Raw genomic sequence first — 72,089 nt, 5'->3', positions numbered from 1 at the left:
ATTTTGAGGGGGACACAGACAGAGCAGACAGTGATTCCTGGGTCACATGGCCAAAATATCTTCCAAGAATGGCTGAGGGGCTTGTTGGAGATTCTGGCAGAGTCACAAGAGCTGCTGTGGGAGGAAGGAAGGTCGCTCAATCCTTGGTGGTGCGGAGCTGCTATAAACCCCTAGGAGGCAGCTCAGGTGGCCCTTCTCTGAGAGGTCTTCCCTGATGCCCAGGTCCATGCTGGCTGCATCCCTCCTTTCCATACTCACTGCTATGTCATTGGAACTTTACTTGACTGTTGCTTTGCTACCTGTGAGCTCCTTGAGAGCCAGGCCGTATCTTTCCTCTTTGCTGTGCTCTCTCCCTAGCACACTGCCTGGTGCAAAGCAAATGCAAGAGTCTTACTCCCACAGACTTCTAGGGAAGAATGAACATCTGCCTTGCTGGCTGGATTGCCTGATCTAGGCTGGTGATGTTGGGGAGCTGCTTTCTGGCAGAGGGATAACAAGTGCTGGATCTCAGAGGAAGGAGACATTGGACAAGTCCTGAGCTTTCCCTCCAGCTCTGTGTAGTGGTGAGTTCCTCCTGCTCCTGCAGCCATGGGTCTTGGGATACACCATGAGCTCTGTCCCCACCTTGCCATGCTTCCTACCTGATGCTTCCCTGTACAACCAGACGGCTCCTTGCGACTTCTCATCCTGCAGCATCCCTAGGGCTATTAGAGATACCAACTTCAGTGTAGTTCAGAACTAGCAGGTTGAAATGTAAGCCAAAGTTAACGCTCATCCTTCAGTTTTCAGGATATACTCTTTTCTTTTGCTCACAGAATCTTTTTCCTTCTCCTCCTCCTCCACTGCGATAACTCCTACTGCCCTTTTGAACTCAGCATAAATCTTCCATTAGGAAGCCTTTGTACCCTTAGGTATCCCCTCTTGGACCTCTCTCATCTTCGTTGTCATCATGCTGTGGATTAATTGTTCCCTTACCTTTCTGCATTGTCAGTCATCTTTAGCTTTAATTAGTTTATCAGATGAGTTTATCATCTATAGGATTTAAGAGACTTAAGAGAAACCTTTCAGAGGACTGACAGTTTTTGATGGAGGGCAGTAGGAAGTGGAAGGGAAATGTGCCCCAGTGGGGGTTTCTGGGCCTGATAGCATCAGACAACTTTCTGAGTAAGACTCAGGAGGAGAGGCTGGAGAGAAAGAATGCAGCAATGGAAAACTTGACTCACTTGAAAACTTGTCCAAGAGCCAGTCCTGAAATCAAATATGATCTCATCAAAGCTTTCCCCCTTGATCATAGCCATATATTACTGTGTGTGTGTGTATGTGTGTGTGTGTGTGTTCAGACTATAAATACAAAGTGCTGTCACACAGTGTTTCAGCAGCCTTGTGTGTTAAGAACAATAGAGTCCCTCTCATTTGTTAATGAGGCGGAGTCTAGGGTTTAAGGAGTGACCTGCCCAAGTCCTGCATCATGGACATATGCCCCTGGCCTTCTGACTCCCGTGGCAGATGGGTTTATTCCCTTTACATGCCTTGAAGCCTAAAGGTCTTCAGACACCTGAGAGATAGATATTTGCCTCCATTTCTTTCCTCAAAGAATTCAGGGCAGCTCATTGTCTTCAATTTTAGCAAGAAGGTTTACAATGATATTCCATAACAGTATCATATGGTATTCTTTACTATTAAATAAGATGGCAAAAACCCACCCTGAGAAAGTGTAATTAAAAGTAGGATATCAATAAACAAAATGAAGAGACAACCTATGGACTGGTAGAAAACATTTGCAAATGATGTTACAGACAAGGGATTTCCAAATATATACAATATAAGGAACATACAAACAGCTTTTACAGCTTAATACCAAAAAAAAAAAAAATAGAAACCAAACAACCCAATCAAATATGGGCAGAAGATCTAAACAGAGGTTTTTCAAAGAAGACATACAGATGGCCAACAGACACATGAAAAGGTGATCAGTATCACTGATTTTTAGAGAAATACAAATCAAAACTACAATGAGGTATCACCTCACACCAGTCAGAATGGCCATTATTAAAAAACATACAAATAATAAATGTTGGAGAAGGTGTGGAGAAAAGGGAGCCTTCCTACATTGTTGGTGAGAATGTAAATTGGCACAGCCACTTTGGAAAACAGTATGGAGGTGCCTTAAAAAATTAAAAATAGAGTTACCATATGATCCTGCAATCCCACTCCTGGGCACATATCCAGACAACCTCTAATTTGAAAAGACACATGCACCCTATCTTTATGGCAGCACTAGTTACAATAGCCAAGACATGGAAGCAACCTAAATGTCCATCAAGAGAGGAATGGATAAAGAAGATGTGATATACAATATATATACAATGGAATACTACTCAGCCATAAAAAAGAATGAAATAAGGCCATTTGAAGCAACATGGATGGACCTAGATATTATCATGTTAAGTGAAGTAAGTCAAATAAAGACAAACATCATATAATATCATTTATAAGTGGAATCTAAAATATAATACACACAAACTTGTTTACAAAACAGAAATAGACTCACAGACAAATTTATGGTTGCCAAAGGGAATAGCAGAGGGTGGGGGGAGAGATTAATTAGGAATTTGAGATAAGCATATACACACTACTATATATAAAATATTGGGTTGGCCAAAAAGTTCATTTGGGCTTTTCCATAGGATGTTATGAATGAAATTTTTGGCCAATGCAACAGATGATCAACAAGGCCAACCCAATAGATAAACAACAAGGATCGCTCTCTTCCCACACACCAGCGCTTACAAATGAACAATAGAGGAAGCTCTCCTGGTCGCAGAGTAATACAAAAAACCCAAGGTGGGTAGAAGGACACTTACAGCTGAGACCCCAAGGAAACAGAAATATTATTATTAATTCTATTGATCTGGTACATTCTGGGGACAAGCAAACTCTGAAGTCTGGACTACTCCATCAGAAGTCAAGTAGGAGGCTCTGGGGAGGGAGCAATGAATCCAGCATGCTAGACTACTATAGAGTCCTCAGACACAGGAAGATTAACTGCAGGGAACTCTCACAGAGCCCTGTATCAGAGTCTAAGACTTGGTTTCGTCTGACTGTCTGAAACTGCCAGTGCTGGACACCTCACACAAAACAACAAACAAGACAGGAACACAAACCCATCCATCAGCACACAGACTACCTAAAACCTCACAGATACCCTAAAACACACCACCTGACATGGCCCTGCTCATCAGAGAGAAAAGACACAGAGCCACACACCAGAAAGCAGACACCACACCCCCTACCAGGAAGCCTACTCAAGACACTAGACAAACCCCACCACAGGGGGCAGAGGGCAGAAACAAAAGGAATTACTACTAGGCAGCATAGGGAAAGGAGACAGCAATCCTATAAATTAGACAAAATGAGAAAACAAAGATACACCATGCAGGCAAAGGAGAAGGAAAAAAATCCACAAGACCAAATAAATGAAGAGGAAATAGGAAAATTGCCTGAAAAAGAATTCAGAGTAATGATAGTAAAGATGATCCAAAATACAGAAAATACAAGAAACAGTTAATAAGGACTTGGAAGAACTAAAGAGCAAACAAACAGTAATGGACAATAAAATAACCGAAATTAAAAATACTCTAGATGGTGTAAACAGCAGAATAACTGAGGCAGAAGGATGAATAAGTGAGTTGGAAGACAGAATGGGGGAAATAACTGCCACAGAGCAGGAAAGAGAAAAATGAATAAAAAGAATGGAAGACTGTCTCAGAGAAGTTGGTGACAACATTAAGTGCACCAACATTCGAATCATAGGCATCCCAGAAGAAAAAGAAAAAAGAAAGGATCTGAGAAAATATTTGAAGAGGTTATAGTGGAAAACTTCCCCAACATGGGAAAGGAAATAATTAACCAAGTCCAAGAAGCACAGAGAGTCCCATACAGAATAAACCCAAGGAGAAATACACCAAGGCACATATTAATCAAACTAATGACAATTAAACACAAAGAAAAAATATTAAAAGCAGCAAGATAAAAGCAACAAATAACATCTAAGGGAAAACTCATAAGGATAATAGCTGATCTTTCTGCAGAAACTCTGCAGGCCAGAAGGGAAAAGCAGGATATACTGAAAGTCCTGAAAGAGAAAAATCTACAGCCAAGAATACACTACCCAGCAAGAATCTCATTTAGATTCAATGGAGAAATCAAAAGCTTTATAAACAAGCAAAAGTTAAGAGAATTCAGCACCACCAAACCAGCCTTACAACAATTGCTTAAGGAACTTTTCTAAGTAAGAAACACAAGAGAAGGAAAAGACCTACAAAAACAAACCCAAAACAATTAAGAACATGGTAATCAGAACACACATGTCAATAATCACCTTGAATGTAAATGGATTAAATGCTCCAACCAAAAGACACAGACTGGCTGAATGGATACAAAAACAAGACCCTTACATATGCTGCCTACAAGAAACCCACATCAGACCAAGGGACACATATAGACTGAAACTAAAGGAATGGAAAAAGATATTCCATGCAAATGGAAGTCAAAAGAAAGCTGGAGTAGCAAGACTAATATCAGACAAATTAGACTTTAAAGTAAAGACTATTGCAGGAGACAAGGAAGGACATTACATAATGATCAAGGGATCCATCCAAGAAGAACATATAACAATTGTAAATATCTATGCACCCAACATAGGAGCACCTCAATACATGAGGCAAATGCTAACAGCCATAAAAGGGGAACTCAGCAGTAACACAATAATAGTAGGAGACTTGAACACCCCACTTACATCAACAGACATATCATCCAAACAGAAAATAAATCAGGACACACAAGCTTTAAATGACCATCTCGACTTAATTGATATTTACAGGACATTCCATCCAAAAACTACAGAATATACTTTCTCCTCCAGTGCACATGGAACATTTTCCAGGATAGATCATAACTTGGGTCACAAATCAAGCCTTGGTAAATTCAAGAAAATTGAAATCATATCAAGCATCTTCTCTGACCACAACGCCATGAGACTAGATGTCAATTACAGGAAAAAAACTGTAAAAAATACAAACACATTGGATGCTAAACAATATGCTATTAAACAACCAAGAAATCACTAAAGAAATCAAAGAGGAAATCAAAAAATATCTAGAAACAAATGACAATGAAAACACAACAAGCCAAAACATATGGGAGGCAGCAAAAGCAGTTCTAAGAGGGAAGTTTATAGCAATACAGTCCTACCTTAAGAAACAAGAAAAATCTCAAATAAACAACCTAACATTACACCTAAAACAATTAGAGAAAGAAGAACAAAGAAACCCCAAAGTGAGCAGAAGGAAAGAAATCATAAAGATCAGAGCAGAAATAAATGAAAAAGAAACAAAGGAAACAATAGCAAAGATTAATGAAACTAAAAGCTGGTTCTTTGAGATGATAAACAGAATTGATAAACCATTAGCCAGACTCATCAGGAAAAAAAGGGAGAAGACACAAATCAACAGAATTAGAAATGAAAAAGAGGTAACAATGGACACCACAGAAATACAAAAGATCATGAGAGACTACTACAAACAGCTATATGCCGATAAATTGGATAACCTGGAAGAAATGGATAAATCCTTAGACAAATACAATCTTCCAAGCCTGAACCAGGAAGAAATAGAAAATATGAACACACCAAACACAAGTATGGAAATTGAGACTGTGATTAAAAATCTCCCAACAAACAAAAGCCCAGGGCTAGATGGATTCACAGGTGAATTTTATCAAACATTTAGAGAAGAGCTAACAGCTATCCTTCTCAAGCTCTTCCAAAATATAGCAGAAGGAGGAACACTCCCAAACTCATTCTATGAAGCCACTATCACCCTGATACCAAAACCAGGCAAAGATTTCACAGAAAAAGAAAATTAGAGGCCAATATCACTGATGAATATAGATGCAAAAATCCTCAACAAAAGACTAACAGATTCCAAAAGCACATTAAAAAGATCATACACCATGATTAAGTCAGGTTTATCCCTGGGATGCAAGCATTCTTCAATATATGCAAATCAATCAATATCATACATCATATCAACAAATTGAAGGATAAAAACCATATGATCATCTCAATAGATGCAGAAAAAGCTTTTGACAAAATTCAACATCCATTTATGATTAAAACTCTCCAGAAAATGGGCATAGAAGGAAATTACCTCAACATAACAAAAGCCATATATGAGAAACCAAAACCAAACATCGTTCTAAATGGTGAAAAACTGAAAATTCCCTCTAAGAACAGGAACAAGACAAGGGTGCTCACTCTCACCATTATTATTCAACATAGTTTTGGAAGTTTTAGCCACAGCAATCTGGGAAAAAAATGAAATAAAAGGAATCCAAATTGGAAAAGAAGTAAAATTGTCACTCTTTGCAGATGACATGATATTATACATAGAAAACCCTAAAGACTCTACCAGAAAACTGCTAGCTCTAATTGATGAATTTAGTAAAGTAGCAAGATACAAAATTAATGAACAGAAATCTCTTGCATTCCTATACACTAACAACAAAAAAAGCAGAAAGAGAAATTAATGAAACTCTCCCATTTACCATTGCAACAAAAATAATAAAATACCTAGCAATAAACCTGCCTAAGGAGGCAAAAGACCTGTATGCAGAAAACTATAAGACTCTGATGAAAGAAATCAAAGACGACACAAACAGATGGAGAGACATACCATGTTCTTGGATTGGAAGAATCAACATTGTGAAAATGACTATCCTACCCAAAGCAATTTACAGATTCAATGCAATCCCTATCAAATTACCTATGGCATTTTTCACAGAACTAGAACAAGAAATCTTATGATTTGTATGGAAACGCAAAAGACCCCGAATAGCCAAAGCAATCTTGAGAAGGAAAGACGGAGTTGGTGGAATTAGGCTTCCTGACTTCAAACTATACTACAAGGCCACAGTGATCAAGACAGTATGGTACTGGCACAAAAATAGAAAGGAAGATCAATGGAACAGAGTAGAGAACTCAGAGGTAAACCCCAGCACATATGGGTACCTTATCTTTGACAAAGGAGGCAAGAATATACAATGGAAAAAAGACAACCTCTTCAAAAAGTGGTGCTGGGAAAATTGGACAGCAACATGTAAAAGAATGAAATTAGAACACTTCCTAACACCATACACAAAAATAAACTCAAAATGGATTCAAGACCTAAATGTAAGGCCAGACACTATAAAACTCCTAGAGGAAAACATAGGCAGAACACTCTATGACAGCCATCAAAGCAAGATCAGAATGGGAGAAAATACTTGGCAACAAAGCAACAGACAAAGGATTAATCTCCGAAATATACAAACAGCTCAGGCAGCTTAATACCAAAAAAGCAAATAACCCATTCCACAAATGGGTGGAAGACCTAAATAGACATTTCTCCAAAGAAGACATACAGATGGCCAACAAACACACGAAAAGATGCTCAACATCACTAATCATTAGAGAAATGCAAGTCAAAGCCACAATGAGGCATCGCCTCACACTGGTCAGAAGGGCCATCATCAAAACATCTAGAAACAACAAATGTTGGAGAGGGTGTGGAGAAAAGGGAACTCTCCTGCACTGTTGGTGGGAATGTAAGCTGGTACAGTCACTATGGAAAACAGTTTGGAGGTTCCTTAAAAAACTAAAAATAGAACTAGCATATGATCCAGTAATCCCACTACCTGGGCATATACCCAGAGAAAACCATAATCCCAAAAGAAACATGTACCGTAATGTTCATTGCAGCACTATTTACAATAGCCAGGACATGGAAGCCACCAAAATGCCTATGAACAGATGAATGGATCAAGGAGATGTGGCACATATATACAATGGAATATTACTCAGCCATAAAAAGGAATGAAATGGAGCTATATGTAATGAGGTGGATAGACCTAGAGTCTGTCATACAGACTGAAGTAAGCCAGAAAGAGAAAAACAAATACTGTTTGCTAACTCATATATATGGAGTCTAAAAAAAAAAAAAATGGTACTGATGAACCCAGTGACAGGGCAAGAATAAAGATGCAGATGCAGAGAATGGACTGGAGGACACGGGGCTGGGGAGGCAACGGGGAGGGGAAGCTGGGACAAAGTGAGAAAGTAGCATAGACATATATACACTCCCAACTGTAAAATAGATAGCTAGTGGGAAGTTGCTGTATAACAAAGGGAGATCAACTCAATGATGAGTGATCTCTCAGAGGGCCAGGACAGGGAGAGTGGGAGGGAGGGGATATGGGGATATATGTATAAATACAGCTGATTCACTTTGGTGTACCTCAAAAGCTGCTACAAGAGTATAAAGCAATTATATTCCAGTAAAGAGCTTAAAAAAAAAAAAAAACAAGGATCTACTGTGTAGCACAGGAAACTATATTCAATATCTTGTAATAACCTATAATGGAAAAGAATTTGAAAAAGAAGATATGTGTGTGTGTGTTTGTGTGTGTGTGACTGGATCACTTTGCTGTACACCTGCAACCAACACAATATTGTAAATTAACTATACTTCAGTTTTAAAAATGGGAAGAGAAAATACAAATATGCAAACCCCATGTATCCCCAGGATTGGAATATTTGAGCCTCACTGGGGGCTTTGACTTTCCCAGTATTCAAGAAATAAAGAGAGATAGATTTAGTCATTTGTTCTTAGGAAGATAATAGTTCCTGAGCCAAAGAAATCTTTTGCAAGCCTTTAGGTATCAGAGAATTCTTTTCAAGGGGCTTTAGCATTTATTCAACAAATACTTCTTTGCTAGTTACTGTGTACCGGGAGCCATGCTAAGACATGGGTGTAGAGGGCAAACAAATATTGTCCTTGTCCCTGTAAAGATTAGTCAGTGATTAATAATGTCCTTCCTACCTTAGTTCGCTGGGCAGAAGGAGACGTCCAGGGAGAATATCTACACTCAAAACCCAGATGTGTGCCCCACACAGCCATTGTAACTCACATCTGGGAGTTTTCAGCAAGCAATTAAAAATATGCTATTTTTGGTTCTTTTCTTATGCTTGTTTGGTCCTACGTGGGAGTTTGTTCCCACAGTTGCAGCAGTGAGAAGCCAGCTGACAGCTGCTGGCACAGCAAAGTGCAAGCATCGCTGGCAGGTTGTCTTCCCTGAGTAAGTGGGTCTTTCTTTAAGGGCAGATGCTGGCACTTCTTGATGACTCACTTCTGAGGGGCTCAAGCCCCATCAGGGGTTTGGAGAAAGGAGGAGGCCTGGGGCCAGGCCCAGTGCTGGTGACTTCCTGGCTCCTTGCCTGCCTTTCAGTAGTTGCCCCAGTGGGCACATCTGTGCCCAGAATTTGTCTGCTTGCGTCAAAAGATAATGCAGCTTTGTTGCCTGTGTCCGACACGATGACTTCATGGTTCTTTTAAGGAAGAATAACAGTTAGGATGGAGGAGGTGGGGGATTGGTGGAGTTCAAGGAGCACATTACAAACTTTGAGTTTTGTACTGGATAAAATATAAAATGCTTCTTATCTGGGAAACTGTAAAGTCCAAAGCATTAACCACGTTGGCAATAAGGACCTCAGTTTCCTCCCATTGAGCTAATTTTAAAAGGAATGATGAGTCTCCAAGTCATTGGAGTGACATGTGGAGACTTATTTTCCTTTCCTGTGCTGAAAAGCATGATGTAGAGCAGTGGCTTTTAAAATTTTTTGACAATGACCCACAGCAAGAAGTAAATTTAATATCATGACTCCAAACATACAAATGCACTGAAAAAGCTTTCATGGAAAATGCCACTGCAATGTGTAATACCCAAGGACAGCTTCTGTTATATTTTATTTGTTAAGTTACTTCATTTGTAAAAATCAGCTTGTGACCCAACACAGTGGTTTCAGGACCCCTTAACAGGTCATAACCTTCAGTTGGAAAATATATATGTGGCAGAAAGACCATGGGGTCTAGGAAGTCTGGGCTCAAGGCTTAGCTTTCCACCTCAAGTGCTGTGAGGGTTGTGGAGACTTAGTGAATCAGTCAGCACTGGCTACGTTATGCTTTGGTGATAAACAACCCCTGCACTTCAGTGGCTTAAAACAATAAGATATCTTCCCCTCATCTACATCCGGGGCTCTACGCATTGTAGTGACTCGGGGACCCAAGCTGCCGGAGCCTCCGTGTCAATCCCCTTGCCCCATCGCTTTGAGAACACTTTGACTTCCAGCCATGAACCTGGGACAGTCACAGCATGGGGATTGGTTTCTGGGTGTGTGACCTGTGCAGTCACACAAGGCCTGGTGCACAGGGGGTCTTGTGCTTGGCTCACTGCTCTGCTGCTTTGAAATTCTTAATAATTTTTGTAGAAGAAGCCCCATGCTTTCATTTTGCACCAAGCCCCACAAATTATGTATCCATTCTGCATACAATCTCTTTTAGCCTTCATTTTTCTCATCTGCAAAATGGGTTAATAGTGCAGAACTCTGCACTAAAAGGACTACAAGAAGGAAGGCAAAGGGGCCATGTATTTTATTTTATTTTATTTTATTTTTATTTTTCTTTTCTTTTTTATTTTTTTGGGGGTACACCAGGTTCAATCATCTGTTTTTATACACATATCCCCGTATTCCCTCCCTTCCTTGACTCCCCCCCCTCGAGTCCCCCCCACCCTCCCCGCCCCAGTCCTCTAAGGCATCTTCCATCCTCGAGTTGGACTCCCTTTGTTATACAACAACTTCCCACTGACTATTTTACAGTTGGTAGTATATATATGTCTGTGCTACTCTCTCGCTTCGTCTCAGTTTCCCCTTCACCCCACGCCCCCTCCCATACCTTGAGTTTTTTCAGCTTGCTGACCTCATCCCCAGCAGTACCTCTATAGAAAACCTCTACTTAATCAAACATGTCTGGTCACCTTGAAGTGCTGTACTTCCTTATGCTGCCCTCCCTCCTCCCTTCAGCTTATCTGAGTTTTGTTCATTATTCAAGACTCAACTCTACTGCCTCCTTGGAAGGCCATCTTCCATGACTTCTCAGCACCCCTACACCCTTAATTATGGTCCTTCATGACCCTCTCGCTTTGATTCCATCCTCTCTGTCTGACTCCCTCCACCCTAGCTCAGGACCCCTCACTTCTTGCCTGGAACATTTTGCAGCCTCCTAATTGGTTGTCCCATCTCTAGCTAGCCCTTCCAATTTACCCTGCACAATGCCAGGGCCACTTTCTTGCTATTCCAAAGTGCCACTTCCATAGGCAGAAAACTTCAGTGGCTCCTGTCACCTAAGGGCTGTAGGCCTTGGTCTCGCATTCAGGATCTGACTCTGAGGCCCCCGTCTGGTCTGTTTTTCCTCTGCTCCCCTCATAAACCCTGCCTGCCTGCTCCACACACTGTCTCTGGAATACAGCTTATTCTCCTGCCTTTGGTTCTTCACGCATTCTCTTCCTTCTGCTGGAGTGACCTGCCCCCAACCCTCCCTGGGAAGAATTCAGCCTACCTTCCAATGCTCAGCTGAAACCCAGCCTCCTCCCTAAAGATCTCCCGTGCAGGATGGAAAGACTGCCTCCCTCCTCTGAATTCCTATGTGTGTTTTCTTGGAATTTGACATATATCTTGACATGTTAGGCAATTCACCCAATGTCTTGGTTGCATTTTCACCTGGGTCTGTGTTCCAGAGAATTAGGGACAGTACGGAGCTATGCCTATTGTGTGAGCCATACTTTAGGGGAGGCCCCTGGAGTGCAGGGCTCCTGCAGAGGTTGCTTGCGGCTTTCCCTGATCCCCTCAGCTGGTCTGAATCATCCCTCCTCCTCTCGGCCCTCTTGGCACTTTGCACATCCCTCTAGTGTAGCACTCACCTGCCGAGACCAGCTCGGCGACTCGAGGTGAGTGACGGGTGCCGCAAGCTTGAAGAAGACACAGACACAGACTGAAGAGAAAGATGGGACCGGGGGACTCAAGACCTCTAGGATCAAGAGCCCTGCTGATTAATCCCACGTTGCTTTTATTGAATTTTCGGCATAGTCTAAGGGTCTGACACTCCCAGGTTAATCCCATAAACAATCAAAGGCCTCACATGACTGGGGGCAATGATCTTTGTTTGCCTCCTGGGTCCTGATTTGAGCTGGGTGTGGAGAGCAAAGCAGCCCTGGGGGAAGGAGACCTCTCTCAGAAGGATTAAGGCTCTGTGCCCCACCCGTGTTGGCCCCTCTGTGACTGTGCCTGTCTTAGGTTGTTCCTCCCTTGAGGAATCTTACCCGTCTTTGGCTAACCAGTCATCCTCCAGGGCCAAACACAGTGATATTAGGAAGGCTCTATGCATCACCCCTGTTGGCCCCTCTGCGGCTGTGCCTGTCTTAGGTTGTTCCTCCTCTGAGGAATCTTACCCGTCTTTGGCTAACCAGCCATCCCTCAGGACCAAACAGGGTGATATTAGTCTCCATGCCCCGCACCCTCAGCTCCTCCACTGCTCAAGCAGGACATTCTGAATCCCATCGCTCGGCCCACATACTTCAACATTTTCAATGTTTCAAAAAGGTTCCAGAATGTCTTCCCACACTCACCACTTTCCATTCGAGTTATTTCTTGACATGACTGGCTCCCCCACTAGGCATGTCTTATTCATTATTGCAGCTCTAATGCCTCTCCCAGGGCTTGGTGCTCAGTCAGCACTCAGGAAATGGATGGATGAATGAAAGGACAGAGACCCAGGTAGAAAGGGATGTTCCTGGCTACTGTAGGGGTGTGTGGCAGGGAGGGTCCTGCATGTATCTCTCCGTGTAAGATAAGTTAGTCTGAGATAACTTATAATTGATTCCCAAATCTTATTGGCTCCAAGTAATGAATATTTATTTCTCATTCAAACTTGTGTCCATTGTGGGGCAATCACAGTTCTGCTCTATTCTCTCCATTCTGGACCAAGACTGATATTGGTCACTGAGACATGACAGTCTATGGCAGAAGAAAAGGATAGATGATGGAAGTATGCAATGGCTCTGGGGAGAAATAGCTCACATCATTTCAGTTCACATCTTGTTGACTAAAGCAAGTCTTACTGCTGCAGGAAAGATAATGCTCTCAGAGTAGAGAGGGGCAGTGGGTATTTTGACAACATGAATCTGCTACAGTGGGGTAATGCTCCAATGTGTGGTAATACCCCAGCATTAATAGGGTAATGCTCTGGGTCTCTGTGCACCCACACTCACTCTGACCCTGGGGGATGGAGAGACTCAACCACTTGGTGAGTTTGGAGCCAGGAATTGGACCCACAGAGCTTGCCATTTGCCCTATCCTTTCTCTCTCTCCTTTTTTTATTTTTTTTTTAAGAAATTGATGTTGGCACAACACTATTTTTAGAAGATTATTTATTTATTTATTTATTTATTTATTTTTAGCTGCTTTGGGTCTTCGTTGCTGCACGTGGGCTTTCTCTAGCTGCAGCGAGTGGGGGCCACTCTTCGTTGTGGTGCTCAGGCTTCTCACTGCAGAGGCTTCTCTTGTTGCAGAGTACAGGCTTCAGTAGTTGTGGCACGCAGATTCAGTAGTTAGTTGTGGCACACAGGCTTAGTTGCTTCGCGGCATGTGGGATCTTCCCGGACCAGGTGTCAAACCGGTGTCCGCTGCACTGGCAGGCAGATTGGCCAGCAGATTCTTAACCACTGCACCACCGGGAAGTCCCCCCATCCTTTCTTATTGGGCATGAGTTGCCAACAGGGAGTGTGCTTTCTCCTTTGCCCTTTCAGGGATCGAGGGAGAGACAGGCTGGTCCAGGGGTCCTATGACTTGCTAGGTAGGTCCGTCTAATCTGAAGTCCCGCTTATTCATTGGTAGAAGCCAATGAATAATCACTTTCTCTGATATCAGGTGTACATGTAACAAAGATGATATTTTGGTCTTCCTTCTCTTTATTCCTCTGTACTATTTCTCAGTTGGTTTCCAGCTTGGATGAGGAAGAAGGTGTAATTTTTTGAGACACTTCTAGTCCCTCAGTACCTGAGTTTGCAGAAATAGGTTCTGAAAATGATGTGTTTATTCCTACCAACAGGAGGAGAGGTCCCAATACTGCTACTGCCTGTATTATTTCACTTAAAGAACTTCTCCAGCTGGGAAAGAAAGACTGATATTCTGAAACACAGTATCTACCATGCTGCTTCCTGCCCCAGGATCATCTTTCTAAAAAAGGCTCTGTTCATCCTGGGTCAACATGGCTCCTTTTACAATCAGAAATCACATGGTGGGGAGTGGGCAAAGGGGAAGTGGGACAAAGTGAGAGAGTAGCATTGGCATACGTACACTACCAAATGCAAAATAGACAGCTAGTGGGAAGCTGCTGCATAACGCAGGGAGATCAACTAGATGTTGGGTGATGACTTAGAGAGCTGGGATAGGGAACGTGGGAAGGAGTTGCGGGAGGGAGGAGGTATGGAGATACCAGTATAGATACAGCTGACTCACTTTGCTGTAAAACAAAAACTGACACAACAGTGTAAAGCAATTGTATTCCAATAAAGAGCTTAAAAAAAAAAAAAAGAAAGAAATCAGAGCACTGTAGGAATTGGCCATGGGGGGACATCCGTAGTGAGCATTATCCTCTTTCATTCAAAGCAGACCCTCTGGAAAAATCCTGAAACTTGACTATTTCCACCCATTTTGGCCAGTGCACATGGCATCCAGAGGTCCTTGTGAAGGGATGTATTCAAAAGCAGAGCATGTCTATGCTTACTTAGTAGGGTGTTTTGCAGAGGCCAGGCCTGGGATTCATGCATTTCTGGCAAGTAGAGTCAGTGATACCCCTCCCTACTGCTCATCTCTTTGCATCAGCTATTATAGGTGGATGGTAGTTCAGTTCTTAACCAGAGGAAAAGGGATACATTCTGATGGGGGGTAGGAGGGTGTTGGTGGATGGGGAGAGAAAGGTGAGGTGAAGGTCAGAGGGGAGATGTCATGATTCATTTGTATTCAGCCTGCAGGGAACAGGGGGTGGGTTGGGGTGGGGTGGGGGTGATATCTAAAACAGGAGTCCTGTAAGACTCAGGGTGGAAGCAGTGAAGCTTTGGAAATAGACACCAAATTTAGCAATTTGCTCAAAATATTTCTCCTCCCACTGTTTCCAGAGCTCAGGGACAGTATTTAGCAGGGCTTGTGGACCACAATGTTGACAAGAGGAGGAACAGGGAGAGAAGCAGGGCTCTCACCAAGGGTGCCAGGTGTCTGTGGCACTCATAAGTTTCCTCCGAAAACTGTTTGCTAATAGAGAATTTCAAAGAGAGACTGAGTGAGCTTGTTCCTGAGACTATTTTAAGTACAAGAGAAAACAAAATGATAAAGACTAAGTTATTGAGAATCGATGGTGGTGTTGGGGAGTAGTTAAGAATCATTATCGTTTATCCATTGCTGAAGGTATGACCTCATATATATTCCCAGGATGTTGGACCCTGAGACATTGGGGCACACCTAGAGGTAAGCCCTCAATATTGGGGTGAATGTTTTGCTTGTGATATACACTTCTGTATTAGTTTCTTATTGCTGATGTAACAAATTAGCACAAACTTAGTGGCTTAAAAAGCGCACATGTATTATCTTATAGTTCTGGAGGTCAGAAGTCCAAAATCAGTCTTACAGAGCTAAAATCAAGGTGTTGACTGGCTATGTTTCTTCCGAAACTTCTAGAGGAAAGCTCTTTTTTTTTTTTTTTTTTAATTTTTTTAATTTTAATTTTCTACACTCTGGCAGTCACCAATGTTGCTTGGCTCCTGGCCTTTCATTCACCATCAAACCAGCAGTGTAGCATCCTTGGATCTCTTTCCCCTGACTCGGACACTCCTGTCCCTTTCCATAAAGACCTTGTGAAAATATCCTCATCTCAAGATCTTTAGCTTAATGATGCATATGCAAACTCCCTTTTGCCATATATTCAGCCTACTATATCTCCCAAATAGTTTTCATTGGCTTTGGTTCAACCTTTATTAAGCACCTGCTGTATACCTTTTCTCTGCTAGTAACTTTTCATACTTTTTAAAATGAATCCCCACTGTGACTCTGCAAAAGCAGTATTTATTATGTCTGTTCTATAAATGAGGAAGCTGAGGGTGGCATATGTTAAATTACTTGTTCCTTTTGTAAGAGACGGAAATAGGATTTGTGTGCAAATTGGTCTGGCTTAAAAAGTCACTCTTTCCCTACAATTTCAAATACTCCATCTCTAAAGGTGTTACTTTCTCATGATTGAAATGATTAGATTAAAAATGCCAAGAAATGTCATGTCCATTCTCTCCCAGTGGCTACAGAGGATACTCCAGGGGCCTTTCAGTACTTCTCAATAGCCACTTTCTCTGTCCTCGGAGCAGGGGAGACCCCTAATTCCTCCAGTCTTTCTTCTGGGACTCTCTCTGCTCAGGAGACCCTGCCTTTGTGGAAGACACACCCAAATGCTCCAGATGAGTCACAGACTCTGTGCATAGCTAAAATGTGATGAAGGGGGAAGGATTCCACTGCCCTGGCCTGTGAAATGGTTTCCATTACGGTATTTCTGCTGACAGCAGCAGTGTTGTCGTTTGATCCTCCTCCCCATGACTATAGAGCCTCAGGCATCTGACTGAGTTAGCAGAAGTGTGAACAGAGCACTGGAGAAAGCCCAGGACTGGAGCTCTGGGACCTGGAAGCAGTGTTAGCACTGCCCGGGCCTTTGACTGCTCCATTCTCTGAGTCTTGAGTCCTACCTAGACTAAATGTCTGTGGCTTTCGTGTATCCCTGCTTAGCCAAAGGGTGCCATTCTCACTGGAACAAACAATATCAGAAAGATACCGTGCATATGGAGATAACTTTGCCACGTGCTGCACTCTTTCTCAGCAAACATAGAGTGGCTAAGAGCCTGGACCCTGAATTTGAATTCCGGCTCTGCCCCTACTGGCTGGGTTATCATGGGCAACCTCACTTTCTTCACTTATAAAATGGGGATAATGGTAATCAGATTGCCTTCCATCTAGGGTTGTCATAGGGATGACACAACAACGAGAACAGCACTGGTAACTCTTCAAGTCTATGCAAATGGTCATCTCATGCCTCTCTATCCATTCTTATTTTATTTTTTATTTTTTTATAAATTTATTTATTTTATTGGCTGTGTTTGGTCTTTTTTGCTGTACACGGGCTTTCTTTAGTTGTGGTGAATGGGGGGCTACTCTTCATTGTGGTGCACAGGCTCCTCATCGCTGTGGCTTCTCTTGTTGTGGAGCACAGGCTCTAGGCGCGTGGGCTTCAGTAGTTGCAGCACATGGGCTCAATAGTTATGGCTCACAGGCTTAGTTGCTCCACGGCGTGTGGGATCTTCCTGGAGCAAGGATCGAACCCGTGTCCCCTGCATTGGCAGGCGGATTCTTAACCACTGCGCCACCTAGGAAGCCCCTATGCATTCTTATTGAGGCTCTAGCAGAGAAAGGAACTTCAGCTCTAGAGTCAGAATCACTTGGCTTTTCTATTAGACTCTGCTACCCATCTGCTGAATGACCTTAGACCACTCAATTCAACCCTCTGATCCTGAGGACTCTTTGTCTGTAAACTGGGGACAATGATAATAGCAACTTCTCAATGGGGGGATGAGAATTAATAGAATAACACACGTAAAGTTCCTGGCAGAGTGTCTGGCATATGGAAAGTGCGTGCTCTCTTTGGGTATCATTCTCGTGTGATGGACTTCTTTAGCATTTCTAGGATGCTTTGAATTTAATTCCATGTTCAAAGGTGTCAGGAAACATTTTAATATTTTAGGTAAAGTTAAGCTTTTATATTGAGCTCACACACTTGCAAATATGTGTATTAAACTACATCCTGATACAGAACAAATGGCACAGATTTTTCCAGTGCCTTCTACCCCCTAACTCATAGCCTCAATGTCTGCAAATAATTAATGTAAAGAGGGGGTTTACAGTTGGCTATCCAAATGCTTGCTAAACATTTAATTTAAAAAACTAAAAGGATGAACTCAACAAGTTGCTATAATCTTCAAAGACTTAGACATATGGTATTAAATGATAGAGCCAAGACCTCTGGCTTTGGACCTACTAAAAAATTGTGGAGCCGTTGCTTCCATGTGGAATATCAGAAAAGGGACTGCAGAGGTGAGTCTTGTGCCATGGTTTCTGGCTCAGACTGATAGCCGTAGACTTAGTTCAACTTTTGGCTCTTCCAGATGCAACCAAAAATTCAGAAAGCTTAGGGCAGTGAGGATATACTGGACAGAGAACTACCAAGGGCAGAAAACAGATCAGATCCTCTTTGGATTTAGCTCTTTTCTACCTGAAACAGAGGCAATGGAAATTATGGCAACTAACATTTATTAAGCAATTGTAATTTATTGGATGTCTTTTATTATTCCCATTTTACAGATGAGGAAACTGAGGCTCAAGAAGTTTCCATAACTTGCTCAGAGCCATATAGCTCATAAGTGCAAATCCAGAATTTGAATACAGGTCTATTTGACGCTGGACAGGTCTATTTATAATTCACTTAGAATTAGCAACTTTTAAAATTACATATATGCATCCATAAAAGCAATATAAGGTATTGCTTTCCATGCATTTAAACTTGGCATAAATTGTATCACACGTATCCTTTAATAAGTTGCTTTTTTTCAATGCAACATTGTATTTTGAGAATTAGTCATGTTGTTAGATAAAGTTTATTCATTTTGAATTGCTCTGTGGAGTACCCGTGTTGGAATATCCCACAATTTAATTTTTCTACTCTGCTATTGGTGTGCATTTAGTTGGTTTCAATTGTACCTAATTACAAACAACACTGCAGTAGGTATCCTTGCACACACCTCCTTGTGCATATTTGCCTAAGTCCCTGTGGGGTGAATACATGCTTATGGAATTTCCAGGTCACATAATATGCACACATTTATAGTTACTAGATAATATCAAACAAATTGCTCTACAAAATTCTTGTGCCAATTTCCCTTCTCAACAGCACTTTATGGAGAATGGAGAGTTTCCATTTCCCTACATCCTTACTAGTAATTGATATTGTCAGATATTTGACAATCTGATGGATTTGACAAAGTGTCTCATTCCTAAATTTGCATTTGTTAGCGAGAATATTTTTTCACTATTACATTTTAATTTGCATTTATTAATGAAAATAATTATCATTTTATGTACTTATTGGCTCCTGGTATTTTTCTCAATCATGTCTTTACTTCTTTACTATTTTTTGCCTATTCACATCTTTACTATTTTTTGTATTTCATTGTTAGTATTTATTTTATTGTTTTGTAGAAATGTTTACCCTGTGTAGTCTGCATATTAATACTTTGTCAGTTAAGAACTGACAAAAACTTGCAAATAACTTCAAGTCTGTGGCATATTTTTTACACTTTTTTAATGGTATCTTTATCATGTAGAAAATTTTTAGTTTTACTGTAGTCAAATTTATCAAACTTTTTGCTTTTTATGATTTGAGCTTTTCTATCTGGTTCAATGAATTATTGATTCTGAGATCAAAGAGTTATTTTTCAATCATTTTCTTAAAAAGTCTTTACTTCTCCTATTGTGATCTTTAATGTACCTGAAATTTATTTTGCTATAAGGTAGTGTTCTACTTTGTTTTGTTTCCATATGGAAAGTCAGTTGTCCTTGTAGCATTTATTGAATAGTCCATCCTTTTTCTGTTTATTTATAATGGCATATCTGATTATGCCAAGTTTCCATGGGTATGTTTCAAGGTGTTTGGTTCTATTACATTGATTTGTTTGTTCTTACATCAATAACACATTGTCTTGACTATTCTATTAGAATAAACCTTGATATCTGGTTTTGGTAATCTTTGTTATTCTTCTTCAAACTTTCCTTATTTCTTTATCATTCTATATGAAAAGTGTGAGCTCTGGCTGGTCAATTTCTATGAAAACCTTATTGCAATTTTAATTGTAAGTGCAACAAATGTATAGAGCATCTTTGTGGAAGAACAGAGGCTGCTTTAAAATTGAATCTTCTGGGACTTCCTAAGTGGCTCAGTGGTAAAGAATCCACCTGCCAATGCAGGGGACAAGGGTTCGAACCCTGCCCTGGGAAGATCCCACATGCCACGGAGCAACTAAGCCTGTGCGCCACAACTATTGAGCCTGTGCTCTAGAGCCTGTGAGCCACAACTGTTGAGCCCATGTGCCACAACTATTGAAGTCCACGCGCCTAGAGCCTGTGCTCCACAACAAGAGAAACCACTGCAATGAGGAGCCTGTGCACCGCAATGAAGAATAGCCCCTGCTCTCAGCAACTGAAGAAAGCCCGTGTGCAGCAATGAAGACCCAAAGCTGCCAATAAATAAATAAAATAAATAAATAAATTTATAAAAAAAAGTTGAATCTTCTCTTCCATAACTATTTATTCAGGTTATCTTTTATGTCCTTTAAAAATTTCTTAAATTTTTTTCCTAAAAGTTTATTTACACTTTTATTAGAAGTATTTATAGGAGTCCTGAAGTTTTTCTTGCTATTATGAAATTATCTTTAATTTTCACTACATTTTATAATTGATAGAGTGGTTTTATGGGAACACTAATGGATTTGTGAATTGATCTTGTAACTTGCAGAATTCTCTTATCTTTTATATTATTTTATCTGTAATTTTCATTTTCTTGGATTTTCTAATGACATTGTCTGCAAGTGAAAATGATTTAATCTCCTTTTATCTATTTTTAAAATCACATATTTATTTTCCTTATTGCATTATCCAGGACTCTTGGACAATGCTGAATAACACAAGGCCTCCTTGGCTTCCTTCAGACTTTTTTCAAGGAAATATTTCTAGTGTTCCATCATAGAGGGGCCATGCAGAATAGTGGTTAAAAATGCAAGCTCTGGGATCAAGTAGGTTTGAGGTTAGACTCTAGCACTAAAAAGCTGTGTGACTTGGAATATAGAAACTTCTACACTGTTCTCCATAGTGGCTGTACCAATTTACATTCCCACAAATGGTGTAGAATGGCTCCCTTTTCTCCACACTCTCTCCAGGCATTTATTATTTGTAGACTTTTTGATGATGGCTATTCTGACTGGAGTGAGGTGATACCTTATTGTAGTTTTGATTTGCATTTCTCTAATAATTAGCAATGCTAAGCATTTTTTCATGTGTCTGTTGTCCATCTGTATGTCTTCTTTGAAGAAATGTCTATTTAGGTCTTCTGCCCATTTTTTGATTTCTTTGTTTGTTTTGATAGTGAGCTGTATGAGCTGTTTGTATATTTTGGAAATTGACTCTTGTCAGTCACATTGTGTGCAAATATTTTCTCCCACTTGTAGGTTGTCTTTTTGTTTTGTTTATGGTTTCCCTTGCTGTGCAAAATCTTTTAAGTTTAATTAGGTCCCACTTGTGGATTTTTGTTGTTGTTGTTGTTGTTTTATTTCCATTACTCAAGAGACGGATCTAAAAAGATATTGCTGTGATTTATGTCATAGAGGGTTCTGCCTATGTTTTCCTCTGAGATTTTTACAGTGTCTGGCCTTACATTAGGTCTTTAATCCATTTTGAGTTTATTTTTGTATATGGTATTAGAGAATGTTCTCATTTCATTCTTTTACATGTAGCTGTCCAGTTTTCCCAGCACTACTTCTTGAAGAGACTGTCTTTTCTCCATTGTCTATTCTTGCCCCTTTTGTCATAGATTAATTGACCATAGATGCATGGGTTTATTTATAGGCTTTCTATCCTGTTACATGGATCTATATGTCAGTTTTTGTGCCAGTACAATACTGTTTTGATGACTGTAGCTTTGCAGTATTGACTGAAGTCAGGGAGCCTGATTCCTCCAGCTCCATTTTTCTTTCTCAAAATTGCTTTGGTTATTTGGGGTCTTTTGTGTTTCCATAGAAATTTAAAAATTTTTTGTTCTAGTTCTGTGAAAAATGCCATTGGTAATTTGATAGGGATTGCACTGAATCTGTAGATTGCCTTGGGTAGTATAGTCATTTTAACAATACTGATTCTTCCAATCCAAGAATATGGTATATCTTTCCATCTGTCTGTGTCATCTTCAATTTCTTTCATTAGCATCTTACAGTTTTTGGAGTACAGTATAGCTTTTACTTCCTTAGATAGGTTTATTCCTAGGTATTTTATTCTTTTTGATGTGATGGTAAATGGGATTGTTTCTCTAGTATCTCCTTTGTTAGTATATAAAAATGCCACAGACATTAGTCTGTAGATAAGACATTATCTTATAATAACTTTTTTCCCCTCTCCCTTCCTTTTTCATACTCTTCTAGTGTGATATTGATTTATCCTTCTAGTTTTTAAAAATTATTTTAATTATGTTTTTTAATTACACGTTTTCTCTGAGATTCTTTTTCCTCGTCAGTAATCCTGCTGCCATTTTACCTACTTATGGCTCACAAATTCTTCTTCTTTATTATCTCTTTGAGAATTACAGTCTTACTTGCTACTTTTATTAGACTAGAAAATTGTCCTCTGCTTGTAGTTAATTTATCTCATGATCATTGTTTTGATTCCTGATTTTTATATGGCTTGATGTTATTTTTAATTTTTATTTGGTTTTGGTTTTGCTGTTTGGATGGTGGGCTTTCTTTTTTAAGATTAGCTTCTTCATGTGTTTTGTCATTTTGTTTTGCAGGATAATCTTATATAGAAGGAGTTTTGTTTTGTTCTGATATATTTCCCCCTTCTCCAGAAGATTTGTAATGTTTTCCTCCAGCGGACTCTGGGTCTGCTATCCAGAACTATGTTTTATGTCAGCCTTTGAGATTCCTGCTCCATGGACACAGTGGGAATATTTTGATGCTCTTACTTCAGGGAGCATACAGCTTGGTTCAGCTTGATTCCTCGCTACAAGGCTGGGTCTGCATACACTGCTCTCTTTTGTCACGGACAGTGTAGCCCTAGACAGTAGTCACAGAAACATTTAATTTTCCATCTCTTGTTTTTAACAGGAGATCTCAAGTCTTGACTCTTCAGCAGGGAGTCTGACTGGAATCTCAGCCCTGTCTCATGTTAAGTGAATTGAACTTTATTCCCTCTTCTTCCCAGGACCAAAAATCCTTAATGCCTCTGCCTGCTTTGTATTAGAAGCCCAGGGGCTGGTAGCTTCACCCTATTCCTTACCTTGTTTTTATTCTATTTCTCATCCACAGAGATGTTTATCATGGGTTTGAGGCCAGCTATATGTTTTGAATGTTCTCTTTGCGACTGTTATTTATCATTATTGTGACTTTGGAGTAATGCCATCTTGCCTGGATTTCTCCCTTTGTTTCCTAACTGGCAGGACAAATGCTATATCCTAAACTCTCTGCACATCATCCCCCTGTTTATAACATTTCTTCGTGTCCCTACAGAAAGTAGAATAAGTAGAAATACATTACCAGACATTTTTAGACCTGTATTCACCTAGCCTCTGCCCACTATTTTTATGGAGCTGCTTTTACATATATATATATATATATATATATATATATATATATATATTTATGCTAGGTTTTTTATTTCTTTCTTTTTTAAACTCTTTATTGGAGTATAATTGCTTTACACTGTTGTGCCAGTTTCCACTGTACAACAAAGTGAATCAGCTATATTTATACATATATCCCCATACCCCTCCCTCCTGTGACTCCTTCCCACTCTCCTTAACGGATCCCTCTAAGTCATCACCAATCATCGAGTTTATCTCCCTGTGTTATGCAGCAGCTTCCTGCTAGCTATCTGTTTTACATTTGGTAGTGTATATATGTCAATGCTACTCTCTCATTTTGTCCCAGCTTCCCCTTTTCCCCCTACCCCATGTCCTCAAGTTCGTTCTCAACATCTGCATCTTTATTCTTGCCCTGTCACAGGGCTCATCAGTACCATTTTTTTAGATTCCATATATATGAGTTAGCATACAGTATTTGTTTTTCTCTTTCTGGCTTGCTTCGCTCTGTATAACAGACTCTAGGTCCATCCACCTCACTAGAAATAACTCAATTTCATTCCTTTTTATGGCTGAGTAATATTCCATTGTATACTTGTGCCACATCTTCTCTATCCATTCATCTGTTGATGGGCTTTTAGGTCGCTTTATGGAGCTGCTTTTAATTCCCTGAATACACTTTGCTTCCTCTTACACCAGGCTTTAACCTAGGCTGTTTCTCTATCTGGTACAGATTCAGTCCTCTGTCTTGTTTGTATTTAATCCCCCTGATCTTTCTCATCTCCTCCTAATATCATATCCTCCTCTATTCCTCATTCCACATACTTTCCTTCTCCTGCCCCCACCTTCCAATATGATAACACTCCCTTCCTGTAACTACTGTTTCATCAGTCTCTCCTCCCAGACTGAAGCTCCTTGTAAGTCTCTCTCATTCAGTTCTTAACCACTGCACCTAGCACAACAGAGACACCCAGTAAACCTTAGGAAAACATGTAAATGAAAGGAAGCACAATTCTTTCATGCACCTCATATCTTCCTTGCTGTCCAGAGGGAGCCCTGACTTGCATGCAATATGGGAGAGAGAATCATTCCATCTACATCTCACCAGCTGGCTGATGAGTTCCTAGGGCTTGAATTCCATCAAAGAAATCTGGAAGGTTTTGGAGTGATGGAGGGGCAAAGAGGTGGGATTCCAGTGTGGAACTGGGAGGGCCCAGAGGAGGTGAGTCAGAATGTCCAGTGGTCTGTGACAAAGATATCCCTTCACCACTGCTTCATGTTGCTGGGGCGGGACACACAGACTTTCCAGGACTAATGTGGCTTGTGGCTCTGTGGTAGTTATTAGAGGGTATCCCCACCTCTTGAACCTGCTGATCCTTGTAGATTCACAAGTGAAATCTGGTCTGAGCTCAGGAGCCCTGGAGAAGTAAGGTCACCCCTCTCCACTCTGAAGCAGACGTGGTTCTGTGCATTTGGGCACAATCTTGTGACTTTGGCTGAAGCCCATTGGTGCTGGGGAATGTGAGTTCTAGTATTGATCTCCAGAGCAGCTGTTGAGATAGGCTTTCAAGGCCATCCCTCATGGGAAGCCTTTAGAGTGCCAAAATCTCTCTCACCCCCTTTCCTCCACCATTTTTATATGCAGTCTAGTTAAAGCACTTGCCTTTCATGTGTAGGCCAAGATGGTGACTTCATAAAGGTCAGGAACGGGGGAACCAAAAAAAATACCTTGAAAGCTTTAAAATAAATTATTTTTAGTAATAATAAATGGTAAATTGAAGGACTTAAGATGAGGAGCCTGATATTTGGATGAGTTGAAATCTGTGATGTTGGGGTATTGTTGCCAATCTTTTCCCAGGAATTGAGTGGTTTTGTCTTCGCATTTTCTGTATCCACTACCCTTCATTTGCTGTCCCTCCTTTAGAATGGAGATATGTGTAAATTTTAAAAATTTCCTTCTTCATACTGTGGTAATGGATTGGAATTGAGCTACACCATTCCTCTTTCCTGAAATCCCCTGTTCTGTTGTGGGACATGAGACAGCTGTTCAGGCTAAAAGGGCAGTGAGGGGAGGAGAGATGAGCTGAGCAAGCCAGAATGCCCTGTAGTTATTTTCAAGTCTATTCATGAAAGAAGCTGAGGAGTATTTTAGGAAGAGTGTCAACCTAGGCAGGAAAGTAACCCTCCACTGTCTTTGCCCTACCACTTACCAGCCAATTGGCCTTGAGCAAGTCATTGAATAGATGTCCGCCCACCAGCTGGCAAGGCCCCAGTTTTCCCACCTATAAATGGGAGAGTTGGGTTAGTCAAGGGTAGTCAGTTAAATGGGTTGAGGAAAATAAAAAGGGAATTTAAGCAAGCAAAGCGGTGGCCGGAACCCTGGCAAACAAGGAATCATGTGTAACCAAAATATAACCCCAGTACATGGTTACCGTGCAGGAAAATAGACCAGGCACTGTCAGCATTTTTGATTATTTCAAGGGAAGCCCCAGATCTAGATTTTTATGTGAAATATCCTAATTTCACATCTAATTAGCAAGTCATTAAAAAAATAGAACAAACTAGCAATACCCTGTTTAGGTCAAACGGACATATCTGTGGGCTGAACACAGCCTGTGGACAGTCAGTTTGCAACCTTGATGGGCAAATGATCTTTGACCTCAGATTCACAATCCATCTTCAAAATCAGGAAACACGTGTTGACCCAGCCCCAGATGGGGATTCTGAGATCCTGATAATTGGCTGCAGCAGCAACATCCTGTTGGAGGCTGGGGAGGCCATCTAATGCCTGTCTAGATAACACTGCCTGCAGAAAGCTTTAACCTTAAGGCATCTTGTTTATCTGTTAACAGGGGAGATGAACAAGTGTTTAAGGGATGTTGAAGGCAAGTTGGTATCAAACTAAGACTTTCTCCTGGCAGTAAACAAAAGAGTTAAAAGGAAACTGAGCAGGCAATAACTGTCTCACAATGAGATTTGATGTCAAAATGCTCTCTCTATTGTACCCAAACCATCTTGTAGGCCTGCCTCAGTATTTAAGTGTTTCTACTAATGTTATAGTTTTGGTTATTGAGAGATGTACCACTTTTGGTTATTGAGAGATGTACCACTTATATATCCCTGCCACATTCATTGGGCTCTTATAGCAACCAAGAGAGTAGACCTAGACCTGTCCAAGCATTATCATCCCTAAATTGACAGTTCAGGAAGCTCAGAGAAGGGACATAGGGCATGCCTAATCACTCAGCTAGGAGCTAGCAGAGCTGAGTTAGAACCTGGGTCTCCTGACTCCTCTGTTCCCTCCACTACCCTATGCTGCCCACACAGATTCAATTCCCCAGCCTCTTCACAGGTGTGGTTTGCACCCCAGCTGGATCCCTGAGCAGCTGTAACACATCAGGGCCTGAAGAAAGAGTGGTAGACACGTGCACATTCTGATGCCCCGGTGGTATCAAAGGTACCCCAGACAATGCTCTGGATCCCACGAGATGCTCAAGATCTTCAAGTGAACACCCAGTCTCTTCAACTCCTTGGCTAACTCCCCAGTCCCTACCTCCCCAGCCCCTACCTCTCAATTTGGCTGTTTGAATTCAAGTCCTATTAAAAAAACACTTCTGAGTTTTCGTGCATCTTGGATTTGTCCAGTACTAAAGAGAGAAAGATTTATTTTAATGTGCAGGCATGCTTGGAGTCTTGTGACTCTATCAAGTAGAGTAGAATTTTTATGAGTATTGGGTGACAAAACATTCAAACCAGATAGAAAGCAAACATCTTAAGGTATTTTGATGAAATAAATCAGTGGTGAATTCTAGATCTAAAAATATTTCTGTTTTTTCAGTTGTGTTCTTTGTCCTGTTTAAACACTGACTCTCAGAGCTATTAATTAATTGCACTTTCCTAAGACATTTCACAGGTCCTGGAACACAAGATTGCAGCACTGGAAGGTTCTGATCTCATTCTACAAGAGGAGCAACCGAGGCACAGCGGGGACCGAGGCATGGCATGAGGGGCCTTCGTGAGTGAGCCATTAGCAGATGGGGGACTAGTTGATTGTGTAGATGAAGTCACATTTTTATAAAGAAAGCACATTTTGATATCTTTTTCTTTCTTTTTTAAATTAGTTTTAAACTGCTAAATGGCTTCACCCCACCACTGCACCCCCCTTCAAGTTTGGAAACCAATGACATTCCAGGAAGGCAGAGATCTGGTGATAAAGGACTTGCGTCAGGCTTCAGACTTGAATTCCATTTACAGCTTGCTTATAAAACTCTGCAAGTTGGCCTAATGATGGAAAGGCTAATGCTGTCAAATGCTAACTGGTGCAATTAGGGGGACATTCAGATCTCTCGGCACCCGTGCTTTCCTCCTGGCACCCAAAGGCGCAGGTCTTTCCTGGCAGCCAATCGGTCTCCTCATTACTTTCTGGGGTCAGCTCATGGGTCTGCTCTGCCAGATGTCAGGCTCAGTGAGTCAGTAAAGCACAGTGGCTGATGGAGAGCAGAGGCAGGGCTCCCGCACCAACAGCCGGGGATGGTCGCGAGCATGCAGAACCACAGGGATGCTGCAATGTGGAGTTTAGGTGAGCACACGTAGCCCAGAACCCAGTGCAAGGACAAAGACCCAGGGACATCTTCCACAGGCTGCTTCTGCTTTCTTGTTTGATCTGATGCTTAATCAGTTGATGGTTTAGAGGGAGGGTATGAGAGTGGGGCTATTCCTTGTCATTTTTATTTTTTTTACAATTTGCAACAAAAAAGTTTGTTCAAACCAAAGCATTTTGCCCGACACAAACTTATCTCAACATAGATCAGAGTAAAGGGTTGAGTCATTAAATTCAGGCCCAATCCTAACGCATGGGTCTTTTTCAACTACTCCGTTATACAGTCTATATCAGGAAAAATGGCTTTTGTCATTAGCAATTAGTCAAAAATAGCAAAGCTTCTGAGAGCACCATTTTTAATACAGTATTTCCAATTTTAAATATGAATACCTGGGATAAATAGCTAAATGTAACCAGAGACATTTATGAAGAGGTAGTAATAATAACAGAAATAATATATTCATTTTATATATATTTATTCAGCACATACTCTTCTCTGTTCCAGCCACACTGCTAAGACATTTACTTTGCTCGCACACTGCCTCCATGGTTCTTGCAACTCTAGGTGATTTTGTCTAAACTTTCAGGCAGTTTTATGAGGTAGCTGTGATCATCTTCGGAAATATTTTTTATGAACAGGTATTTGTTGAGTGTTTATTATGTTCCAGATGTGGTTTCAGGCCCTTGGGATCCAAAAAAGTTAGATAAGATGTATGTGCCCCCCCTGCCCTGGTGCTTATAGTCCTGTGGGGAGAAAACATTAACCACGAAATGACGCCATTACAAAGTGATGAGAAAGAGAGTCATGAGGGAATGGGAGTCTTCAGATAAGATACAGAGGGAAGGCATCTTTCTGTATGGTGAGTCTGCAGACCGTCCCAGACCAAACTCTGGAATGGGCAAGATGTTGGCACCTTCTAGAAGCTGAAAGAGGGTCTGTGTGACTGGGATGGTGGAGGGAGTGATAAGATGTGAGGTTGATGAGGTCAGGAGGGGCTAGATTGACCAGGGACATTTACAGATCCTCTTTGAGTCCTTCCTCTACTCCTGGCACCCAATACGGAATCCTGTGGATTCTGGGGGGAACTGAGATGAGGAAAGCGAGTCATGGAGGCATTAAGTCTCTTTTCCATGGCCACCCAGCTCATAAGAGCTAAAGCACAGAAGAGCCAAATGGGGATTTGTTTCTCTCTCTCACCAATATAGTATATAAATATTCATCAGTCTGTCTTTCCCCCTCCTCCTTCTGCTCCTCCTCCCCCTCCTCCTCGCCTTCCTTCTTCTTCTTTTCTCCTCCTTCTCCTTCTCCTTCTTCTTCTTCTTCTTCTCCTTCTTTCTTTTCTTCTTATTCCTCCTCTTCCTCTTCCTCTTCTTCTTCTCCTCCTCTTTCTCCTTCTTCTTCTTCTTCCTCTTCTTCTCTCTCTGTCTCTCTCTCTCCATCAGCAAGTATGTGCCAGGAATTCTAGGCTCAAGATATGTGATTGAGTTCCCATTCCCATGGCTTTTTCAGTAATTTCAGTGATAAAAACTAAAGCAGAGAAAAGGGATACAGACAGAAGGGGGGCTCTTTTAGATAAGGTGACTTACACAGCAGATACCTCTGAGCAGAGGCATGAATTCATGAGGAAGCAGCCATCAACTCTGCAGCTAAAAGAGCTTCATAATTAGCATTTTCAAAGTAGAGGAAAACGTGGTTGTCTTCATGGAGTAGTTATGATGTGTGTGTGTGTGTGTGTGTGTGTGTGTGTGTGCGCTCGCAAGCGCGCGTGTGTGTGTGTTGGTCAAATTTTTTCCTAGACTAGAGCCAGCAAGAAAAGGTCAGCCCAGGTTGTATAAACAAGGAGAATTTGGAGGCTTCATGTTAATGAAATTTTGCTGGGTTTGGAGAAACATGGAGGCAGTGTTCATGAAAAGAAAAGACCTAGCCAGATGGAAGTCCATGTGTGTTTGGGCCATAAAGAAATGGAGCCTTTTGTGTCCACACATCAGGAACCAGTTACACCTGGAGAGACAATTATGGCATTTTCAGTAGAACGTTCTTTTGGCTCATTCAAGAGCAGACTTCCATAAAAGAGTGAGGGAGATTAATGAGCCCAGCAACAGTCAATAGGAATTCATGGGGAGACCAAATGTTGGCATTTAATTACCACTGGGTCTGACAAGTGAACTATATCCCCATAAAAGATTGAAGATTAAGCTGTACTCCGCTCTCTCCATTTTATTCTCTTTTTTTTTTTTTCTTTTTCCGAATGGAATTACTGTTGCTTGGAAAATTTAATACAGAGCAGAATTCTGAACACGATTAGGATTAGCTGTTATAGTATAGGGTGAGTGACAAAGGACCATTTGTCATGTTGATTGTTTGGACTGTCTAGACATGAGTGAAACATTAAAAGGCATAATTATTCTTTTTTATGGTTGTCAAGTGGAATAATCTATTCAGGATTAACTCTGACAATTCACAGATCAATTTGAACCATTTTGCATTTCTTTATGGCTATGGCCAAGATATTTCAGAGGGTTCTAGGTGATTTATTGGATTTTGTGCAATTATTACTCAGAGAGGCATGATGTGCCTTTAACCTGTTCTGGAAATTGCCTGTGCATCTATTCATGGTTCTGTCCATCCATCCAGAAGGTATTTATGGAATATCGTGAATGACACAGAGATGAATAAGCCTGACCTGTTTCCAAAATGCTCACAAGCTAGTGACCAAAGAGCAAATAGGATATTACCCCCAGAAAGCAAAGAAATGCAAGATGGTGGCAGGGATCAGATGCTTTGGCAGTAGGGGGAAGGATCTTACGGAGGATGAGCGTGCGTGCGGATGGTTTCTCATAAACATCAACGATGATGCTCATCCTTGAAGAAGAATATGTGGGAATCGTGCAGGCAGAGAAGGCGAGAAGTTCTCCAAGAGAAGGAAACTCTGGGAGGCTTTGTACAGGCACAGAGAGGTGGAAGAGCAAGACTTAAGCAGGGAACCACAGGAAGCTGGCGAGTTGGAGTCTAGTCTGCAAATGTGGTCAGGTTCTGAGGGTGGGGATGGCTAGGGGAAGAGTAGTCAGCCTTGAGGCTCAGAAGCATTCATGGGCAAGGTTATGAGAAGTCTGGAGACCACTAGAGTGAACTTGGATTTGATGCTGGTAGCTACAAGGAACCATGACCATATTTTAAATTGAAAGTATCTGGCCAACATTTTAGAAGCTGCGTTGGTCTCTTATGGAATAATTGTTATTATGTGGGTAATTTTTTGCAAGGATTATCTCCGAAGAAGGAGGCCTAGAGTAAATGGTTACAGGTTATGGAGTGTGAGAAAACACTTAATTCTTTGTCTGCTGCTCCTAATGGTGTGAGTAGCCCTTTCACAGACCTAGTCAAGATCATGCAAATAATTCCAACATAAAATCTTGCAGATAATTTTAAAAGGAAAGAAAGAAAAACCTTCAAAAAGGAAAAGTTTTCTATTATACTCGCATGCTATATGTCACCCTGGAAGCATGGCTACGGTCTGACGTGGTTTCTCATTCTGTTTGGAACTCCTTTGTTTTGAATCCTCAGCAGTGCCAGGTACAGTGACTAGGACAGAGAAGATGCTCAGTTAAAGATGCAAAATGTTGGTTTGCTAATGACCCAAACCAAGCTGCGGGAGACCCATTTGAGTATTTACTGAATTCCGTGTGTGTTGAAAACGAGGAATACCAGTGATAACAGTAAAAGTATGTCACTAACAGCATCAGAGCAACACTTACTGGGGACCTAACCTGAGCTACAGCACAGCATCAGGCTCTCCAGACATCATCTGACTTAACCCTCCTCTCCCCTCCCTGCTCAGTATTGTTATCCCCCTTCACGGAGGGGAACACTGCGGTCAACTGAGTTCACTCTCAAGATCACATGGGTGAAGAATAGAAAAGCAGGACATGAACCCAGGTCTACTTGGCAACAAAGTCTATGCCTTTTCTCTCCTATTGCTGTTTCCAAATATGTCCAGGTGTTTCTTGTGAAAGAGGAAGTACATATTGTACCCCTGTTCCCAGAGGAGAGAAAGAAGACCAGGGGCTCCCCTGCTGGGACGGTGAAGGATTTTGGCAGGACTTCATGACTACCATGGCTCCCAGAGAATAGGACTGGCTTTTCTGCAAGGCTATGGCCACCTGTCCCTGGAGATGAGTCATTGATGTGAAAAGTAGACACCCATCTCTCGGGGGATCTGTAGAATGATTCCTAGTCTGGCTGGTAGAATAAAATATATTTAGTTCTATATTTGCGATCTTGAGATATTCTTTGGATAGTAACAGCAGTTCCTGACATCTGAATAATATTTCACATTAATCATAACACTTACATGGAGCTTCTTATTTACTCCCAAGTGGCCTCCTTTTGGGGATGAAGTAGCTGCTGCTCAGAGAAGCAGCATGACTTACCCAAGAATACACAGAGTGAATGGAAGACTCAGAAGACAGACCCGGATCACATAATTCTAAGATCAGTGCTCCTTCCTTTCTACATGCTGTCTCTGCAATGGAGTGAAAATTCAGGTCTGTGGGGAACATCTTATAGATCGGGTAGTCCCTTCCCGAGATGAGTGTGGGCCACAAGCTGAGGCTATTTCTCAGACAATCATCCCTTTCTTTGTGGATCAATATCCCCAAGGCCTGCATTTCCCTCTGGGAACAAATCATCCTCATCAGTGTAATAGGTTGCTTGCTGTCCAACTGCCCCATTTCCATAGGTGATTTATATGTCCAGAGATGCCAGAGTGTGGATTCTCATCCTGATTGTTTCATGTCTAGGTTATCCTTCCTGACACGTGAATCCAGGACACAAGTCTAAGTCCTGTACTTATACAGCTCAGAGGGGCCAACCCCTGCTCAGCCAGGAGCACGCTGACTCCTGACTGGAAAGTCTGCCTGTGTCTAAGTGTAAGCAGATGTTTCCAGCTGCTGGGTCGTGTGGCCATGTGAAACCAATCACCCACTCTGCACAAACATGCATCATCAGGCCGAAGTCTGAAGATGCAACCACCTCATCCTGCTTCCCATAAAACAGTGGGTGAGTAGGGGGCGTGGGGTGTGGGGAGATGGGTCAAATCAATCCATCTAAGGGCAAAATTTGTTTGGTTCAAAGGCATAAGAATGGTGAAATCGGGCCAAAGGAAGTGCTGCTCAAAGTTATGATAGACACTTGAATTGGTCCTGTGATACTCTCTGAGCAGTTTCAACACTGTACTCAAGGGGTAACTAAGGTTTCAGCAGTGGGGTGACTTCCTGTGATCTCGTAGGTATCTAGGGGCTCAGACAGGGTTCTATCAAAGATCCACATGTTCAGGCCAGTGCTCATTTCATTATGTAAGGCTGCCTGGGCCGTTGGCTTGTGGCAGACTTCTCCACATACAAACTCTTTTGTTTTGAATCCTGTTGGCTTTGGGGGTGACTTTTCCTAGCTGAGTAAACTTTTCTAAAGAATGATGATAATTAATGCCATTTCATGAGGGTTAATATTAGGTTAGGCTAGATGTTCTATGTAATGTGTTATACATAAAAATGCTCAACCACCAGGGAGTAGGTTTTTCCCTCTCCTATATTAAAGGAGAGGAAACTGATACCCAGAAACAGAAAGCTGCTCAAAGTCACAGAGCTTTTGTAGGTGGCACAACCTGGATTCACACCAAATGGGTTCCAAAGGCTTCCTTTAAAGGAATCAATGCTGTCATATTGACGCATTCAGTTGATTAGCCCGGGAAGATGGCCGGGGGATCAACATTTATATACTTAAAAGGAATTTCTTGAGCATCTATTTGTGCCTGGCAGAGTAAGCGGCTTCCCAGATGCACGGCTCCATTCCATGCCCCAGGGAAAACAGGTGGGGGTGGGGTCAGAAATACAAACAACCTCTTAGTGACAACTAGAATAGGCTAGAAGGAGCACACATGTTTGCCCAAGGGGTCAGAGATGGTTTGTCAGAGAAAGTGGCAATTTTCTGTCAAATCAGTGAAGATGACATTCAAAGCAGAAGTTGACAATATGTGTAGAGACATTCACAGGACACATTGTGAATACTTAGGGACATGCAGATCATTGGGTATTGCTGGTTTGTTAAAATATAAATGGGAAGTTTAAAATATGTAGTTTCAAACATATACAAGCTGTTAGGACTTTGAATGCTTTGCTAAGGGAGTTGGAATTTCCTCTGAGGTCAACTGGGAACCATGGATAGGTTTTAAGCAAAGAGGGACATGATTGACCTATTGTTTAGAATTATGTTTGATTGCTAGTAATGGAACATTCCAAATTAATACTGGTTTTAAGACAGTGAAGTTTGTTTTTCATGAAAAAGTCTGGAGTTAAGTGGTCCAAGACTGCTAGAGTGGCTCTTCTCAGGAAATCTGTCTTTCCAACCATCCCTATATGAGGCCTTTAAATTGATTTGCCAAATTCTTAGTCCAGGTGGTAAGGGGGAACCAGTGATGAATAAGAAGAGAACTATAGGAAGAGTCTTAGTTCATCCAGGCTGTGATAACAAAATATCAGAGACTGGGTGGCTTGTAAACAACAAACATTTATTTTTCACAGTTCTGGAGGCTGGCAGTCGAGTCAAGATCCCAAGCTGGTGAGCTTCTGGGGAGAGTCCTCTTCTAGGTTGCAGACTGCTGACCTCTCTCTGTGTCTTCACATGTGGAAGGGGTAGGGAGCTCTGTGGGGGTCTCTTTTAGAAGAGGATTAATCTCATTCATGAAGGCTCCCCTCTCATTACCTAATCACCTCCTAATATCATCACATTGGGCATTAAGATTTCAACATATGAATTTTGGGTGGACACAAACATTCAGACCATAGCAGGAAGGCTTCAACACTCTCTTAAAGAAGAGTCTCAGAAGCTTGCACAAGACACTTCAATTTTATTCCATCCATCAGAAGCTAGCCACAGATTCACATCCAGCTACAAAGAAGATTAAAAATGTAATCTTTACTTGGACAACCATGGCCCACATAAAAATCAGGTTCTGTGTTTCTTTACTAGAACTGGAGAATGGATATTTAGAAAATATATCAATCTATGCCACAAGTAGTTCTGACATTTAGAGATCACTCCAATATCCTTGTGGTAGATGGACAAGGATATAGAGACATGGCTGAAGATTTGGGACTAAGGCAGTGGGCATCCATGGGATTGGGAGATACTCTCCCCTCCTCTCCCCTCCTCAGTCCCAATTACTTAGGCTTTGCCCATTTAAGGAAATTGCTCTTACCTGTATTTCCCCACTATTGAGTCAGAGGTGATATACATCTGCTTCAGCAGATGAGTCACACTCAAGGTTGGGCAAACCTGTTTGGAAATGCAGAACGGACCATAATATGAACCTGGTTTGGACCGCATCCTTCATTGGCTTGATACACTGCTCGCTGTACTTCTGACCTCAAATACACATATCAGATTTCTTATTCTGATCATTTCTAGAGCCAGGATAGGGAAGAAGAAGTTTCTATACATATTATTCAGGCTAGCAGAGTTAGCGCATTTGGTCTATGGGTATTCACAGAGTTAATTAGTTAAGAGCATGTGCTTTAGAACCCCAAAATATATAAATTTAAAACTCTGCTGTGGTCAATATCTCAGGCTGTCTGACTTCGGGTTAGTCTTCTTCATCACCATGATGCCTCCTCTCCAGCATTTTGTTTACTTTTGCCCCTTCCCTAAACTTCGTTCAGGTAAGGTGAGGGAGACAGTCACAGCAGCCTTGAGGAGTATCCCTAGAAGGTGGTGGCAGAAGAATGGACTTAAAGGTATAAGAATTTAGCCTTGGTCCCTGACTGCACCCCTCTGGCTTCCTACCTCCATGCAGCCCCTTTAATAATCGACTCCTATTCCAGCAAGTATGTCTAGGGCCCACAAAGAAAAGAGCCCAGCGTAGGCCCAATGTTGGCTCGCCCCATCCTCATCATCCCCAAGCCATCTGCACTCACTTTGTAGCTCACTGTTTCTGCCAATGTCCTTATGCCTCCTGCCTTCCTGGCCTCTCCAGTTTACTCACCACATCTTATAGTAAGCATCCAAGCTATATGCATTTGTCTTCTTATCTTGAGATGATTTTTCCTTTATATTTTCAAATATTCTGAGCCTTTTCATGAATCCTGCCAGTATATTCTCATAGACTCAGTAGAAAATTTGTTGTCTTTGCAGTTTAGGTGCCAAAGAAATCTAACTTAAGTACTATTAATTATCTCATGATTCCCCTTTACCTCTGGACTTAGGGGCAAGTGACAGGGGGCGGTTTTAGGAAGCAACTCATCCCTGTTGACTGTGCTGGGAGAGCCTTGGGCCTGGACATGCTGGACTTCATGGGAAAAAGGCCTGGTTTTCTTCAACAGTTTAAGGCAGGAGTCTGAGATGGGAAACCCTACTGTTTTCTAGCTAGAGTGTAATCATTCCTCCGTTTGTGGTTCTGGGGCTTTTTGCTTACAAAGTACTGGTCTCATGACCTGACTCATTTGAGGACATCACCAAAGGTCTGCAAGACCGGATCAAATGAGTTTTTAAAAACACCCAGGATCCCTCTCCACTACACCCCTACCCAGTATAACAGAGTTAGACTCAAAGCAGCATTTGCTGAAGATTGTACCATTTGCATGAACTTTCCATTGATACATCTGGTTTCCCTTTAGGAAAGGGCCCTCAAACCTCATAAAACCAAAGTCTTTTGAATCAAACCACAAATTCCTTATAGCTAACCTCAGCAAAACTCCCTGCCTGCTCTGTGTACTTAGTGCCTCTAACCCCTATTTCTCTTCCCTCTTTCGTCTTCATTAACTTAGCCAGAGCCAAGCTCACAAGGATAAATCATGGGTTTTTTTTTTTTAATTCACTTCATATTAATAAAAATTACAGGTCATTTTTTCTGTCTGAGACCTTTGATTTAGAATAGACACCATTTATTGAACTCTAACAACGTGCCAAGTGCTTTACGTAGTATCCCATTTAATCCTACAACAGTCTTGCAAGGTAGGTGGTATTTTTCCAGTCTTTCCGATGAGAAAAAAGAAACAAAGAGAAGTCAAAGAACATGTCTTGCTCCTGCTAAGTGGTGGATATAGTAACTCAAATCCAGTTGGTCAACTCCAATGCCCTCACTTCTCCTGTTTGTCTCTCTACATAATAGACTCCTAAGACTCAATTTTCAAATGTGATTTGATATTTAAAATAATTCTGGGGCTTCCTAGGTGGCGCAGTGGTTAAGAATCCGCCTGCCAGTGCAGGGGACACGGGTTCAATCCCTGCCCCAGGAAGATCCCACATGCCGCGGAGCAACTAAGCCTGTGCGCCACAACTATTGGGCCTGCGCTTTAGAGCCCGTGAGCCACAACTATTGAGCCCATGTACTGCAACTATTGAAGCCCACGCACCTAGAGCCCATGCTCCATGACAAGGGAAGCCACGGCAATGAGGAGCCCACGCACCACAACAAAGAGTAGCCCCCCCACTCACCGCAACTAAAGAAAGCCCGCGCACAGCAAAAAAGACCCAACACAGCCAATAAAATAAATAAGTAAATAAATAATTAAATAATTAAATAATTTTTTAAAAAAGATAAAATAACTCCTTGTTTGCCTCAGGCAATCCTTAACCTGCTTATTGACTTCGTGGTGATATTGATTCTTGCTCTTACTAAAAATATTGGCTCCTCTTCTCTGAGTGTCTTGCAAATCACTTACCAAAATCTTTTGAGGCCAATGTTGTTATCTCTATTTGTAAACTGAGATGCAAAAAGATTTGTTAACCTCCCCAAGGTCACAAAGCAACCAATTAATTGGAATTGCAGATTTTTTAAATTAATTTTTCTTGACGTATAGTTGATTTACAATGTTATATTAGTTTCTACTGTACAGCAAAGTGAATCGGTTACATGTATACATATATCCACTCTTGTTTTTCAGATTCTTTCCCCATATAGGTCATTACAGAGTATTGAGTAGAGTCCCCTGTGCTATACAGTAGGTCCTTATTAGTTATCTATTTTATATATAGTAGTGTGTATGTGTCAGTCTCAGAAATCAAACCTATATGCCAGCACCTTTGAAATACTTTAACCAGTTAATTCATTCAATTCCCATGACAATCTTGTAAGGTAAGTTACATTATCATCTGCATTGCACAAGTGAGGAAGCTGAGGCAAAGAGAAATGAACTTACTTCTCAAAGCCACACAGGTAGTCAGTGGTGTGGGAGGCTAGCCTGTGAATCAGCTCAGCCCTGCTTCCTGATTCGTAGCTTGTAAGCACCCCCCCTGCTGCTACATTTCTGATTTCAGAACCTCTTTGAACAGGTGTCTATGTGAATGTATTTACAACTATATTACTTGTCCAGTTCTTTTAGTCTCTGGTGACCTCATTGTGTCGAAAGGACAGAACGTGATGCATGCCATGTCGGTGGGAATTGTAGTTCCTAAGATGGATCTGCACCGATGTCTGGGAGTTTGGACTGAATGTTAATGACATACGGAGGTGACCCGCAAGAAATATACAGCTCTGTCAGAAAGCTAGACCTAGGCAGGAAAAGTCATCACGGACTGTGGCTGATTCCCCTCTCGTCAGGCTCTTTTATGAGCAGTGTTCAGGTAGTCAAAGCTCATGTAAAGGCTGAACAAATACACGGGAATCTTCTGGGATGTGGGAAAAGGGGAAAAAGCAAGTATAGGGTGTGAGTGAAGATGTGGGGGAGGTTCAACTGGAAGATGGAACATGAGCTAGAACAAAGGGGAAATTGATGTCAGCCAGTTTTCTTTTCGGGAATGAAGGACCAGGAATGGGAGAAAAAGCAGAGAGAATTTTCTTTAACTGAAGGCATGGAGATAGAAAAATAAACATCTGGAAGAATCCCTGGTGGCAAGCTGGGCTCTGAGTAGGTATTACCCTGCATTTGGTTCCTAAATTTTTTCCTCCAAAATCTCTTCAACCATAGGGACATACGTATAATATAGCCTAAAGTGGACTCCTGCCCACTGGAAATTTCTTTGAAGCCACATGTTTTATTAATTAAACACCGGCCAGGTATGAATTCACGTGTATGTTTTTTAATACGAAATACTCATTTAAAATGCTGTTCAGTTAAATTTCTTAACTTACTCTAATTTTCAGTGAAAATGATGCCCCCAATGTTTACTATTGGATTTGAGTATTCCCAAGAGCAACATTTCAAGAAGTATCTTCCTATCTTGGATTTATATGAAGGTACCCTCCAGCAGAAGCTCAGGAAAGAAAGGTTTGAAGGGGACTAGTATTTGTTAGTGATCTATGTTGTGTCTGGCACTGTGTTAAGTATTGTGCATCTACCATCTAATTTAATAATTATAGCAGACATGCATAGTGGTTATTATTAATGCCCATCTTACAAAGAAACCAACCCAGAAGAGTGAGTTAAATGATGCCAGGTCACATGACTAGAACACACCGGAGCAACAATTTGAAACTCAGTCTGTCTGACTTCAAAGCATGTTCTTTCACCAAATCGTCCAACACTGCCTCTCAGGGTATAACAGAGAATTGGCACTATTAACTTAAATCCATGCAGACAATTAGGTCAGGAGACGCTTGTTCTCCCAAGGGAAAAACCAAACCAAAACAAAAGCCAGGAACTTCAGTCTTCTAATTTGGAACATCAGAACTTTCAAGTCCCATGTTCTGACCTTTGCTGCATGGTCAGCAAAGGGCCAGCTCATGTTCACAATTGAGGACATCTCTCTCCTTCTTCTGGGTTAGAAAGAAAACTACTTAGGAAAGGGGCATTCATTTTAGTGAGAAAACAGATCACATATTATAATTTGATATGCTGTGCATTTCATTCATGACAAGTATTTTATGGTCGGTTGGAAAAACGGCCCCAATTCTCTGCTCACCCCACGTTCATTGCCATGTGATGTTGCCACCCGTTCATCGAGAGGTAGTCTGTTTCCCTATGCTTTGAATCTGACTGCCCTCGTATTTTGATTCATCTGATAGAATGTGACACAAGTTATAGTGTGCCTGTCTGAGTCCAGGCTGTAAGAAGCATTGTTCTGGCGTGCTTCTGTTTCTCTCACCTACTCTTGCATCCCTGTCATGCCATGGGAACAGAATCGGGCCAGCATGCTGGAGGCGGAGAGACACGTGTGGGCGGCCACACTCAAAAACCGACCTGCTTGGCTGAACACAGCTAACCGCGTTCTCACGAGGGAGCCGGGCAGCGACCAGAAGAGCCACCCAGCTGTACCTGCCTAAGCTGCTGACCCGCAGAATGTAAGCTACACAAATGGTTGTTGCTTTAAGCCACAAATTTTGGAGTGGTTTGTTTGGCAGCAGCAGATAACTGACATCCGTGTACTAAAATCTGATGGTGTGCCAACACTGTGGCATGCTATGGGGACATAGAGATGACTAAGGCCTGGTCCCCATTCTCCAGGGGCAGCCAGCACTCCCAATGGACACTCAGTCGCATAAATAAATACTCAACACCTGGCAAGTTACGTGATGAACCAAAGTAACTTGTGAAATACTTTTAGTGGCAATACTTCTGCTTCCTCTGTAAAGAAGCCATCATTCTAAGCATCACAATACTAGTTGCTTCCAGTACTTCCTGTGACAGTGTCATCCAGACCTCAGACTGCATCAGTGGTCACTCGGCGAGGAGCCTTGAAGATTACCCAATGCTATTATGTCTATTATAGGAGCCCCATTGAATAACCTCGAATGGCAGCCGGGAGCTGGGGGCCAGAACATTTTGGAATGACTATTTTAAAGGGATATTATCCTCTGTTTAAATGTGGAACTGCTAGATATTTGCTGGTACCAAGCAAAAATTTCAGTCCCTTGGACTTTTACTGACCAACAATTTTAATAGAGCTGTAGGCACCAGAAATCTTGGACTTTTTGACTATCTCTGACTTTTCAGAGGGAAGACAAAGGCCTTAGCAGATAGATTGGTACAAAGAAGCTCAACTTGGGCTTGAATCCCAACTGAGGCATTCGCTAGCTCCTTGATCTTTAGCTGTTTCTGGAATCGTCATAGATTTCACATTGTCTTTATATAGGGGTAGAGATATCTCCCTTACACGGTTATGATGAGAACTAAATGTGCCTGGTACAAAATTAACGTTAATTCATTTTCCCATTTCCTTCATTCTTAACTCACCTTTGCTTTCCATTGCCATTTCCTACTTTAAAAAAAACAGAGCCAATCAGAGCCCCAGTACACTAAGCTTCATGAAACTGGGTCCTAATTATTAGCAAAATGGATGAGTTTGAAGGCTTTCCTGATGTTTATCTGTAAAAACATCTTTTGAAAGTGGCTATCAGTGACAGCTTAAGTAATAGCATCTGTTCATGGTTATGAAGGGCTAAGACAAAAAGGTGAGACGAGTTTGTTTGGAGCAAACTCTGCACTAAATGCAAGTGCCAGTAGCAGCAGCCAGCCTGCCCTTTGGTTCACAGAAAGAATAGTGGTTTCCTGTTATCCTGGGCACCACAATGGAACAGCTCTCAACTGGCTGGTTCATTACACCTGACCAAAGACGTAGTTAGACTGTCTAGAATTTTTTCTTCAGATGTAGCAACACATTCAACATCTGTATGCAAACCAGAAAGAAAGTGGGAGGATTCTTTCCTCTTGCTTTTCTTTGATATTAACCTCAATCACATAGCTCTTACTTTAACTTTCCTTCTGTAGAAAGAATGTCTAACAGAAAGCACATGTGAGAGTTAAATAAAAGCAGAACTGAATGAGGGCTGAATCTGTGAGATTAGATGGAGAGAGGATGACAGATAGACAGATAGATATAGATAGGTAGAAATATAGATGATATATATGGACTTGTTTACAGAGAAGGTGTATGACAGCATCTTGGATACACAGTTTTATCACCTGTATGATTGTATGATGATGGGAAGAATCTCTTCTGGGGTTGGCATTGGGTTATGGAATTATAGAGATGCTGCAAGATAAAGGTTGTGAAAAACAGTAGCCTCTCTACTAAAACACTTTGTAGTCTCAGAATCTTTGCCCTTACTGTTCTCTCTGCTTGGAGGTCACTTCCCTTCCTCCTGAGATGTTTGTTGGTGGGTCTTTCAGGTCATTCTGGCCTCTGCTCAAAGTGTCACCTTCTTGGAGGGACTTACCTTGATTATCTTATCCAAAATAGCCATCCTATACTCTATCTTCTCATCCTGATTCATTTTTACTTTGGAGCACCTCTCTGACCTTGTATCATATAGTTACATGTTGATTTGTTAACTGGCCATCTCTTGCCGTAAAATGCCAGCCTCATGAAGGCAGGGATGTTACGCGTTTTGTCCACCTCTATATCCCCAGCACCCATAACAGTACCTGTCACATAATTTGTTGCGTAAGTGAATAAATTAACGAATGTGCAAGGTTATCTTTATGTTGAAAATCTCAGGCACACAGTGGGTGTTTCGTAACTGTTGGCAGAGGTAACGGGCGTGCGTGCTTCTGTGCGAGCGGAGTTGGGGAGTCACGACATAGCGAGCAGCGTCTGCCTGGCTTCACACCCCTGCGAATTGCGTAAGGAATATCCAGACGCTTCTCTTTCCAGCATGATGTAATATGGAATGAGAAGACCTGCGGAGCGGGCCGCTCACAGACGAGACAGATGATCTCATCCCCTTCCTGGGCATTCCCAGGCTTTGCTGTTCAAAAATAAAGAAAGAAAATCTGCAACATTCGGTTCACAGGTGGTTGTTTCAGTTCCAGTCTTTTGTTGGCAAAATTCTGGAGCTCATCTCTCAGCTCTCTGGTGGCCAGGGGGAGGGAAGTCGTGTCGGATATTGTCTGGCCTCTTCCTTCAGCCAAATGGAATGGATTTAGCCTGAGAATCTAGGACATACAGGGGGCGAGATACATTTTAGCATCAGCCACAGGGGACAAGCTATGAGTAACTAACTGGAGGTGATGGGAGAGTTTAAAACACAAAGTAAGCAAAGTGTTTCATTGACACCAGAAGCTTGAGGTTGTTCTTGGGATTGTTTCAAAGGTTTAGGGCCTGAAGGAAGAATGTACCCAATTTTTCTCCCACTGCTCACTTTCATATAGACATTCCTTTGGTTCTGATGTCTGTGTATATATTAAAATGATCATAATTCTGATTTATAGATATTTATTGTTCTACGGTTTGCAATACTTTTTTTTGGTCAAAAATTTTTAATATAGTCCTTTGTTTTGTAGAAACATTGCAGATATAACCTAAGTCAAACCAATTTTTGTCCCTGTGAAGTTTTTTTTTTTTTTTAAATTGAGGTAACATTGGTTTATAACATTATATAAGTTTCATGTGCACAACATTGTATTTTGACTTCTGTATAACACTACAGGGTGCTCACCATCCAAAATTTAGTTGCCATCCATCACCACACAGTTGATCCCTTTTACTCATTTCACCCTCCCCCTGCCCCTTCTCCTCTGGTAGCCACTACTCTGTTCTCTGTAACTACATGTTTGTTTTTGTTTGATTTGGTTTGTTCGTTTTGTTTGCTGTTTGTTTTTTATGTTCCGCATCTGAGCAAAATCTTACTGTATGTAGTACCGTTTAACATGCAGATCTTCACAAAAGTCCTGAAAGCGAGGGATGTAGAATTATCCTCATTTATAGTTGAGGAATCTAAGGTTCAGAGAGGGATGGTGAATTGACCAAGACCACACAGCCAGAGTGCAACAGAGCTGGTAATCAAACCCAGATCTGGTTATCTGGGTATCATAAGTGCAAATTTCTCCAGTGAAAAGTTCAAGACTTAAAAGGTGATCTCTATTTATCAATCACAGTGTTTGTATTCCCTAAATTTTCCTACATTTTTTCTTCCTTGGGCAGCTACTAGATACCCTATTTTAGACCCAGACCTGGGGCAGGTATGGCAGACAAGTCTGTACACAAACCAAACTGAAGTCCACCTAGATGTCCCTGAACAATGATCACATCCAAATGGAGCTGTCGACTATGCCCTCCAAACTCACTCCTTCCTCTCTTTGTTGTCCTCTTCCCACCAATCTGTCTCTTTATCCAGACACTGGCATCACCAGTTGCTTAAGTCCTAAGTAAAGAAGTCATCCTTGCTTTCTCCCTTTCCATAACCACTTTCTCTATCCAATCCATGATCAAATCTTCCAATTTTCATTTCCAAAGTACGTCCTGGCTCTGTCCACTCTTCTCCATCTTCATTGCCAGCATCTTAGTTCAAGCCACCAGACTCGTTCTGTTCTCCCTAGGTTTTTATACAGCCTCATAGCTGCCGACCCTGCCCCACGCTTTGCCTCTCCCATTCATTTTCTCCAAAAGAAACAAGTGACTGTCCTAGCATATACCTATTTCTTGTGTTTAAATCCTTCGAGGCTTCCTGATGCATTTATAAAACCCAAAGTCCTTAATATGACCACCAGTCTCTGCTTGAACTAGCCCTTGGCGTTCTCTCCAAACTTATCCGTGCCCTTTTTACACTTGCTTATTCTATTCTAGGAGCTGCTGTCTGGAGGGAAATGTTTCTTGAGAATAAAATCCATATAGAGAAGAAAGAAAGTAGAGCTTGGCTACTAGGGGAGGTAGAATTCTGGTGATATCCCTTGAGCTGCAGAGTCTGGTTGTGCTGTAAGCACTACACAGAGTTATTGAGTCAATACATTGCCTCTCCTATTTAAAAAAAATGAGATCACATTGACTCATGTTTACTATCGTTTGCAACAAGATATTCCTGGAGTTTTAGAAACTCATAGTCACGTGGGGAAAAGTCAACACATGAATAGGCAAACACTCTACAAAGTGGTTGGTATGATGCAGGTAAATACCAGAGGCTTTTAATTAGCCTGGGAGAGGAAAAAGTCTCATGGAAGGATTTCCTGCAGGAAGGATCTTCTGAATCTTGAAGCATGCCTAGAAGTTGACAGGATGCCTCTACCGACCAGAAGTTGGTGCCGAGGTTTTCCAGGGCTTGGGAAAAACATGAGTCAAGGTATGGTGTGAAACCATACGATAGGTTCAAGGAACCACAAGTAGTTCAGCATAACTTTAATGCATCACAGGGGATGGAGTTAAGGAAATAAAAAGCTGGAGACGGAGGCAGAGGCCAGACCAGGAAGTGGTTAATAAATAGATCATCCTAACAAGATGAATATTATCCTGCAAATTTTGAAGGGACATTGAAAAATTGATATCACCACTTTTAAAATGGAAATTCTAATCCCTGCCTAGGTTACCCTAAAAGATTAGGGTGAAAGTCTCTCAATAAAATGGCTGTGAAAGTACTTTGAACCAGTTATGAATAAGCGATGTATGCAAAGGAAAAAGAAAACTGGAATCTATTGGGCATCTCTTGTTTACCAGGCTCTGGACCCGGTGAGAGACTCAGGCCAGATAGGAGAAGCTGAGGAGCTGTGAGCTGGGTTTGGTGATTCTCCTGAGCTTTTTGTTCCTGGCAGCAAAGACAGTGGTGGAGCCCCTTTGGGAGTTGGGAGTTGTCCCTGAAGGGAGAGCAGAAAGTATTGCTTACAAACCCAACCTATGTCACAAGTGCCCCCAGCGAGCTGGGCTTGCTCCCTGTCCCTCTGTGCCCTTTTCTAGCATCCTAGCAACATGATCCCAGAATGGCTTTTCTGGTGCTTAATTCCAAACAGCTTCAGCAGTGGGCAGCTTTGTTCTCAGAAATTGTCATCCTATGCTCCCTTCCTGTTAACTCTTTCCCATCCAGCCCTGTATCACTACTTGAGCAAAGCCAAGAAAATGCCACAGCTGCAAGTTTTTACAGCTCCACTCTGGGCAGATGACTGGGCTCTTGGGGGCTTTGGGGGCTGGAAAGCAGGGCTGTAATTGACAAGGCACCAGAGCAAGAGTTTCTCCTCCTGGGGAGACCTGTCTATGAGACTCAGAAATCTTAAGCTGGATTATTGGTATCAGCCTTTCTGGACCATTTACTATGGCCACGAAGTGTTTGGACTGGCTCTAGGCTAATTGTTTCTGCTAGTTAGTGATCTGGGATGGTGAGCCTGAGCTCTGAGATGTTGCAAGATGGATCTACCCAAATCAAACCACATAGGATTGTCACAAGAAATGAAACAACATATCTCTTTCATTTAGAGGGTGACTTGGTAATATTGAGAATTTTAAAGCACCTCCCTCCATTTCTTACAGGTGGAAAGTTGTTGCTTTGATTAATTATTTCATTCATTCACTGATTTACTCAACAGTTACTGAGAACCTGTTCTGTGTCAGGTATTGGGGTGGGATCTGAATAAGATAAATAAGGCACTTCCCTGACCCCCAGATGCTTGCAGTCCATCAATGGTGTTACATAGTGGTGTTAACTTCTAACCAGAAACCAAAGAATTTCAATCCTTCTCCAGCTTTGCCACAGGGCTGCGTATGCCCACATGGAAGGAAATGGCCTTTTATCCACAAAAATTCTATCTTGGTAAACAGGGACCATCTTATAATCAAGGTCTGACAAATCTTGCAGATTTATGGACAATCTCGCAATTGCTTTATTTATTTATTTTAATTTCTTCATTGAATTTGTTATAATACTGCTTCTGTTTTATGTTTTGGATCTTAGCTCACTGACCAGGGATCGAACCTGCACCCCCTGCATTGGAAGGCGAAGTCTTAACCGCTGGAAATGCCAGGGAAGTCCCTCAATTGCTTTATTTTTAATAGCAAAAATATTATTCAGGGAAAACACATTACTTCATTAAAATCAACATCAAGTTTGAATATGTATTGAGATCACTTGACCAAATAGTAAAGCAGGAGGCAAAGATATTTATTACATTTTGCAGTTATTCCTGATGGACTACATTGTGGAATTCAAGATTGTACATGTTGACACAATGAATTAAAAAAGAAATATTAGTGTTCTCTTGCTAAGCAAATCCCTACTGGTGGCTTGTGGATTAAAAAAGAACTAGATTTCATATGAATTGGATAACTGCAAAAATGATGGGCTCTGGAAAGCTGTTAGATGACATAATGGATGGGTCTTGATGTCAGGAGTTTGTGTAAAAGAGGTTCATGAAAATTGAAAGTTGGAAGAACAAGCAACAATTAAATATATTTATAATTTCATGTCTCTATATATATACACGGCGACTTCACTGATAAATATTAAGTAGACATTTTCTAATTTTATCCAAATCACTAATGTTTAAGCATATAAATTGGTTAAATAACTTGTCTCTTTAAATCTTCTTAGAAAGATGAGGGATAAGCCGTCATTAGATGCTGTCCTGAGCTTGGGCACATGTGGTAAGTGGCTGGTAAGCTGCTTGGTTTTCACAAAGGTACCACTGTCTCTGAACCTCCACCTCCTCCTCTGTGAAATGAGAGTGATGAGGTGCCCTGCTTTCTCCCTTCATTTGGAAACATGGCCCTCTTCGAGGCAGAATGTTATGGGAAACCATACATCTACACATTGACTTTATTTTGCATTTTCCCTCATTTTTTTCCCCCAGCTAACCGTGTTGGAGAGCCTCATTAAACAAATACACCTCTAGAATGTAACAATACATTCTTCCCTAAGACTTTAAATGGGAAAAGCAAAGAATATTTCCTTTCTCCTATCAGTTACATAAATTTAAGATTTATAAGACATCTCAGGAGAAAGGAGATGATTGTTGATTTTCTGATAATGTTACCTCTTGTTTGTCCTCATCCAGATGGACCAGAGCAGTAAGTGTTGTGTGAGGAGCATGATGACATTTAAGGGAGGGGATGTGGGAAGCCATTATGGTTTCAAAGCAAATAAAGTTTTTGCAAACTCACTTTTCTCTGAGTCCAGTTGATCTGACACATTCGCTGTCCCCATGGGATGGATTGTTCCACGTGGTGCATAAAATCTCCTGAGATATTTGCTGTTAAACGGCCTCTGCCACGTCTATATTTACTTATTTTACCCTAGGAGCCTAGAAATACAGTTCAGCTATATAGGTGGGCTCTGGCTAGCTGTGAAAGTCTTCATGTAACTTGATTGGACACATCTGTAGAAAAGAGGGGAGGAGCATGTTTTTATTTACTCTAATTAACATAAACTCTTCAGAATAGAACTTTGGGCATTCAGGATTTACTTATGACCCATAGCTGCTGCTTCTCTGTGGAGAAAGAAAATCATGTGTATTAGCTTCGTTAAAAGTTTTTGCTTGTTCCGACCTCGTTGCTGTAGAATCTAACTCACTCTGTGTGTGTTTAAGAAAGAAGGGCAAACAGGCTGGGAGCAAAACTGTGTTCTGGTCTCAACCCAAAACATCCTTTTTTTTTTTTTTTTTTTTTTTTTGCAAACTCTGAAAGCCTTTTAAAAGCTGCTTTGATTAGCTTCCACACCACTCCCCCAGCACAGAGTGAGATGCTAGTTTGTGGCCCCGGATGAGAGAAAGAGGGAAACCTCGACTCTCACGGGACTGCTCGGCCGCTCAAGTCTTCCAAACCCAAGAGACTTTACATAAATCGGAGATGTCCTGGAAGGGGACCAGCAGCCTTTTGAGTTCTTTACCCATCACTAATTCTGGCTCCAGCTGGACTCCAGCTCTGGTGATGAAAGGGGCTGAATGCAGCAGCTTCAGCAAGCATTTTGGATCGGATCTATTCAGTCTGCATTTATTCACCCTGCATTATGGGGTTTCCATGGCAACAGGTGCATGTTTCAGTGTGTTGCATGTGGAGGGTCTGTACCTTCTAGTCTCCCCTTGTCGGGGAAGTCTGATCATGTGCCCCTTCCTTCCTATTTGTCTGAATGGGCTCCCCCAGGAGCCAGTCTCTTCTCTTTCCACGTGATATGCAGAGACAAATGCCCGAGACCAGTGTCCAAGATCCTAAACCACGGCTCCCACTGGAGACATAGGAGAATGGCACCAAAGACACTTGGCAAGGTTGTGGCTGATCAGAAACTGAGGCCCAGGCCCCTTTCCTGCTCTCACTTGGCTCCCAGCTTTGGCTGGGTTTTGAGAGCCATGAAATAAAAAGATCATCTGGACATTGTCCATCGTGATTCTGCTCCAAGAAGTGTGATTTGCAAGGCATCCAGTACCAAAGAGAACTCCTTGTATGAGTCTGGAATAATTATCCACTGTGATATCTGTTTGTTAGTTATTTGACAAGCCTGAGAGTCGGGTGTTTGCAAATAGTTCATGGGATCCTAGAATCGTATTCAAGGGCAATCTAGTTAATTATCACTATTGTAGGAGAAACATCCTCTCTCTTATTCGCCTGTTCCCACCCACCTCAGTTCGCGCAACATGACCCTCTATCATCTGAGAAGTTTCAGGAAGAAAGAATTGGTTCTTCTTTCCAGCCCCTTCACTTGCTCATCCTCACAGGAGAAGGTGTCACTTGTTTGATGGTGACAAGGGTCCATGTCTCTGTCAGGTGGGTCTATATGTTAAAGATTGTGTGATAGGTAGGTGGGTTATCTTAGGTTCTCATGTGTCTTGGTGCCTGTCCTCTGTACTAGGCTATAATTTCCATTTCTTTCTTTATCCAAGTCAGTAATTTCATTTATAATTCAGTGTTGAAAACTTAGTAGCTAATCCTTTGATGCATTACTGTTTCACTTGTAGAATAACCATGGTGTTTTGATTTATTTTTTTTTATTTTTTTTTTTATTTTTTGGGGGTACACCAAGTTCAATCATCTGTTTTTATACACATATCCCCATATTCCCTCCCTTCCTTGACTCCCCCCCCGCCCCGAGTCCCCTCCACCCTCCCCGCCCCAGTTCTCTAAGGCATCTTCCATCCTCGAGTTGAACTCCCTTTGTTATACAACAACTTCCCACTGACTATCTATTTTACAGTTGGTAGTATATATATGCCTGTGCTACTCTCTTGCTTCGTCTCAGCTTCCCCTTCACCCCCCGCCCCCTCCCAAACCTCGAATTCTCCAGTCCATTCTCTGTATCTGCGTCCTCGTTCTTGTCACTGAGTTCATCAGTACCATTTTTAGATTCCGTATATGTGAGTTAGCATACAATATTTGTCTTTCTCTTTCTGACTTACTTCACTCTGTATGACAGACTGTAGTTCTATCCATGGTGTTTTGATTTAAATTTTAAACTTTAAGCATTGAGAAATTGTACAATAAAATTCCAAATTACCCACTTATCTTGGAAAATATGGCAACATGGGGCCTACATGACAGTAATCAGTAGGAAGTAGCCAACTTTGCCCCTCTAGCTGGGGCTGTTCTTTCCAGTTTTCCAGCTCCTTCCATACCCACTCACACATTCACAGTATCTAAAACCCGAGTTTGAGTGTGTGACCCCTGCTAACATGAGGTGTGTGCCTCATTCTCTGTAGGGTTCACATGTTACAGTTTGTGTGATGTATAAACTGTCCTGTTGTGTATTTTGATGGGGTGTGCAGGAAGCCAGGATGTTCGTTACGGCTGGCTGGGTTAGGGCTTTACAGAACCAGCCTCTCCATGTCAGGGTGCTGAGGTCTAAGAACAATCCCAGATGTCTAGGTGCTGCTGAGACAGCAGAGTAGAGGAGGAGAGCAGCTTCACCTGGGAAGAGCAGAGAAAATAGTACTTGAGCTGGGTTCTGGAGAATGACTAGGATGTCACTAGGCAGAGAAGGAGGAGAGAGGCTTTCCGAGCTGAAGGATCATCATGTAGGGAAAAAAGGCAATACGAAGCACATGAAACTTTAAAAGACTGTAAATATTTTGGTCTGCCGAAAATGTCAGATGCGTGAGAGGGAGCTGGGAGAGAGGCCGGGACCAGGTAACAAAGGGTCCTCTGTGGTCAGTGGAAATCTACTGAAAGTTAATTTTTAATTAACCTGTAATTACATAAGTAATGTACAATTGCATTTTATTTGAAAGGTCTAAACATTAAAGATAAACTTCTTTGGCACCTATGTAATCCTTAGGCCCTCTTCATTTACCCAGACCTTCTTAACCTTGTCACTACTTACATTTTGAGCTGGATAATTTCCTTGCTGGGAGTGGCTGTCTTGTGCACCCTGGACTCCACCTACTACATGCCAGTAGCATCATCCCTCCTCCCAACAGTTTTGATAACCACCAGCATTCTCAAGACATTGCCAAATGTCCCCTGGGGGCAAAGTTGCTCCCAGGTGAGATCCAATGACCTAGCAGCAACCAGCATCCTCCATTTGCTGTAAAAACTCATGGACTTATTTCTATACATTTACCTGTACATATATTTACCATGGTCTGTTCATTTTCTGGTTCCATTCTATTTTTTTTCACGTATGCAGTATTTTGTTAGTACATGTTTTGTTTTTCTTTTTCACAAATACTATTATGTGATATGCATCAATTTTTAATTTTGCTTATTTCATATACCTTTGTGTTTTTGGATACCTATGTACATCCTGGTACATAGCAAGCTATCAGGTTTTTACATGGCATAATATTCTGTAGTAAGGATATAGTGCAGTTTATTTATCTGTATCTATGTTATTGGACATTTAGTTTATTTTTCTTTCTTTCTTTTTTCTTTTTGTATTTCAAACAATTTGGCCATGAATGTCCTAACATATTACCTCATGTACACAGAAGTCTGTACCAGGAAGACAAGGCAGCCTTGCTGTTATTCATCTCCAAAATGACTAACCCATTAACTAGATTCTTTGTGCTTCTTAGAGAAATGCTTCTTTTCTATTGGAAACAATCCTAAAGGGAAAAGAAAAAGGGGGGCAAAGCAAAGCAAAGCAAAGAGTAAGGGCAAAGAAAACAAAGAGAGGTTTCCCGGCCACTCCAGTGATTGGAGCTGAGCATTAGTTCAGAAAAAAGGTTTTGGTGAAAGATGAATAGCACAACAGGGTATTTCCAATGTCAAAGGAGACATCGTGGTGCAGCAGGAGAAAGAGAGAAAGATGAAGATTCCAGATTTGTTTCCCAAAGCTTCTCAAGATTTTGCCTCCCAGCCTCTGATTTGACCCACAGCCAAAACCAACCAGCCCCTCATATTCCTTATCCCAAAGAAATATGTCCCTTTAATTCCTGCTGAGGCCAATTATCTGAGATATGTTTTATGTTCTGGAAAAAAATCATATGCTTTTAATAGACCCCTTCTTTCATGTGCTGGTAGGCTGGCACAGGGCTGGACTCCTCCAAGGGAAATTAGTTCATAACCTTGCCCTTGTTCATCTCACCACATTAGCGGGTGTTCAGTATCTGATAGCCTTCCCTGTAATTTATCCAAAGGGAGGCGGGCCAGAGCTTTTGGGATTAATCAGCTCCATCTTGGGAGAAGCTGAAGCTGAAGGTTCCCATTCTGCATATGCCCTCGACATGCCTGATCAGCGATCTCCCATCCATCCTTCAAGACCTGGCTTCTCCTGGGAAATATTTTAACCTCTTTGCTCTCCTGACTTACTTCCTTGATGCCTCCCCAATCCCAGCACCTCCTACCTTCTCCCCTCTATATTGCTTCCTCTCCTATGTTCTTGACCATCCCTTGGGTCAAGACTCCAATACCTTGAGGGCAAGACTTTAAGGCAGCGCCATGTTCCCAACTCTGTGTACTGTGCTACATTCCATTGATCAATGATTCATAGAGCCTGCCCAAACTCAAGAGGTGGAGAAAAGGACACCACCTTACAAGGGGAGGAGCCACAAATTTCATGTTGTAAAGGAGCCTGGATACAGGGAGGAAATTTTTGCAGCTGTTTTTGTAAACAATCTATTCGAAGCAGTTTTATTAGAATTAGAAGTGCATATACTCTGGGACCCAAAAATCCCACTTTTCTCTACCTGAGAGACAATTTACACATGTGCATAAGGAAATATATGTCAGGACATTTGTTGCAAATTTGTTTGAAATACAAAACAAATTCAAGGTTAGCTAACAGATATAGATATACTGTGATATATATATATAACATATATATACATATATATCACACTACAGAATACTATGTCATTTTTTTATTATCAAGGTATATTTCATTATTTTATTTTACTTTAATTTTAATGCACATTCACTTTATTTTCTAACATTCTTTCCAGCATCTCTTTATGCAGGTGTATATATACGAATATTATATGTAGGTACATATATCTGTTTATATATATATAAACAAGTTTATATAAATAGGATCATATTATATATGCTCTTTAATTATACACATGATTTTATGAATAGCTTTTTCTTTTTTTTTAAGCTCTTTATTGGAATAAAATTGCTTTACACTCTTGTACCAGCTTTTGAGGTACACCAAAGTGAATCAGCTGTATTTATACATATATCCCCATATCCCCTCCCTCCCACGACTCCCTCCCACTCTCCCTGCCCTGGCCCTCTGAGGGATCACCCATCATCGAGTTGATCTCCCTTTGTTATACAGCAACTTCCCCCTAGCTATCTATTTTACAGTTGATATTTACACTGTCATATTTAAAGAGAAAAGAACCTGACAGTTTCCTATGTACCAGCATAGTTAGAAATCCAAATACTAAGGCATATGAAATAATCAAGTTAAAAGTTGATGCATATAATATCAAAGAATATAGGTGAAAAAGATAAAAAGAACATGTACTATTGGTAAATGCATGTACAAGTAAATCTATAGAAATAGGTCCAGGAACTTCTACAGCAAATAAATAACACTGGTTACTGCTGGGTCCGTGGTTCCCAACTGGGAGTGGTTTTGCCCTCAGGGGACATCTGGAAATGTCTAGAGACATTTTTGGTTGTTATGATTGAGGAGATGAGTGAATCTACTAGCACATACCAGGTGGAGGCCAGGAATGCTGCTAGACATCCTCCAGTGCACAGGACAGCTCCTCCAGCAAAGAATTATCCAGCCCCACATGTCAATATTACCAAGGTTGAGAAGCCCTGCTGCTCTAGGTAGACAAAGAGATGTTTTAGACCATTTTAAGGAAAATATAATAGTGAATTATTTATGTAATTGCAAATTGACTCAAAATTAATCTTCAGTAGGTTTCAATTGAACATAGAGGACTATTTGTAACCTGATCTCTGCCTTGTCTCTCCCTGGTTCCTATGATGTATCCAACACATTTGGCATACCAAAATATTTATAATCCTTCAAAGTTGCATGTGTTTCATGATGATGCTCTTTAATTCACATAATATTCTGAGCTCCATACACCTGGAGTGTCTATTCTACATTTCTTCTTGGGTGTCTAATAAGTAGGCCAAAATTAACCTGCACAGAACAGGCCTCTTGATTTCTACCAGCCCCAAACTTGCTCTTCCCCCAAGCTTTCCCTTATCAGGAGTTGACATCTCTCTCCTCTTGGTCACTCACTTTCCTTACTCACATCTATTCTATCAACAGGACCTGGCAGCTCTACCAGCAAACTATATCCTGAACCGACCATTTCATAAAACCTCTTTTTCACTTTCCTGTCTCTCTAACTAAGTCATCTTTGTATCTTTCCTAAGCCACAGAAAAGGGACAGGGAGGATGAAAGGGGCTGGTACCACATGGCCAGGAAAACAGATTGTGAGGAGTGAGAACAGAGCTGAGGGAAGCATGTTCTCTAAGAGTCCCAATGAGTACTAGAATATGGAAATATGCACCCCCCCCTTTTTTTGTAATAGAAGAAAATGTTGAATTAGCTGGATTAAAAAGAAGATAACCAGCTGCATTTTGAAGGAGCTTTACCAATCTGGGTTTGCATGTGGTAATCAGACCTTGTATGCAGGATTTAGTCACAGGGCATAGCAGCCCTTTGTTAGCGGGGCCGCATGGGGTTTGCCATGGCAACAGAGGGGGACTGCCCAATGTTCTTGAGGAGGAAGAGAGCAGGAATGGATCGACTCAGTGAGCAGACTGGGGAGCCAGTCCAGGTTGGAGCTTGGGTTGCAGTCTCATCTATTAATGAGATTGAAGTGGAAGGCAGATTAAGTTTGATGAGCCCTGGAGTTTGAGACAGAGACTAGTATACATTCCAGTCTCAACCTACACTAAATGTTTGAGCTTACTAAACATCTGAAAGTCTCATTTGCTTTACCTATAAAATAGATTTAATAATTTCTGGCTAGCTTCTATTCACCATTGTACTGGAAGTCCTAGCTAGAGCAGTTAAAATTAAAAGAGACAAAAGGCATCCAAATTGGAAAGCAAGAAGTAAAAGTGTCCCTGTTTGGGGATGACATAATTATTTATGCAGAAAACCCTAAACAGTCAACAAAAAATGGTTGGAACTGATAAACACATTAAAAAATGATACAAAAAGGATACAAAATCAACATGCAAAAATCAGTGGTATCTCTGTACACAAACAATGAACTCTCTGGAAAGGAAATGATGAAAACATTCCCAATTACAATAGCAATAGTAAGAATAAAATGTTTAGGAACAAACTTAACAAAAAGGTGAGAGATTTGTACCCTGAAAACTATAATATGTTAATAAAAAAAAAAGATGCAGATAAATAAAAAGCCATCCCATGTTCATGCATTAGAAGAATTAACATTGTTAAAATGTCCATACTTTAGATTTAATAAAATCTCTATCAAAATCTCAATGATATTCTTTACAGAAATAGAAAAAACAGTCCTAAACTTCATATAGAATTACAAAAGACCCAGAATAGTAAAAACAATCTTGGGCAAGAAGAACAAAGCCAAAGGCATCACACTGCCTAATTTCAAAATACACTACAAAGCTATTGTAGTCAAAACAGTATGACACTGGACTAACAATAGACATATTAACCAATGGAACAGCATAGAAAGCCCAGAAATAAATCCACACATCTATAGTAAACTGTTCTTTGACAAAGGTGTGAAGAGCACACAATGAGGAAAGGATAATCTTTTCAACAAAAGGCACTGGGAAAACTAGGTACACATATTGCTGAAGAGTGAAATTGGATCCTTATCTCATACCATATGCATTAATCAACTCAAAATGGATTAAAGCCTTAAATGTAAGACCTAAAACTATAGAACTACTAGAAGAAAACAGGGAAAAAGCTTCTTGACATTGGTCTGGCAATGAATTTTTCGGTTATGACCCCAAAAGCACATTGTCAAGAAAAGCCAAAATAGACAAGTAAGTTTGAACCAAACTAAAACCCTTCTGCTCAGTAAAGAAAACAATCAACAGAGTGAAGAGACAACCTATGGAATGAGAGGAAATATTTACAAACAATATTTTTGATAAGAGCTTAGTATCCAAAACCTGTAAAGAGCTCAACTCAATAGCACACTTATTTTTTAAAGTATATTTACATGTTTTATTGAGATACAATAACATACCATAAAATTCTTCCTTTTAAAGTGCACAATTTGGTGATTTTTAATACATTCATGAAGTTGTGAAACCATCATCACCATCTAGTTTGAACATTTACATTAGCACAAAAGAAATTCTGTACCCATTAGCAGTCACTCCCGCATAGTCTTCTCCCAGCCCTTGACAATCCAGTAATCTGTTTTCTATCTCTGTAGATTTTGCCTATTGTGGATGTTTTCAACAAATGGAACCATACAATATATGCCCTTTTATGTTTGGCTTCTTTAGCTTACCATGATATTTTCAAGGTTTTTCCATATTCTAGAATGTATCAGTACTTCAGTACATTTTCATAGCTCAGTAATATTCCACCATATGAAAACATGTCCACACAAAAACTTGTATGCAAATGTTCATAGCATAACATTACTCATAATAACCAAAAGATAAAACAATCCAATGTTGTGCAATTAATGAATGGATTTTTAAGTTTATAGAGCTGGGAGCTCCCTGATGGCAGGAACTATGTCTTATTCGATGTTCTGTACATAAGAGGTATCAGGGGACTCTTTGGTCAATTAATAAATAAATGAAAGACAACTACTGCTACTATAATAATATGTAATAGCGGACTATTACATTAATAATGATGAACATGATAATATTGAGGATGACGGAAATTACACCTCGATTGAGCTTGGTGAGGTTTCTGACTCTCTCTGGATTTCAGTGAAAACTGTAAGACACTGATGAAAGAAATCAAAGATGATACAAACAGACGGAGAGATACACCATGTTCTTAGATTGGAAGAATCAACATTGTGAAAATGACTATACTACCCAAAGCAATCTACAGATTCAATGGAATCCCTATCAAATTACCAATGGTAGTTTTTACAGAACTAGAACAAAAAAAATTCACAATTTGTATGGAAACACAAAAGACCCCAAATAGCCAGAGCAATCTTGAGAAAGAAAAATGGAGCTGGAGGAATCAGGCTCCCTGACTTCAGACTATGCTACAAAGCTACAGTAATCAAGACAGTATGGTACTAGCACAAAAATAGAAATATAAATCAATGCAACAGGATGTAAAGCCCAGAGATAAACCCTTGCACTTTTGGTCATCTTGTCTTTGACAAAGGAGGCAAGAGCATAAAATGGAAAAAAGACGGCCTCTTCAAAAGTGGTGCTGGGAAACCTGAACAACTACATGTAAAAGAATGAAATTAGAACACTTCCTAACACCATACACAAAAATAAACTCAAAATGGATTAAAGACCTAAATGTAAGGCCAGACACTATAAAACTCTTAGAGGAAAATATAGGCAGAATGCTCTATGACATAAATCATAGCAAGACCTTTTTTGATCCACCTCCTAGAGTAATGGAAATAAAAACAAAAACAAACAAATGGGACTTAATGAAACTAAAAACTTTTGCACAGCAAAGGAAACCATAAACAAGATGAAAAGACAACCCTCAGAATGGGAGAAAATATTTGTAAATGAAGCAACTGACAAAGGATTAATCTCCAAAATATACAAACAGCTCATGCAGCTCAATATCAAAAAAATAAACAACCCGATCCAAAAATGAACAGAAGACCTAAATAGACATTTCTCCAAAGAAGACATACAGATGGCCAACAAACACATGAAAAGATGCTCAACATCACTAATCATTAGAGAAATGCAAATCAAAACCACAATGAGGTATCACCTCATGCTAATCAGAATGACCATCACCAAAAAATCTAGAAATAATAAATGCTGGAGAGGGTATGGAGAAAAGGGAACCCTCTTGCACTGTTGGTGAGAATGTAAATTCACACAGCCACCATGGAGAACAATATGGAGATTCCTTAAAAAACTAAAAATAGAACTACCATATGACTCAGAAATCCCACTATTGGGCATACACCCTGAGAAAACCATAATTTAAAAAGATATATGTACCACAATGTTCATTGCAGCACTATTTACAATAGCCAGGACATGGAAGCAACCTAAATGTCCATCAACAGATGAATAGATAAAGAAGATGTGGCACATATATACAATGGAATATTACTCAGCCATAAAAAGGAACAAAATTGAGTTATTTGTAGTGAGGTGGATGGACGTATAGTCTGTCATACAGAGTGAAGTAAGCCAGAAAGAGAAAAACAAATACCATATACTAATGCATATATATGGAATCTTAAAAAATGGTACTGATGAACCCAGTGACAGGGCAGGAATAAAGACACAGATGCAGAGAATAGACTTGAGGACACAGGGTGGGGGAAGGGAGGCTGGGACATTGTACAACAGTAGCAATGACATATATATACTATCAAATCTAAAATAGACAGCTACTAGGAAGCTGCTGCATAGCACAGGGAGATCAGCTCAGTGCTTTGTGATGACCTAGAAGGGTAGGATAAGGAGGGTGGGAGGGAAGCTCAAGAGGGATGGGATATGAGGATATGTGTAAACATATAGCTGATTCTCCTTGTACAGCAGAAAATAACACAACATTGTAAAGCAATTATACTCCAATAAATATGTATATAAAAAAAGATTTCACTATTGAAATAAAAAAAAAAACCCTAAAAAGCAGGGCTAATAGTAATGGTTAAAATGAGATCAGGGATGTGATCATTATTCCTATATGTAAACTTAACTCCCTATTGCAATCTTCCTTTGTCAGGCCTGCCATATATATTACAACAGCAGACAATCACTGGGCATATAAGAAACATACCAGTAACCAAGAGTGAAGGACTCGCTGCTCAAGAATTTCTTTGTGGAGGCGGGGGGTGAAGGGGAAGCTGAGATGAAGCGAGAGAGTAGCACAGACATATATGTACTACCAACTGTAAAATAGATAGTCAGTGGGAAGTTGTTGTATAACAAAGGGAGTCCAACTCGAGGATGGAAGATGCCTTAGAGGACTGGGGCGGGGAGGGTGGGGGGGGCTCGAGGGGGGGCGTCAAGGGGGGGAAGTCAAGGAAGGGAGGGAATATGGGGATATGCGTATAAAAACAGATGACTGAACTTGGTGTACCCCCAAAAAAATAATTAATTAATTAATTAATTAATTAAAAAAAAAGAATTTCTTTGTATCAAATAAAATTCTGTTTCCTTTGGAATTAAAAGAAACTACACTTGTGCTCCTGGATAGTATACGATCAGTTATGAAATGTTTACGGATAACTGAGGAAAGGTTGAGGTTGAGGGTCATGTATTTTAGGATTTTAGTGTTTGTTTCATGTTTTCTCAGTTTCAATAAAAATCTCTGCATCTCAAGCTTCTTTAGGCAGGGTTGTATCTTTATCAGCCTGTCTTCAGGTAGGAGCAGAGGGGTTGGCACTTAGAATGTGCTTCATTATGGTTTTGCAGGTGACTAAATAGACAGTATTTGACATAAAAAAGTGTCAAAACTGATCTCTAGGCTCTGTGTCAACCTGCAAACTCAATGCTCCATAGATTTCACCCCCCCAAAAAATATGAGCAACAGTGAATTGCTGTAGATGCATCCAAGGAAATTGTGACTTGCAGACATGACCTGTTTCCCAGACTAACTTCTTGGAAAAAGGTATGACCTCGTGCAGGCAGACTGTTCCCCCACTGCACAATGCTAAGGCCTTTCGGAGACTCAGCCTTCCAGGATCTGGGTTTGCTGCAGGAGAAAATCATGTCATGGGAAATCGAATATAGAGCTTGTAGCCTTTCACAGATGGAGGGGCAAAAGCAGATTATTTGTGGTGGGGACAGAGACAGTCATTTTGGCCCATAGCTCCAGACTTAAAAAAAAAAAAAATGTAGCCAGTCTTTGTGGCTGAGCCCTGGAGAAAGTAACCTCAGAGCCATATGGCTGATGGGAACGGGGAGGCTAATTTCATCTGTAAAATGATGGGCCTGGAGGAGATAAAGATCACTCTCCTCCCTCCCAGCTCTGCCCTGCGGTTTCTTTGAGAAGCCCTGCTGAGGGGGATGTGGGATCCCAGGGCCCCCAGGGCCTAGGGGAGATTTGAGAGGTCCACAGGGCTGCCATGGGGGTCCTGCTGGGGGGTTTCTGACTTTTTTCCTGCCACTGTGTGCCCCCGGCTTCCCTCTCTTTCTACATGCTGAGCTTCTCCTCTGCACACTCATGCTCTCCTACTGCTCACACATGTTACCTACACAACAGAGATGCTGAGCCTGAGGGAGGGAGGCTTTTAGACACACTCTGGTGTCTGGAGCCATCACTGTCACTGATGTGTTTCTGAAACAGAAATTTGACATCCATCTGTAAATTCTTCCATAGCATCCATTGCATTGGGTTAAAGTCCAAATACTTGTCACAGCACCCAAGACTCTGGAGCGTGTCCAGTCAACTTCCCCAGGATCACCTGGTTACTCCCTCCCTCAGCTGGACTAGGTGATTTTCTTTCCCCCCCTTTTTTTTATCTTCACATAGACCATGTCGTCTCTCATCTGGAACTCCTACGTATACAGTTAACCCTTAAACAACATGGGGTTGAATCTTGTGGGTCCACTTACAAGTGGATTTTTTTTCAATAAATATAGTAGCTGTATTTTCATTTTACAGATCTTTAACCAAGCATGGTTTGATTAGAGATCTCAATATTTGAATTGAAAGAACTTAGGGTTTGAGTCCTGATGATATCCAAACTGGTTTAGCTTTCTGCCCTTGGGTAAGAAAACACGTTCCTTTTTTTTTTGAGGCAGAGAAAGAAATAGTGGATTTTTGACTGCATGTAGGGTCAGGGACACTAACCCCCACATTGTTCAAGGGTCAAGTATATTGCTTTTATGTTCTTAACAAGAGCTAGGGTGATCTTTAAATATGTAAATCAGATCACAAGTCGCCCCTCTCAAAATCTCCAGTGGCTTCCCATCACACTTAGAATGTAACTCAAACATCTTACCGTTCACTACGTGGTTCTATAAGAGCTGGTTCCACCCTCCTTCTTATGTTTCCTATCTTCTTTTTGCTCCCTAAGACAGCCATGATTGCCTTCTTTATGTGCCCAGAACAAGTCAGGCTTGCTCTTAATTTAAGACCTTGGTGCTAGTGCTTCTCTCTGTTTATACTTTCATTGTCCACATGGTCACATGGCTGGCCTCTTCTCCTCTCAGGTTTCAACTGAAATGGAAATTCCTAGGATTGGTCTTCTACGATCATCAGATCTGAAATAGCCCCTTTCCACCACAGGCTTCAGGTCATGGATCACTTCCTGATATTTTGTTAATTATTTATTATTGATTGATCAGCTGAAAGTTTGACTCTATAAGATCAAAGATCTTGTTTGTCATGTTCAATACTGTACCCTCAGTTTTTAGAATAGTTTCTAAAATATATTAGGCACTTGGGACTTGTTTGTTGAATGAATGAATAAATGAATGATGCCTGAACATCTCTCATCATCCTTTCCCTTCTTTCACATGTCTAACTTCTATGTATCCCTCAGCTCCTCATTTAGACATCACTTCCTCCAGGAAGCATTCCATAACCCTGAAAGATGAGCTATGTGGCCCTCATCCTGTTCTTTAAGCAGTTGCTACTTTTAGAAATAGAGGATGTATGATGCTGAAGTCTCATTTCCTCTTAACTTATTCTTCCCTCGACTGTGTTCTTATGGGCAAAACCTCTAACTTGTACATTGCCACATGCCTGTACCTAGCTTACTTGTGAGCAATTCAGTAGCTTTAAAAACTCAAAATAAATTGTGTATTCTTTTGCTGAAACTGGGTGGTGCTTCCTAGGTAGTCACCCCTCTATTCTCTGGGTTAATTTTCTCAAGGGTGAGAATGAGGAACTATTTGGATTGCTGGACCCAGTTCCAAAGTGTATGTGTTGGAGGGCTTCCCACAGAAAAGCAAGCAATTCTTGGACCCTGCTGGTGTCCAAGAATTCAACTCAATTCTGATATCATCTACCCAGAGATAACATCAGATTCCACAAGCTAAGAGTTCAGTCCTATAAGACGGCTCCCTTCCCCATTTCAGAAACCAGTAGGAAGTCCAGGTTGTTACCTGTTCGTCTGACGAACAGGCTATCAATCAGAGATTCCCACCACCTCCTCTTCAGGTTTGATTAACTTGCTAGAGCAGATCACAGAACTCAAAGAAATGTTTTACTTACTAGATTATGAGTTTATTATAAAAAGATATAACTCAGGAACAGTCAGATGGATGAGATGTATCAGGCATGCATGGGGAAAGGTCACAGAGCTTCTATGTTCTCTCTGAGCATGCCACACTCTCCCCAGATCTCCACATGTTCACCAGCCTGGAAGCTTATTGAACGCCATCTTTTTTGTTTTTTTATGGAGGCTTCACTACGTAGGCATGATTGGGCGAATCATTGGCCATTGGTGATTAGACTCAGTCTCCAGCTCCTCTCCCCTCCTTGGAGGTCAGGGAGGTGAAACTGCTTTCCCACATTCTAATCCTGTGGTTGATCCTCTTGGCAACCGTTCCCCAACTTTAGATGCTTTCCACTAATCACCTCAGTCACGTAACAACAGACACCTTTATGCTCTCATCACTTAGGAAATTCCAAGGGCTTTAGAAGCTCTGTGCCAGAAATGAAAATGAAGACCAAATATAAACTTCATCTTATAAATTACAACATCACAGGGAGTACTAGCTGAGGGCCTGCTGAGTGCTGACTTTTACTTACATCTTCTCCTCTTATTCTCAGAAAGCCCTCAATAGGAGTAAACGCTGACTCCATTCTATGGGTGTGGGAATTGAGGCTCAGAGAGAGCAGTGACTTGGTCACGTTGAGAAGACAAAGGTAGTATTCTGTCCTATTCTACATTTTCTCCTCTTTTCCACATCTGTCTGCAACAACGGTGCAGAACACGCAGCTGGCATCCCCTGAGAATTTTATTGGCCATATCCAAATTAACCACTTCCCTTCTGACTTCCCAGAAAGGACGCCACAATCAGACGTCTAGCTTCAGAAGTGGAAGAGACCCTGAGGCTCTGGTTCCAGGTATCCTCAGGCGAAGTGGCTGCTGGAAGCCAGTGTTATTACCTGGCTAAGCCCCAGTGTTGATTTGCCCTCTTTCCTGAGATCGCCCACTTTGGACCTGAGCAGCGTTTCCTGGCAACACAATTTGATTCTGCAGATATTTAGATAAGAAAGGAAATGGAGGGACATTCATGACTGGCTGGTGATGATTTGTTTTTGGGGAAAAAAAAAAATGAAGGCATTGGATTAAACCCTGAGTGCACTAGTGCCAGGTTCCTTCCACCCTGATACTTAGGTAGCTGGCGGGGCTGTTGACTGACCTCCACACGCCGTCACCTTCCTGTCTCGGCGGTTACCCGCTGGGTGCCTTACCTCCTTTTGCTCCCTGACACCCCACCCAGTCTTGCTGAGTCACCTACTATCCTCTCTTAGCATCCACAGAGCTCACTGCAGTGGGCTCAGGGGAAACCACAGCTAAAACTATTTGGACAACTGAAAGCTGCACATTGTAGACAGGTGCAAGCTGGACTTCTGTGCATGAATGAGCTGCTCTGTTTCCCCTCTGTCTCCCCTGGAAAGCTGGGAGTGGATACCTCTGCCTTGGTGGGCACTCTTCCACACACAATTTAGAGGACTCCACAGAGTCCAGCCATTGGGTGGTTACAAGCGGTTGCCCCTCCTTTCCCAGCCTTGATGGGACATATGTCAGAGGCCCTCAGCAGAAGTCAGGACACCCAGTTGGAGGACCCAATCTTGCAATAAACTTGCTGCGTGACCTTGGGAAAGTCATTCCACCTCCTTGAGCATCAGTTTACTGAGCCGTTAATTGAGTGGTTCAGCTACGCAGTGCTATGCAGTGTAATCTTGTCTCAAGAGCCCCCTCTGGCTTTTTAATTTTGTGATTTTAAAGCCACTCTGAACTGACAGAGGATGGTGCCTGCCGTATATTAAGTAGAAGAAGTAAGTCGCAAAACAGTCATCAAAGTAACCTACATTAGTTTAAATACATATGTCTGCATTGCATGTATTGTTTTGGTAATTTAAAATAACAACTTATTATAAGCAATCTTTTGGAAGTTGATCGTTCCACTAAATGATCAATTCATTCCAAAGTCTGCTTTGAGGGCCTACTTGATATCAGACATTTGGGATACAGAAATAAGGGTCCTGCAGGGTCTTAAGTCTAAGGAGTTTATGGGGACTTATGATTTATTTTAAAAAGATTTTCACAAAGTAATTACTCTGCGTTGAGGCTGGCTTGCCTCTATGTCTGATACATGGAAAGGGCACCGGAGCTCCCTTTCTCATGACAAAGGGTGCATTGTTCACTTTCTCTTCAGTGACACATCCTTTCTTTAGTGCTCCCACTGGACCCACCCTTCCTGAACTCCTACCCAACCCCAAGTTTGTGCCAATAATTTAGCACTAAATCGTACAGCATCTTCTTCCCCCGTTTCCACCTTCGCACCACCCATTCTCTCCTTAGCTCACTCCAACCAGGCTCTGTACCCTCCATCCCACTGAAAATTCTCTTGTCAGGGTTACAGTGTTGTAGATCTTTCAAGTGGTAGATGGGCTGCTGAGGTCCCTCTGATGCTGCCTCCTGGATCCTGCAGACTGTAAGGTAGCTCTTTAGTGTCATGTGCCTGACCTTTCATTCTCTGGTATCTGTTTATGCTGTCAGTCTCACCCCCACTTTGCTGTCTCAGGATTCTCTGTTCCCTTAGTGTGTCTTTCTTACCACCAGACCTTAATTCGTGCTGCTCTTCCTGCCTGGATGACCATCTTTGTCTTGTCCAAGCAGAGAATTCCTGCTTTTCTTTGCAATGGACATCTTTCTGTCTTACTCCCCCCACCCTTTTTTGGTTTAGTTTTCCTCTATTCCCTCTTCCCAGAACATCTTGGTTTCCCTTTGGGGAATTATCTCTCCCCTACTGTGGGCAGGAATGCCTTCCTGGGTCCTTCATCTCACCTACTTGGTACAGTCATGAAATGGGTATTGACCTACTCTAGGCCATCTGGACTGTCTCTCCAGGAAAATGCATGAATGTGAGGATTCTCTCATTCCAGCAGTGGTTCTGGGTCCTGCTATCAGGTAATTTCAGCCTCCATCTATTCCAGTCTCTTTTTCAGCCTTCTCCCCTGACCTCAGAGCTTACTCTTGCACTGCTGACATGTGCTTTTTGAGACTCTCGTCCAAAATGAGTTTCTGCTTCTTGCAATGGAAAAGCAACAGCAATGACAAGATTGATGTATCTTTCAAGACTCAGATAAGCAATGACCATCCCTGCAAAGTTCACAGTCTTCCTCCTTTGTCCTTCCTTGGCCTCTAGTTGCTCCAGTGGATTTCTCTTCTATGGCATTATAACTGATCTCTCTTCCTCTTAGGGACTCCCAAGGGGTATAAATCAGAGCTCATTCAAAGTTGGGTCCCTAGAGCCTAGGACACCTTATCTGACTTGTTGCTGGGATGCAGAGCAAGTTTATTCCAGTGTGAATGAAGAAATTAGAACCCTTGTACCTACAGGGCTAGTACATTCTTCTTATTGACAGAGATGATGACTTGACAGAATAGTTTCCTTTTAAAGCAGTTAACATTTTGTTTTTTATAGAATTGTCCTTGTAGGAGATTTGACATTACATTTAAAGCTACGGATACCCTATGCATCCATCAGGTTCCAGTCAGGAAAATGGAAAGCATATCAGGAATTTCAGACAGAGGGATTTAATATAGGAAATTGACTACACATGTTTGAAAGCCAAACTATCAAACAGAGGAGGTGAGATAATCCAGACACTTGTAACTGCAGGAAGTAACTTCTAGCTGTCAGGCAGGGAGAACAAAGATGGAAAGATAGTGTTAGAAGAACTTAAGAACAAGGAGAAGGAAGGCTGCATGGCTCATTCTCATACTTCTGGGGTGGGTGTGGGTGGTGGGAGGAGTGTCTTATAACTGTGCTTCAACCTCTGGGGAGGGGGCACCCTGCAGTCAATGCTTAGACATCTGGGGAGGTGCCCTAAGGGCTGGTCCTCAGATTTCAGTGGGGGGTAGAGTGTGGCCAGTTGCAGAACTGTGGGAATGTGAACTGAACACTTGAGCTCAGACCTGCCTGACCAGCCATTGCTGGTACCTCTAATGAGGCATCTCACAGCAGGTACTGGGAGTGCTGGAAGAGGCTGAGGCCAGAACCCCAGCTGAATTGCCTCTGGAAGGTGTCTGGCTGGACCTGGAAATAGGAAGAGTCTTCTTTCATCCTGTCGCCTTCAAGTCTCCTGTCAAGTCCTCCTGCTGAGGGACCCTCAAGGGAAGAGAGCCTGCAAGGAGTCTGGGAAGTGTAGATGGCAGATTCCCAGCTCCAGCATCACAGCGTGTGGAAGAGGGTGCGGAGCCTTGAGGCTGAGAGACACTGCGTAAATAACTGACATAGACCCTTCCAGTAAGGAGAGACTAAGTAGAGCTGGCCTCCAAGGTAATGTGGCAAAATACAGTCTTCCTATTTTGTAACCCATTTCCAGCATGATTCCCAATAATTCTTGAATAAGAAATTGCAGCTTGGGATAGGACCTCTGTGGAAAATTCTGATGCCAATGTGAAAAGTGGCTCTAAAGTCAAAGCATTCCTGCAAGCCTGGACACACACAGCCCATGATTTATTCTAGCTTTTCCTTATTTTGCCTCCTTCTGCAGTCCCTGCTTCCAAGAACATCTTCTGGACCAGATGCCCCCATGGCTCAGATACTTGGAAACGTAGCCATTTACTACAAAGCCTGCTGCTCTCAGACCACCCTGCCAAACCCCGTACTGTGCAGCCACACCCTGTTCCTGCAGGCTTGCCTCTCTCCACGTGTCACCGCCCCCTTCCTTGGGAAGAGAATGCCATGACTTGACACATCCCGTCTCTGGACTCAATTTTTCTCTTCTTCATTTTCCATTACTTTTATTTATCCCTTAATTCTGATGCAGGATGGAAGTCCCTGACTCTCTTTCTAACTTTTATGCACTCTTCCTAGGATCTTACTAGGTAAAGAGCACCCTGTTATAATAGCGACAGTGAAATTTCATACAGCCACACATTTCTTTTTTCATCTACAACCTCTTTGACATAATGTTAGGAGGAGAAATAGGTTTTTGGATTCAAGTAATCATATTTAAATCCTGACTCTAATTTAACTTGAAAAAAAATTTAACTACTTAATTCCTCCGATCCTGAGTTTTCTCTATTTTAAGAGGACTAATAACTACTTCCAAAGGTTGCTAGGAGTATTAAATGACACAAGTTACGTGCTGCATCACACACAGTAGGCTAGGGTAATCTCGGTTCTCTTCCCCCATGTGAGAGTGGTGTTTTTCTTATACACTTATGGGGAAAGGAAGATAAAACATTATGTAAGTCTGACCTGAGCCATATAATAGATATTATAATAAGAAAGGATTTAAGAGAAAAATCTGGGCAATGCTATGCGGAGGAGAATTATTTATCTGTTCCAACAGGAAGATGGGAGTGATAATATCGGATGAGTTCTGAATGTGGACTGACTTCCCTCCCACAAGTTTACCTGGCTTCTGAAAGGTGTCTTTGTTATTTGTATACATTTGTTATTTGTATACGTGTAAGAGCAGGGGATAAGGAGGCTGGAAGCAAAAGCACAAGGCTGGGGCCATATGAGGTGTTCCTAGGGAAAGAATGGCAGATAATAGGACTAGAAAGGAAGCTTTGAGTCGCACTCTGCCAATCCTTGAATGCCCTGCTAAGAAGTTCTGCATTTTATTTCTTAGACAATAGAAAGTTAAAACCAGAGAGAATAAAAAATAGAGAACCTTGTAAAATGGATTTGACATTTTATTTACAAAAGCTCTTACCTAAGGAATGACGGGCAAAGAGATTCAGAAAAATGCAAGATCTAGGGAGATTTGTCTTGGCAATTTTTTTCCCTAAATGACTTTAGGAAAGATATGCTTAAAGTAAATGCTAAAGGCTGACAGGTGTTCCTATCATTTTCTTTTTTCTTTTTTACATGCACATGGAGCATGACTTGTCACTGCTTCAAACAAGGAAAGATTTAAGCAGTGGACCAACTGCAGTTCTCAGGATATCATGATGGGTTTATTCTGTTAGAAGCACTTGGATCATTGAAGCCTCTAAGGAGTTAACATTCTGGCTGAGAAGACAGATGAAAAAGAGATCAGGACGATGGATAAGTTAAACGTAATGAGAAGCAATGGTAGTATTGGATCCTCAAGGTGGAGCTTGTAGGGCTTCAAGGAAAACTTTCCGGGAAACACACACACAACATTAGAAAGGAATAGCTAAGCTGAGCCTTAAAAGATGAGGAGGAGTCAACCTTGTGGAGTAAGAGCCCAAAGGAGAGCAGTCCAGGTAGAGGAACAACCTGGGCACTGATGAGAAACAGCATCATTCACGAGGGGACACCACAAGGAATTTGTGATCCCAGAGGCCAAGGAGGCAGAGAGGAGTGGGGAGAGAGGAGCTGAGCAGGTGAGGCGGGGCCAGGAGGAATAGGGTCTTGTGTGCTCAGCCAAGAGGCTTGCAACTTATCCTGTAGGTGATGTGGGAATGGGGAGGGGCTCTGAATAGGATAGCGACACTGGAGAACTAACATTTCATCTGCTCTAGTGGCTGCATACAGGAGGGAACAAGATGAGACCAGATGGGAGGTATTGGCAGTATTCTAGGTAGGCTCTTAGGGGGAATGGGGTCTTAGGGGTGCCACGGAGAGTGTGGAAATGGGATCTGGGGGAGGGGGGTTAGGGCTTCACGGAAACAGGATGAGCCATCCCAGGTGTTTAACCACCATGACTGGTAGTTGTTGCTGCCAATCACAAAACGGGGATTGCCACTTTGGGGGAAGACAGTATGCTTAGCTTTAGGAACAATGAACTTGAGATGCCTTGAGGAGGCGGAAAACTCATCCTCCCAGCTGTCTCAATTGCCAGCTGTTTGACTTTGGGTAAATGACTTAATGTCCTGAGCCTCAACTTCCTCATCTCACTTGAGGATGGAAAAATAATAAGTAGTTTTCAGGGAAAGATTAACTTGCTCAAAGAACTCAAGGTGTTGCTTTTATCAAATTTGTTCTGTTTGTACCTTCTTCACAGTAACTACAAGGAAACAAACCAACAAGCTTCTGTCCTAAAAGCTGACGAATGTTCCTTTCTGAGCCAAGGTTCTGTTTCTCTTGGTCATCTCAAGCCTTGGGAAATCCCCCGCCTGTAGGACTGGCCCTTGGGTTTCATGTGTGTCGTGTGGGATGTTCTTTCTGCTCTGTCTTAATAGCAAAGTGACAGATTACAGTGTGAAGGTCCCAGAGGTGGAGACACACCTACTGAGAATCCACATAGAAAAATTCAGAAGCCTTGAGCAATAAAGGTGATCCAGAAAGGATTTTGAAATATGAAAGCTCTGAAATAATCTTTATTTTATATTTATTTCTCTCCTATCACATTTCTAAAGATTTTGAAATTCATTTCATCCCTAAGTATTGTCTTTTTCTGTCAAAATAATGATACATAAATTTTTCATCTCTATAAAAGCCATGATGTTTGAACCCAAAGATTGTGTGTGTGTGTGTGTGCGCGCATGCACACGTGTGTGCGTGTTTTAGTGGCAGGACAGAAAAGGGGACAGACACAAACCCCTCAGCCCACATTCACTCCTAGTAAGCCATAAAATAAACAAGTCTCACCATCCCCCCCACATCTGCTCCTGCAACAAAAAGGATTTGGGTGTGACAGGTCCAATTTTTGCTATGAACTGTGAACTAGAGTATTTTAAACTTGGCTTCTGAGGTTGATGAAGGGAGCATTCTTGTCCCTCTCTAATAAGATGCAGATGGCTCTCCTTTGCAAGTCCTAAATCCATAAAGCTGTGTTTTAGTATGAATCTTGTCTTCTTCATGGATAAGAATAGACTGGTAATTCAATGTCATGCTGTGCACCATTTCCATTCCTCACCCCAAAACGATTTCTAAAGGGTTTGACATATAGTTAAGTGTGCATTAAATGTGTATTAAATGAGCATACAAGAAGGCATTAGCACTAGCCCAAGAAGATGCAAATCTGGGTTTAAATCCTGGCATTGCAGCCACTATGTACAATGAAAGGGAGCCTTGGGCTCCAGTTTAGAATAAAGTCCTTTAAGTTGGTTAGATCAGGATTTGGATCCTGGTTCCATGCCTACCTGGCCATGTGTGGGGAGGACTGGGGTCAAATTTCATAACCTCTCTGTAACTCAATCGGCGGCAGAGGTTGAACTTCAAGATTCTAGGTTAGAATCCTGGGTCTGTTTCATTATCTAGGGGACTTTGGTAGTGTACTCAAATGCCTTGATTTTCTCACTTGTGAAATATAAAATAAAACTTGTACCTATGGTTATGAGTTTGCTATGAGGATTTACGATTTAATATATGCAAAGCACTTAGAGCTTGGCATATGGTAAGCACTCTGTATGTGTTAACTATTATTCTATTATTTTTATTATACTACCTCTTACTGTGTTATTGGGACTCTGAGAATGTATGACTTTTTCCTAGGGAGAGAGGTTCTGTAGCATTCAGCATCTTGAGGGTGGTGCTAGGATGGTGGATCATTCAACCTCGGCCACTTTGGGTCTCAGTTTCCACACATGCCAAAGAGATCATGTTTCCCATCCCTTCCCTCTCTATATATAGCATGAGTTTTTGTGAGGCTCTAATAAGATCAAATGTGAAAACACTTAGCTAACTCTCCAATGCTCCATAAATGTGAGTTTATTAGTTGGAACAGTTTTCACTACAAATGACAGAGACCCAACCTAAATCGATGTATGCCAAAAAAGAGGATTTATTGGCTCTTGAAACTGGATTTTAGAGCAGCTTATAGCCCCAAAGGAAGAACCTTGGGAACCTAAACTGATGCTTATTATAACTTGTACACGTAGTTTACACCTGTGTGTCATCTCTGAAGGCGCAGTCTCTCCCTCTCCCAAAGACCTTTATATATATAAAGGAGGATGGCACCAGGAGACCAGCTTCATATTGTTCTAGTATTCCAAGCCAGCAAAAAGAGGAAATCTCCCAATCATATCCTGTATATTCACTTCATGGAAGAATTCTGATTGATTCTGATTTAATCTCCTGTCTAACCTTGGGCCAATCACTGGATATAAGGGAGTGGATAACTAAGATTGTTTAGGCTTGGTCACAACCCTTTCCATTTAACATGGGACAGAGGGATAGTGTATTAGTCAGAGTTCTCCAGAGAAACAATCAGCAAGAGATATACATCTCTATATATAGAGATTTATTATAAGTAAATGACCAATTATGGAAGTTGGCAAGTCCCAAGATCTTAGGGCCAGTTAACAAGCTAGAGACCCAAGAGAGCCAATGGTATAATTCCAGCCCAATTCTGAAACCCTGAGAATCAGGAGAGCTGATGGTGTAATTCTAACCCAAAGGTCAATAGGGTCAAAACCAAGGACAGCCAATGTTTCAGTTCAAGTCTGAAGACAGAAAATAAGCAAATGTCCCAGTTTCAGGGAAGTCAGGAAGTCAGGCAGGAAAAATTCTCTTACTCGGGGGAGAGTCAGCTTATCTGTTTTATTCAAACCTTCAACTGATTGGACAAGGCCCACCCACAATAGGGAGAGCAATTTGCTTTACTCATTCAACAGATCAAAATGTTAATCTCATCCAAAAACACCCTCACAGAAACACCCAGGGTAATATTTGACCAAATATCTGGAAATCTTGTGGCCCAGACAAGTTGACTCATAAAACTAACCATCATAGATATATTACCAGAAGAAGGAAAAAAAAGAGGAAAAAAAAGTGTTGAGCAGATTTTTAAAAACAATGCTCTCATAGATTATCATTATTACGAGTAGTTTCTTTTACTTCTCAAGAGAT

At 41.4% G+C, this 72,089-nt stretch overlaps 1 long non-coding RNA gene across 1 annotated transcript; it reads right to left on the bottom strand.

The window, feature by feature from the left end:
- Positions 1–42,440: 42,440 nt before the first annotated feature.
- LOC130846795 (uncharacterized) lies at positions 42,441–61,195 on the bottom strand. The gene is made up of 3 exons (XR_009051632.1): positions 61,130–61,195; positions 47,798–48,012; positions 42,441–42,876 (listed from the first exon to the last, which is right to left on the bottom strand). It is a non-coding gene; the product is annotated as an uncharacterized LOC130846795 (long non-coding RNA).
- Positions 61,196–72,089: the final 10,894 nt, after the last annotated feature.

Source organism: Hippopotamus amphibius, chromosome 2, assembly GCF_030028045.1.
Source record: "Hippopotamus amphibius kiboko isolate mHipAmp2 chromosome 2, mHipAmp2.hap2, whole genome shotgun sequence".
Taxonomy (NCBI): Eukaryota; Metazoa; Chordata; class Mammalia; order Artiodactyla; family Hippopotamidae; genus Hippopotamus; species Hippopotamus amphibius.
This window is presented reverse-complemented; position numbering and strand designations above follow the sequence as displayed.